The sequence below is a fragment of the Phodopus roborovskii genome, unplaced genomic scaffold (genome assembly GCF_943737965.1).
Source record: "Phodopus roborovskii unplaced genomic scaffold, PHOROB, whole genome shotgun sequence".
Taxonomy (NCBI): Eukaryota; Metazoa; Chordata; class Mammalia; order Rodentia; family Cricetidae; genus Phodopus; species Phodopus roborovskii.
The window spans coordinates 2,882-74,970 of NW_026126173.1; the positions used below are offsets into that span (position 1 = coordinate 2,882).

The 72,089-nt window shown below is 36.2% G+C and overlaps 1 protein-coding gene and 1 pseudogene across 1 annotated transcript; both read left to right on the forward strand.

The window, feature by feature from the left end:
- The first annotated feature begins 12,687 nt into the window (after positions 1-12,687).
- LOC127218562 (iron-sulfur clusters transporter ABCB7, mitochondrial) lies at positions 12,688-37,567 on the forward strand. Its single transcript, XM_051179570.1, has 12 exons — positions 12,688-12,841; positions 13,688-13,956; positions 14,865-14,953; positions 15,043-15,130; positions 16,135-16,309; positions 17,744-17,901; positions 18,615-18,778; positions 18,931-19,060; positions 23,884-24,055; positions 25,648-25,751; positions 27,852-27,959; positions 34,167-37,567. Exons 1-12 carry the CDS (start codon positions 12,712-12,714, stop codon positions 34,380-34,382), a joined length of 1,803 nt encoding a protein of 600 aa, XP_051035527.1. The 5' UTR covers positions 12,688-12,711; the 3' UTR covers positions 34,383-37,567.
- Positions 37,568-50,855: 13,288 nt separating this feature from the next.
- On the forward strand, positions 50,856-51,734 carry LOC127218563 (V-type proton ATPase subunit d 1-like; annotated as a pseudogene).
- The last annotated feature ends 20,355 nt before the right edge of the window (positions 51,735-72,089 follow it).

Genomic DNA, 72,089 nt, shown 5'->3' on the forward strand with positions numbered 1-72,089 from the left:
GATTCTTTTTTTGGACAATGGAATAGGGTTTGCATTTTTTGTACTATTTTTTATTTATTTATTTATTTTTAACCTTACATGCCAACCCCAGTTCCTCTTCCTCCCCTTCTTCCACCCCTATCTTCCCCATTCCCACATTTGTCCACTCCTCAGGGGATAAGGTCTTCCTTGGGGAGTTAACACAGTCTGGCATACCAATTTGAAGCAAGACCAAGCCCCTACACTGTACCAAGGTTGAGCAAGGTATCCCACCATAGGAAATGGGCTCCAAAACCCAGTTCATGCACCCAGGATAGGCCCTTGTCCCACTTCCAGCCCCCTCCCCCCAAAAGATCAAGTCACATAATTGTCACCTACATTCAGAGAGCCTAGTTTGGTCTCCTGCAGCCCCCCCCCCCCAGCTGTCAGTCCATGGTTCATGAGCTCCCACTAGCTTGGATCAGCTGTGTCTGGTTTTCCCCATCATACTCTTGATTTCTACCCTCGTTGTTCATATGATTCCTCCTCCTTCTCTTCAACTGAACTCCAGGAGCTCAGCCCAGTGCTTGACTGTGAATCACTGCTTCTGCTTCCGTCAGTTACTGGATGTAGGTTCTATGATGACAATTAGGGTAGTCACTAATCTGAGTAAAGGGGAAGGCTAGTTCAGGCAACCTTTCCACTATTGCTAGTAGTCTTGGTATTATCCCTGTGGATTCCTGAGAGTTTTTCTAGCACCAGGTTTCTAACACCATAATGGTTCCCTTTGTCAAGATATCTCTTTCATTATTCTCGCCCTTCATCCCTCCTTCAACTTGGCCTTCTGTATCCCTCATGTTTCCACCTCCCATCCTGTCCTTTCTATTTCTCCTCCCAGTTTACCCAGGAGATCTCAACTATTTTTTCCTCCTGGAGCCCTCCATGTGTTCCCCTCTTAGAACCCCCCCTTTTTACCTACTGTCTCTGGAGTTGTGGATTGTAGCCTGGTTATCCTTTGCTTTATGTCTAATATCCGCTTATGAGTGAGTATGTACTGGGTTACCTCACTCAGGATGATTTTTTTTTTATAGTTCCGTTTGCCTACAAATTTCAAGATTTCATTGGTTTTTACCACTGAGTAATACTCTATTGTGTAGATAAATGTACCACATTTTCTTTATGCTTTTGAGGGGCATCTAGGTTGTTTCCAGGTTCTGATTATTACAAGTAATGCTGTTATTAACATAGTTGAGCAAATGTCCTTGTGGTATGATTATGCATCCTTTTGTTATATGACCAAGAGTGGTATTGGTGGGTCTTGAGAGATAGATTGATTCCCAATTTTCTGAGAAACTTCCATACTGATTTCCAAAGTGGCTGTACAAGTTTGCACTCCCACCAGCAGTGGTGGAGGGTTCCCCCTTTTCCACATCCTCCCCAGCATAAGCTACCATGAATGTTTTTGCTCTTAGTCATTCTGATAGGTGTAAGATGGTATCTCAGCTAAGGATGTTGAGCAATTCATTAAATGTCTTTCGGACATTTGAGTTTCTTCTGTTGAGAATTTTCTGTTTAGCTCTATACCCCATTTTAAAAATTGGATTATTTCATATTTTGATGTCTAGTTTCTTGATTTCTTTATATATTTTGGAGATCAGACCTCCATCAAATGTGGAGTTGGTAAAGATCTTTTCCTGTTTTGTAGGCTGCCATTTTGTCTTATTGGCAAATGTATCCTTTGCCTTACAGAAGTTTCTCAGTTTCAGGAGGTCCCATTTATTGATTGTTGTTCTCAGTGTCTGTGCTACTGGTCTTATATTTAGGAAGTGGTCTCCTGTGCCCATGTGTTCAAGGCTACTTTCCACTTTCCCATCTATCAGGTTCTGAATTTATGTTGAGGTCTTTGTTTCATTTGGATGTGAGTGTGTGCATGGGGATAGATATGTATCTATCTGCAGTCTTCTACATCTCAGCATTCAGTTATGCCAGCACCATTTGTTGAAGATGCTTTCTTTTTCCCATTGTACAGTTTTGGCTTCTTTGTCAAAAATCAGGTGTTCATAAGCATGTGAATTAATATTAGGGTCTTTAATTTCATTGATCCATGTGTCTGTTTTTCTGCCAGTACCAAGCTGGTTTTATTACTATAGATCTGTAGTAGAGTTTGAATTCAGGGATGGTGATGCCTCCGGAAGTTCCTTTATTGTATTATTACATGAATGATACTAGTATGTATATTTTAAGGGCTGACCTTTTCTCTGCCTTAACATTCTCTTTTCCCATCTAATAATCACTTTTTCTAGTTTTATGTCCCATCTCTATACTCATACCCACATATATACACATACATTAAATATTAAAATTTATAATATTAATGGCAATGTGTGATATTTTCCTTTCTAAATCTGTATTGAGTCACTACTTATTACTGAACTAATTTTTGGATCCTTTCATTTAACTCAAAATTTCATAATTTAATTATCTTTGCTGCTACATAAAATTCTATTGTATAACATTTTCATTATCAATTCATCTGTTGATAGACATTGGTAAGCTAATTCCATTTCCTTGCTGTTGTGAATAGGGTAGCAATAAATATCTCTGTGTAAGTTTATCTGTGGTAGGATGTAGATTGTTTTGTATATACCTGGGGAGTGATATACCTGGGTCATATGGTAATTCTTACTATTTTACATAGAGAAAGCTTCATACTGATTTCTAGAATGACTGTACCAGTTGACACACCCAGCTTTGAATAAATGTTCTTTCCCCACATCTTCACAAAACAATTTGTGCATTTGTGTGCATGTTTGTGTGTTTGGAGATAGATTTGACATGTTCAATGCGTGAAAGTCAGGACAGTCTTAGTTCTCTCCTTGCTTCTTGCTTAAGGCAGCCATTCCTGTTTGCTGCTAAGCTGTGTTATTTTACCCACTAAGCCATCATTTGTTTTCTCATTGATATTCATTCTGACTGGAATAAGATAGAATCTCAACATAGTTTTCATTTCCCAAATAACTATGGGTGCTGAACACTTATTAATATGTTTATTGTTCCTTGTATCCCTCATTTTCAGAACTGTCTGTTCATTAACTTATTTACTGATTGTACTTGGGTGTGTGTGTGTGTTCATGTTTAATCTTTGCAGCTTATATATTCTAGATATTAAACTCCTGTCTAAAGTATCTTTTGAGAACTTTATTGACCCATTTATTGATTGGTAGTTTGTATTTCTATGTATATGTGTTTAGTTTTATAGTTATTGATATATGGAGTATTCCAGAAATTAACTCCATATCTGAAGTTTAACTAGAAAAGATTGTCTTCAGTTCTGTAGGCTGTTTATTCTTCTGAATGTTTTTTCTGAATATAGAAACTTTAATTCTATGTAATCTCATTTGTCAATACTTGTAATTATTTCCTGTTTCAGGAAGTTTCTCTCTAACTATGGCTATTTCTTGAAGTGTTTTTTCTCCCTATTAATTTCAGTGGTTCAGGTTGTGTTTAGGTTCTTTGATCTATTTTGTTTGAGACAGGATCTCTTTGCATAACCCTGGCTGTCCTGGAAATCATTCTGGAGATCTCTGAATTTACAGCGATGCACCTGCCTCTCCCTCCTGTGTTCTTGGAATAAAGTCATGTGCCACCATACCCTGTTCTTTGGAATCCATTTTGAATTATTTTTGTGTAGGGTGGGAGATATGGATATAACTACATATCCAGTCTTGTCAGCACCATTTGTTGAATAGGCTGTCTTTTGTTTTGTTTTTTAAACCTTTGTCAAATATTAGGTGCCTATAGATGTATGGGTTTATTTCTAGGTTCTCTGTAATGTTCCATCAGTCCACGTGGCTGCTTTATCACTATCGTTCCCTAATATAATATGAATTATTCTTTCTACTTAGGATTGCTTTGGCTGTTTGTAATCTTTTTAATTACATTTTTTAGTTCTGTGAGCAATGCCATTGGAATTTTGATGGAATTTTATGGAATCTGTAGACAACTTTTGGTAATACACTATTTTCACAAAATTAATTGTGCTAATCCAGGAGCATAGAAGATCTGTCTATTGTTTAGTGTCTTCAATTTTTTTCTGGATCTTAAAATTTTTTATTATATAAATTTTTCTCTTGGTTGGGTTTATTCCTAGGTACCCTTTAAGAACTTTTATGAATGGTATGTTTTTTTGTATATCCTTTCTTAGGAAGTTCTTGTTGGTATATAAGAAAGTTACTTATGTCTTTTGCATGTTGATTTTTGTATCCTGCAGCTTTACTGAAAGTGTTTATCCATAATAACAGTTTTATGATGGACTCCATATGGTCTTTTGCTTATAGAATTATGTCATCTTTGAATTTTGGAAAATTAGACTTCTTCATTTTCTATATTTTATCCCCTTTATATCTTTCTAATGTCTGAGTGCTCTAGCTAACTAAGACTTTGAGTATCATTTTGAATGACTTGAGAGACTGGGTACCTTTATATTCTAAATTGTAAAGAAAATACCTCCTCCCCATTTATTATAGTATTGTCTGTAAGTTTGTTGTGCATATCTGTTATTAATTAAATATATGTACCATCCCTTTCTAATTTATTTGTGTATGTGTGGGGTACATGTGAGTATATTTTTATGTGGGTGCATGCATGTGTGTATATATGGGAATCCAGAGGTCAGATTTTGATTTTGTTCCTAAGGAGAATTCGACTTTGTTTCTAAGATACTGGATCTCATATTTTCCTGGTGCTAAGCTAGGTAGGCTGGCTTGATCAAAAATAAATCTACCTGCCTCCACCTCCAAAGCTCTAGGATTATAATAGTGTGTTACCACACAAGACTTTTGTGTAGGGATTCTGGGTATTGAACTCAGGTCCTTAAGCTTATGGAACAAATACTTTACTGACATGAGTTACCTCCTCAGCCCATATTGCATTCCAAATTTGAAGGATTTCTTTCATGAAGTCATTTTTAACTTTATCAAATGCTCTATCTTGATCTATAAAGATGATCATATCATTTCTCTTTATCAGTTTATTTGTATGATGTATTATTACATTTAGTGATTTCCATAAGTTGAATCTCTGAGTTAAAAACAATATGGTCATAATGTTTGGTCTTAATGTACACTTGAAGTCAGCAAGCATTTTACTGCCAATTTTTGCATGTACACCAGGGAAATCTTTTTGTAGTTTTCTTTTTTAATTAAAATATTATAATTATTTATGCCTTCTCTTTACATGCCTCCTGCTCCCTCTCAAATCTGTGGTCTTTTTCTTTAATTGTTATAGCTACATACATGTATAAACACCAAAGTATATGAATACAACCTTGTGAGTCTATGTGGTATCGTTTGTATGTATATGATTTCAGGGCTGACACTTATTCTCCTTGGGTTGACTAATTTTTCGTCTCTTAACAGCCCTGTCTGTCTTTATTTAGGGGTGGGGCCCCATGAGATTTTCCCCTTCCATGATATCATGTCTATTGATGTCATTCTTCGGGTCTTGTTTAGGCAGCGGTATTGTTGCACTATCATGGGTAAAGCTTCCTTGCCATCTCTAGGAGACACACTGTCACAGCAGCCTCTCTGGTCCAATGACTCTTACAATCTTTCTGCTCCCTCGTCTGCATGTTCCCTAATTCTTAGGTACAGAAGATGAGTTGTAGATGTATCAATTGGGGCTTTGCATCCCATGTTTTCCACTTATAACCAGTTTTGGTGTTCTGTAATGATCTCCATCTGCTGGAAAGAGAAGCTTCTTTGATGAGTAAGAATTGCACTTATATCTGTACATAAGGATAAATGTATATAGATTGTAGTTAGGAATTATGCTTGTTTAGTAAAGTAGTTGTAGTAATTTCCCCTCCCAAGATCTATGACCTCACTAGCCTTCAGTATCAGGTATGATTCCCCCTTGTTGAGTCACATTTAAGTGCAGTTAGACAACACTTAGTTAATGCCAAGAAAGAGTGGTACATCCTTAGGGCTATCTTGCCCTGGTGGTCATTGTTGTATTTCATAGACATTAGCATTCTCTGGTACTATGAATGCTAATACTCCGGGAGGAGGCTTTCAGGTCAGATCCTCCAAATTCTCTGTATGAAGTGAATATTGTCTTCAGCAATAGGGACATACCTTGAAATTCTGTGAGGCAACCAAGGGCACTAGTAATAGCCTATTTAGGCATCTCTTAGACTCCCTTGGCAATCAACTCAAAAGGATGTTTCCCAGCCAGGCATGGTGATGCATGGGTTTAGTCCCAGCACTGGGCTGGCAGAAGCAGCTAGATCTATGTGAGTTTAAGACCAACCTAGTCTACGAAGCAAGTCCCAGGACAGCCAGGCACACATAAGGACATTCTGTCTTGAAAACCCCTCCAAAAAAGCGGGGGACTGTTTCTCATGCTTCATGCTGAAGATTTTTTTGTTGTTGTTAAGTGGTATGTATCTTTGCTGGGATATGTGTGTGTGGGGGGGGTTGAATTATCAACTCAAGTGGAATGACCTTAGTTAAATATACGAACACACACATATATGTGCATGGACATGCATACATACTATATGTAATTTTACTTAAAATAATATGAATCCTTATGGATTTTTGAAACATACTTACTATTATTTTCCCCTTCCTCACTATGCTAAACAGCCTCATTTCTACCCACCAGCCTTTCTAAAGCCCTCCCATTTACCTAGCTTCCCCCTTAATATTACTTGTATCCTTCTATTTCCCTTTCTAGCACTCCTTTTCCCAACCCACCAATGTCTTTTTATTTCCATGGTTTTTGTGATTACTCCAAACTCATATGTGAAAACTTTGAGCTAGGAACTTCAGATGAGAGAGAACTTGTTTGTATTTCTGGGTCTGAGTTACCTCACTCAATATAATATTTTCTAGTTGCATACATTTATCTGCAAATTTCATAATTTCAGAGGAGTTTTTTTTTTTCAGCTGAATAGTGTATTCCATTGTGCATATGTACCACATTTTCATTGTGCATTTGTCAGTTGAAGGATGTATAGGTTGTTTGTATTACCTAGCTAGGTATTGTGAAGAGAGTGGTGATGAACATGGTTAAGCAAGTATCTATGGAGTAGGATGTTGAGTTCTTTGAACATATGCCAAAGAGTGGTATAGCCCACTCATATGTCAAAGGTTTAGTTTGGACTTTTTGAGAGATCTCCATACTGATCTCCACATGGACTGCACCAGTTGCGGTAACAACAGTGAGTTAAGGGTCCCCTTTCCCACATCTTTGTCAGCATTTTTTTCCCAGTTGTTTTGTTGATCTTAGCCATTCTCACCGGGGTGGGGGAAAATCTCAAAAGAGTTTTGATTTGCCTATCCCAAATTGCTAAGGAAGATGAACATGTTTTGGCATATTTAATTTCTTTTGAGAACTCTGATCAGATCCAGAGCTCAGTTTTGAATGAGTTGTTTTCTTGACTATGGTGGGTGATCTTTTGATATGTGCTGTTTTGCAAAGATTTTATTGGGGTTTTTTTTTTTTTTTTTGTATCAGTGTTCATTAAAGATATTGATCTGTAGTTTTTACTATTTTATATATCTATTGGTATTTCATTAATACTGACTCTGTAGAAGATGTTTGAAAATGTTCCTTCTGTTTCGGTAGTTTTGAATAATTTATGAAAGTCTGGTTGCAGATCTTCTGAAAGTCTATTAGGAATTCTGTGAATCCACAAGGGCCAGAGTGTTTTTTAGACAGAAGACTTTAAATTACTATTTCATTTCTGAAGAAAGGATAAGGAAAATTTGTGGCAAATGGACAGAACTAGAAAAAGCCATCCTGTGTGAGGTAACCCAGACCCATAAAGACAAATGTAATGTGTACTCACTCATAAATGGATATTAAACATATAACAAAGGACAACCACCCCAGAACCACCAACCTCAGAGAACCTAGGTAACAAAGAGCACCCAGAGAGAGATATGTATGGGTCTTCCTAAGAAGGGGAAAAAGACAAGATCTGAGTAAATTGAGAGTGTGGGGGTCGGGGGTGGGGATGAAAGGGAAGTGGGGGAAAATGTATAGCTCAATAAAAAAATAAAATTTCCTTATTTGGGACTTTGGGAGCCCATCCCACATAGAGGAATACTTTCTCAGCCTAGACACATGGGGGAGGGCCTAGGTCCTTCCCCAAATGATGTGATAGACTTTGAAGACTCCCCATGGAAGGTCACACGCTCTCTGGGGAGCAGAAATGGGATGGGCTGGGGTTTGGTGGTAAATGATAGGGGAGGATGGGAGGATGAGGGAACTGGGATTGTCATGTAAAACAACTTTGTTTCAAATTTAAATTAAAAAAGGAAAATATAAAAAAGAAAATTATTCATTCATTTTTATAAGAAAATGTATAACATTTGGATGTGGGTCTGCATATTTGTTACAGTTATGTAGCTGGGTCCTCTTGTGAAACTTCTATCAGTGGGAAGTGGGGCTGTCTCTGACCCTTTTACTGGCTTTTGGGACCCTGCTTCTCAAACTGAGATACTTTGGCCAGCCTTAATAAATGGGGAAGTGCTTAGTCTTAGTCTTGTTGATCGATCCATGGGAGACCTTATCTTTCCTGAACAGAAATGCAGGAGGAAGGCCTGAGGGATCAGAGGGGGGGGGATAGAGAGAAGAGACTAGAAGAGGATGAAGAGGGGGAAACTACAGCTGGGATGTAAAACAAACAATCTATTTTTAAAAAAGAAAAAAATCCTTATTTGTTATTTGTCTGTTTAGGTTGTTGATCTCTTCTTGGTTTGTTTAAGTTTTTGTTGTTTGGATTAATCTAGAAGTTGATCTAGTTCTTTTAGATTTTCCAACTTAACAGGGTACAAGTCACTAAACTATTCCCTTAGAGTTTCTTCCATGTCTGTTGTAATGTTTCCCTGTTCATTTCTGATTCTTTTAATTTGGGTCATCTCTTTTTGCTGTTGTTTTTGTGTTTTTTGGTTAATTGGGCTAAAAGACCATTGATCTTGTTTATTTTCTTAAAGAATCAGCTTGTAGATTCACTGCTTCCTTGTTTCTACTTTATTAAATTTGGCCCTGAATTTATTATTTCTTTCAATCTACTGGTTTTGAATTTTTCCAACATCTTGAGTTACATCATTAACTCATTTATTTGTGTTCTTTTGGAGTTTTGGGTTTTGTGTGTGTAGTAGCTTAGGCTATAAATTTCACGTGTAGTGCTGCCTTTAATGCTTTGTATTTCCATTTTCTTTTTGTTCCAGGGATCAAAAAAATTTTTTTCTTGGTTTCTTTTTTGAGCCATTCATCATTCAGTAATGAGTTGTTTAATCTCCACAGTTTTGTATATTTGCTAATGATTTGTTTGCTGTTGATTATTAGTTTTGTTACATTATGGTAGGTAATGATACTATGCTTATTCCTCTCTTCAGTGTGAAGTATAGTTTCCAGCATTCTCTTTAGGGCTGGCTTGCTGTACAGCAATTTTGTTAGCCTGTTTGTATCATGGAAAGTTTTTATTTCTCATTCAAAGGTAATTTTCCTGGGTATAATATTCTTTTAGAATTTTTCCAGACTCCATTGGGAAGTCAGCTCTTATTTTAAGCGTTTTCCTTTATATGTGAATTGGGGTTTTCCTCTTGCAGCTGTCAGTACTCTTTCTTTGTTCCATATGTTTAGTAATCTTTGAACTATGATATGCCAGGGGGAATTTTTTCTGGTTTTGTCTGCTTTGTGTTCTGTATGCTTCCTGTATCTGTATGCATATAGTTTTCCTTAGTTTGGGGGTAGTTTCTTCCATGATCTTGCTGAAGATCCAGTCTATGTCATTGATCTGGTTCTCCTCCCTCTTCTATGCCTGTAATTTGAAGATTTCATGTTTACATGGTGTCTCACATTTCATGTCTGTTCCTTTCACCTGTTAGCTTTTTTATAGTTTTGTATATGTGATCTAATTTTTCTACTTTAAGTGCTGATATTCTTTCTTCTACTTGATCCTTTCTACTTTTGAAATTCCTCCCTGAATCTTTTAATTATGTTACTGAGTTTTTCAATTATTTCATTTCAACTTGAGTTCTCTTCTATATTTTTCTTTATTAAATTGAGTTTTCTAAACAGGATAGAAGAAGAGTACATACTCAAGCACAAAGAGCTCTTTGGTGCTTGAGTAGTTATTGATCTTGATTGTGATAGTGTTTATATGAATCTAGACAAGATAAAATGTATAGTAATATTTGCACATGCATGAATTTCAGGTTATATGTGCTGAAAGAGAATGAGTTCTATATTTTCTTTGGTAATAATGCACCAATATTAACTGCCTGGTTTTGATACAGAACTAGAGGTATATTACATATCATAAGAGTTGCTGTTTGAAGGGCAGGTAGATCTTGGTCCCTGTAGACTCTCTTCTTGTGATAATAAAACTGTTTTAAGTAAAACTTTTCAATGAATGTCTCCCATTTGTCTGGATGGTTTAAGTCTAGTTGTGATGAAGGAAGAATGATATTGAAAGCCATTTATCACATTTTACCCCCGCTGTATCACAAGGCCAGGAAACACACAGAATGGAAAATCTTCATGGATATCTCCTACTTTATTAGTATCTTTCTGTCCTTTGTAAGTACACATATTTCTTTGTTTTTTGAAAGTAGTTTTTCATGGGAAAATTGACAGTCTTCAGTTACATTTGGTATTAGTGCTTGTTCTTAGCACTGTGCTGATTATGCTTTTTTCTGCCAATAACAACACAGGACAGATGAAATTAACATGTTCTGCATACTTACAGGAATGCTCCCCAAATTGACCAAACTCAAAAACATTTTCAAGAAAGTAAAATAGTACAACTTTAATGTTAAATTCTGTCATTACTCTAGTTGTGGCAAAGGAATAATAAGCTGTAAATTAGTAGAATCACGTGGTTATTTTAGCTATCACTTCTTTCTACTGAAGAAAATGTGTTGGAATGCAGATGAGGAAATCCAACCTCATTATATGGAAATCCAGAATCATCTCAAATTTATTTAAATTACTCAAGTTATAATTTACAAGTGTAAATAACTTCAATAGTGCATTTGAAAACATTCATTTTAAGGTACAAAAGAATAAATATATGGGTCCTGCCTTGTAAGTTGCTGTGGCATACTGGGAATCTTTCTGACCAAGTACCAGGTTTTTAATTTTAATCGCACCTCTGCTTCTTACCACTCATGATATTAAACCTTGTGGTACCTGCCTTTCCTCAAATATTGACTATACCATGCACAAAGTGAATAAGTGTATCATGAGCATGATAATATCGAGGTATAAACCATTAAAATGGATGTTAGGAAAATTTAGTCAAATTGCTGCAAGTTTTTTTAAAAATATTTTATAGATTTTTTATTTTATTTGCATTGGTGTTTTGCTTGCATGTATGTCTATATAAGAGTGTCAGGTCTTAGAATTACAGACAATTATTTGTTGCCATGTGGGTGCTGGAAATTGAACCCAGGTCCTCTGGAAGAGCAGTCAATGCTCTTAACCACTGAGCCATCTCTCTAGTCCCTGCTGCAAGTTTTAAAGAAAGTGTTATGACTGATAAGAGATTGAGATTGAGCTTTAGAAAGTGAAAAGATAGTGGAGAAGAGTGAATAGTTAGAAACCTTAAACGTTTAAGTATGGGCAGGGCGGTGGTGGAGCACACCTTTAATCCCAGCACTCAGGAGGCAGAGGCAAGCAGATCTCCGAGTTTGAGACCAGTCTGGTCTATAAGAGCTAGTTCTAGGACAGCCTCTAAAACCACAGAGAAACCCTGTCTCGAAAAAACAAAACACATTCCACATTCTTAAAAGCATATCCCACCAGCTATTTATATTTTAGTGAGCAGCTAATTGAAATCTTGAATGGTAGGATTTCCATAACTTAGAAATAGTTAATTCTTACGTTAACAAGAAGGTATCATGGCAATAAGGCAGGCTCTGGCTTTTCAGTGTGTTTAATAGTCCTTGTTCATTGTTTGCATTTGTTTTTAAGTCTGTAATTTAATCTTTTCAGAAGTACTTTGGTAGTCTGTAAATTTCCTAAACCTAAGTGCTGCTTTCTGTATTAGAACTGTTTTACTATATTCTAAAGGAGCTATAGGACAAGTGAAATCATTTGATGATAGAGAGGTTTTGTTTTGTATGCTATTATAATGAAGACTCATGTGGGCTAAACAGATCTATCAATGGTATTTCTCCCCAATAGTAAATCAATCACAGATACTTGTCACTTTTCGGCTTTTATGATCCTTTTTGCTGTATATAATTTCAACTTTACATTTTCTGATGAAAAATTTACTTTAAAATATTTATCACCTATGTACAAAACATTATACTTTATTGGGCTAGGACAAAAAGTAATATGATATAGACCCTCAAGGATATAATAGGAAAGGAAAAATATATATACAAAGATAACTATAATGTAAAACAGTTTGCTGCTTAGTATCATGAGTTTGTAGGATTTCACATTATACAAAGCTGATCAAAATTGGTTTTGTGGACACAGGAGCATTTGACTAATTCACATAGCTTGTAAATTAATATTAACATGGCAGTGTGGTGTAAGAATCCTAAAATAGCAGAGATTCTAGTGGCAAAGATTTTTATCTTTGTAAATTGCAAAACTCATTTAAATCCAGTAAATGTATTCCAGTAAACATTACCACAAATAATAATTTAAGGAAAATATTTGTACTTTTATAATAAATGTTTTATGTATGGTGGGTAATTGATGTTTTTATATTTTTAGGCCATGAATATTATGGTTCCTTTCATGTTTAAATATGCTGTAGACAGCCTCAACCAGATGTCGGGAAACATGCTGAACCTGAGTGATGCACCAAATACAGTTGCAACCATGGCAACAGCAGTTCTGATTGGCTGTATGTGTGATTCTTTAATCTGTCTACAGGTGTTGACTTTCTTCAAGAAGGTTTCATCATATTTGAGCAGATGACCTTTTTACCACAAATACAACTTAGCATTTTGGATTTTTATTATTTTATATGAGATTTGTTTTGATCTGTTTTTGAGAATTCTTTGTATGATATGCTTTGCAAAACTTCTGAGCATTTTCCATACTTGAAAAAAGAATAATATAAAATAAGACATTAAATGTATTACCACCACCTTCACTAGTTTTTTTTAATAAGATATCTTTCTAAAAAGGCCAGCTATTTTCTTATTGTTAATATTAAATGTAAGTGGCTAATTAATAAGATATGAATATTAGTGCTTTGTTAAAATATATTCAGTGACTTTGATACACAAATACAATTTGAAAATAATGAAATGACCTTTCAAATGAACAGGGCCCCCATACATTTAAAAGGACACTTTAGAGACAGAAGCAGGGGCTTCCTAAGAGCACTTGATTCTTCAGGATCTAAACCTTTTGCATTTGTTACTTGAGAGAATTGAATTGGATATTGTACATTTATCAACAATGAAGCCATATGGGCTATTCTATATTAAAAGCATTTTAATTGGAAAAGAAATCTTTCAGCATCTGAAATCTTGGGTCAAATAGCACTGAAAGGGATTTATGATGATGGAAAGGTTAGTACCCAGATTAGACGACTTCTGCACTTCTTTTAGTGTAAATATTCTGTATTATATTTATTGGCTGAATTATTTATTCTATGAAGATCTGCTGCAGCCTTGCCACTTACACTGCTATGATTCTAATGTTTCTATGTCCTGTCTACTTTTTTCCTTTGTTGTGTTAGATGGTGTATCAAGAGCTGGAGCTGCCTTTTTCAATGAAGTTCGAAATGCAGTATTTGGCAAAGTAGCCCAAAATTCAATCCGAAGAATAGCCAAAAATGTATTTCTCCATCTTCACAACTTGGATCTGGGTTTTCATTTGAGCAGACAGACAGGAGCTTTATCTAAGGCTATTGACAGAGGAACAAGGGGCATTAGTTTTGTCCTCAGTGCTTTAGTGTTTAATCTTCTCCCTATTGTGTTTGAGATGACGCTTGTCAGTAGTGTTCTGGTAAGTAAAGTGTGTTTTCATAGTAAGCTTTTATCTTGCAATCTTATTAATAGCAAATAAATATTTAAGCTGTTAGCTCTTGCTTACCACAACGCCAGAAAGATTATGCCTGTTATTATTTTTCCCCAGGTGCCAAAGGACTATATCATTTTTAGGCAACTAGATCATTGATTAGTGCCTGTAATGTTCTCTTTCCAAGGATTTTGTATGTCACACATTGGATTGATGTGCTCAGAATATTTAGATTTCTGTTTATCAATCCTAACATGTTAAAATATTGTAATCTTTAAATTCCTTTTTAGGCTTACACTGTTTCAGTGTTAGAATTTGATGGTATAATTGTGGCAGGTACAATTTGACATTCTTTTATTACCTTGATTCATTATTGATTAATGTAACTTATCAGTACCATAGTTTTATAAATATCGTTTGACTGAAATTTGCTGTTGTGATGCTATAAAGTGACAAGAAAAGCAATCTCTTCCTTTTTTAAGTTTTGTTTCTTTATATTGTTTTTAAAGCAATGGTTTTAAGAAGAGGAATATTTTTTATTTATCTGAAGTGCATAGTATCATAATACTTTCAAAGAAAATAATATTCTCTATGAACTTTCCGTTTTGCTAATTATTAGACTAAAATTTAGACTATGAACTGCTATATCCAGTTACAATTTTGATTCAGAATGTAATTAAGCATGGTTCATAATCATCTTATACTAAATTAATTATGTTTGCATTTTAAAAAATGCTGTTTTATTCTATTTTATTTTACATGATAGAGATGTTGCCATTTTTTTTTTTTTTTTTACGTACATGATAAATGTCTCACGTTCCCCATTTATTGGTGAATAATGAAAGTCAAAGACAATTCAGTCACTTCTCATTTCTTCTCTTGACTTCTTTTTCTAGTATTACAAATGTGGTCCCCAGTTTGCATTGGTAACCCTAGGAACACTTGGTGCATATACAGCATTCACAGTTGCAGTTACACGGTGGAGGTATGGTATTTCCCAGAGGCTAGTCAAGGCTTCAGAAATTAGTAATAGTATACTATATGTCTCATGCTGTGTAAATCTTTGTCTTACAGAACTAGATTTAGAATTGAAATGAACAAAGCAGATAATGATGCAGGTAACGCTGCTATTGACTCACTGCTGAATTATGAAACTGTGAAGGTAATCTGTTTAAGTATCTTTTTATCCGCCTTTCACACTGACTGAGAGTTGTTCTGTCATTTAATTTAATAGGAGCTGTAAGAACATGAGATTAGGATAGGATCTCTAGGTGTGATGAAATAAGACTCTTTCATTTTTCTTTTGTTTAGAAATGTTCTCCATCTTTCAGTTTTTATTTTCAAATATCAGAATTTTACCTTCTAAATTAGTTTATAAATGATCATAAACATATGATTAACATCTTGACTACAAATGAATATTAGATAATTCAGTTAACATGCAAGTTCTTGATCCTCTTTTTATCCTTTAGAATGGCTAGCATAGTGATTTTCTTTAATTCTTTCATTCATTTTTGCGTTCCTTCACTTAATTGCTGAGTTCCTCTCATATGCAAAGCACTATACCAAGCAATATGCTACAATGGGGGAAGATGATAGTGTCCTCCTTGACTTCCCATAATTTTATAAGCTGCTAGAGAAGTTAAAATAACTATTCAGATAACTAGTGAAAAGGCATGATAGGGTGAGGGCAGTAGGAACTATGAATTTAAGGCATCAGGTTAAGACTTTGTGTAGAAGGCATGTTTAAGTAAGTTCTAGAATCCAATTTATTAGCTAGTTAGTAAATGTTTGTTGAATGAATTTAGAATATATTGTAATATAATCCATTATTTGCAAACCTTTAGGAATACCATAATATAATGTATTGAAAGTCAATATATATATGTATGTATATATGTTCCTAGTTTTAGTTTGTCAATTTTATACTGTATATAATGTATTGTAATCATATTCTCCCCCAATATCCTTTCTTATCCTCTTCCCATTATCATTTCTTACTCCTTCCTACTCTTGCTGACCAATTTCTTTCATCAAAGTTGAATTTATGTTAGAATCTACAATACCAAAGTGTATTTGTATATGAAGTATAATACAACTTAGACTAATTGCACAAAAGAGTTTATATGTTAATTTGTCCATAGTTACTATTTTATATGTTTATAGTATTTTAATAATGAAAAATATGAAGCACAGAGATATGACGGATTTTTGAAGACATATGAGACTGCTTCATTGAAAAGTACCTCTACTCTGGCTATGCTGAACTTTGGCCAAAGTGCTATTTTCAGCGTTGGATTAACAGCTATAATGGTGCTTGCCAGTCAGGGAATTGTGGCAGGTAATGGATCTATGCTTTATCGCATTATAAATGTGATTATAAATGGGTTAATGGAAGGAATAAGTTATTGTATTAGTTGTAAAGTGTATGTATTAGTTGTAAAGTGTGCTTGGTAAAGCACTTAGCCATTTTCAGAGGATTTTTCTTATCAGAATGTGTTTTCTTGATTGGTAATTCTTTTACTGACTTGCTCATTGAATGAAAGTACTGTTTATTCATTTCATGGGTTTGTAGCCTGATTCTTTAGGAGAATTTTTTAAATTAACTATCTAAACATTTTCCCTTTATGATACCTTTTCAAATGTTTTTATTCATTTGAGATATCAACCTTTTTAGTATCTAGTATTTTTAATTTTTGTTATAGACCTGGAAAACAATGCCATTAATTTACTGTTTAGTTTAAAGGTCTTGTTTTATAATTCAGTAGCTTTCTAGTAGGTTTTTTCATTTATAAATAACATCTGTGCATGGTCTTCATTCAGTGTGACATTAATATGAGATGTATCATATTTCTTGGCCATGATAGGCATTCACTCCAATTTTTAATATGTGCTTATATAAATTTTCCTTTTTATACTTATAAGAAATCTTTGCTTATGCCTTAGAGGGAAAAAAGGAAATATTTTTAACCTTCCACTTCTATCATTACTTTAAAAACCATTCTCTTTTGTATATTATACATAGTATGTTAGGTATACTTTTCCCTTCCCATTCAGTATACATCAGGTTCCTATGTTACCTAATTCATGCCTTCATATGACGTATAACTCGTGTCAGCTTAAATGCTGCTGATTATGTTCATTTAGAACTATGTGTCCTAAACAGACGCATATACCCACAGCTAAACTCTGAGCCAAACTGGGATCCAGATGCAGAGAGGGGACAAGACCAGGCTATAGAAACCCACAGAGACAGCTGACCTGAACAAGGGGGAGCTAATGGACCCCCAGACTGATAGCTGGGAAACCCACATTGGACCGACAGACCCCCTGAACATGGGTCTCTGTTAGAAGGCCTGGAGAGTCTAAGGAACCTCTGACAGTGGAACCAAGATGTATCCCTGGTGCACAAAAGGACTTTAGGAGCACATTCCCCATGGAGGATACTCCCCTAACCTAGTGGCAAGAGGGAGAGCCTAGTCCCTACTCTAAATGACTTGACAGATTTTGTTATTCCCTCCTGGAAGGCATAACTCTCCCTGTGGAGTGGGGAGGGATGGTATGGGAGGGTGGTCGGGGGAATGAGAGGGGAGGAGGGAGGGAGGGAGGAATGGAGGGAGAGGGAACTGTGATCAATATGTAATATAAGAAAAATAAATAAATAAAAATTAAAAATAGAAAAAAAATAACTATGTGTCCTAGAAATTGGCTAAAAAACTCTGTCTTAGGCTGGAAAGTTTATACATTTTATTTCCTTTTCCAACTGCATTATAAGGTGCCCTTACCGTTGGAGATCTAGTAATGGTGAATGGATTGCTTTTTCAACTTTCATTACCCCTTAACTTCCTGGGAACTGTATATAGAGAGACAAGACAAGCACTCATAGACATGAACACCTTGTTTACTCTGCTCAAGGTAGACACGCGGATTAAAGTAAGTAATGTATATAGTACCCTTTAAAAAAACATGGAATACTGTCTCACTAATACTGGGTTGTTCCAAGACAGTGGTTCTCAACCAACAGGGGGTCACATATCAGATATCATGCATATCAGGTAATTACATTACAATTCATAACAACAAAATTGCAGTTATGAAGTAGCAACAAAAATAATGTATGATTGGGGGTCACAACAGCATGAGGAACTGTATTAAAGGGGTACAGCATTAGGAAGGTTGAGAAACACTGATCTAGTAGAATATCCTTATATCACTAGGTTAGATAAACAGTTTCCTCACTGTCATCTCATCCCCAACTCCTCACCAAGAAAATCTTCCCTGGAAAATAATGGCACACACCTTTTATAGCAGAAGCAGGCATATTGTGAGTTCAAGACCAGTCTGGGCTACAAAGCAAGTTGTAGGACAGCCAGAGCTATTCTTATACAGAAAAGCCCTGTCTTGAAAAACCAAAAAATATTAAGAAAAAAGTAAGTCTTCCCAACATCCAAAATACATAGGGATTTCTTACCTGCTCATTTTTCACGTAGTGAGTAATAAAAGTACATACTTGGAAGTGGCCTTACTTCATTTGCATAAACGTCCTTTCCCATATTTTTCCTTTTCTCTGTGTTAATTAAATACATTGTCTAAAGAATTTACTTTAAGTAGTATGTTAAGTTGGTTTTCTTTTTTCACCTTTCTAGGACAAAGTGATGGCTTCTCCCCTTCAAATAACACCACAGACAGCCACAGTGGCATTTGATAATGTGCATTTTGAATACATTGAAGGACAGAAAGTTCTTAGTGGAGTATCTTTTGAAGTCCCTGCAGGAAAGAAAGTGGCCATTGTAGGAGGTAGTGGGTCAGGGTGGGTAATTTAGTTATTTATAAAATTCTACATTATTGACTGATAAATTCTGGATGTGAATTTTTTATCATAATGAGTTAATTACTATACTTAAATGGAGCTTCCCTAGTCACAACAGATCCTGAATAACCTTTCTTCATCTCCAATTTCAGAAAAAGCACAATAGTGAGGCTCCTGTTTCGCTTCTATGAACCTCAAAAAGGCAACATTTACCTTGCTGGTCAAAATATACAAGATGTGAGCCTGGAAAGTCTTCGGAGGGCTGTGGGTGTAGTACCTCAGGTATTTTAAAACAAATATGTTAATTGTGAGAGGGTTGATAGATATATTACTATAATAATTAGAATACAAGGAATCAAACTATGCTAATGAAGTGGGTAATGTTAGACCTTTCATGTGAAATTCTGCTACCAAGAGGAATTATTTTTTTGAGACAGCATCTCACTATGTACTCCTGACTGGAATTCACTACATAAACCAGATTGTCCTCAACCAAACAGACATGGTTTCTAACCATAGTTCTTTTATCAGGTGCTGTGGCCCTAGTCTCACTTTCCTCATTTCTAAAATAACTATTTATAAGAAATAGTTATTTATTATGGAGAACACACACACACATACATATATATGCACCAGACACAATACCCATGGTATAAATGTTCAGAAAATGAAAACTAATAATTTTGAATAGCCTTCAATATATGTTTCTAATTACAAAGTAGTTTATTTACCAACCTCAAGTTTTATGCCTTATTTGCTACTATGCCCTCTTCACTATCAGGCATATAGTGCCTGACTGATAGTAATCATTTAAAAATATTTGATGAGTGATATGGGAACAAGGAAGTAAATTCAAAGTAAAGCCTGATAAAACAAGAAGGAGCAAAGTCTGTGAAGGAGTCTGAAGCTGTCCCTGAATAGTAAAGTACTTGTCTGATGTCCACTGGTAAAGGTGATTCATGAAACAAGTATCAGATCTCTGGGAGAACAGATCATGTGGGGAAGGAAGAGGAGCACTCAGGAGGCAGAGACAGGTGGATGTCTGTGAGTTCGAGGCCAGCCTGGTCTACAAAGCGAGTTCCAGACAGCTTCCAAGCCACAGAGAAACCCTGTCTTGGACCCTCCCCCCTCCAAAAAATGCATCTGACATGCCAACTTTCATTCACAAAAGTACATTGCTGTATTTCTGTTGAACCCCTCACCCCTCACTCAGATGTGGGATGCTTCACACTTAGGTGTATCTGAAGTTGCCCTCAGCGACTCAGCTAACTGAGGCTGCCTTTGCAGTCACACTGAGTCATATCCCTGCTTGTGACTTCAGCGTATTTTTCATGTTTCCTTGTGTGTTCACGTGTGTGTGCGTGTGCATGTGCGTACATGTGCTCATAGGCACATTTGCCTCATGTATGTGACACAGACAATTTGGGGAGTGAATTCTCTCCTTCCATCATGTGAGTTCCAGGGGTGTAACACACATCTGAGGGCTTGTTGACAAGTACATTTACCTTAGCTGAGCAATTTGTTTCTGGCTCTTTTGTATAACTGTTAATAAAGGGTTATTAAACCATATATAGTGGTGCATACCTGTGACCATGGGACTCTGGCAGTGAAAGCAGGGCATCATTGTCATGAGCAAGAAGGTAGGTACACATAGTTAGAATAACAAAAGTTCTGTTTTGTTATGCTGGGGTTAATCACACGAGGTTCACACTGAGTTCCTAACTATGATCCTGAGCCTGCTCACCTGTGTGTTGTATCTTAGCTGACCATCAGGAAGGAAATGCTTATCAAACCTGTAATCCCAGCACTTGGGAAGCTCTGAGAGGGTAATTGAAGTTTGAAGCAACCCAGGCTATAGTGCATTCCAGACAGGTCTGGACCACAGAGTGAAAGTATGTCTTCTAAAGAGCCAAAACAAAGAGTGATCAGACAAGAATATGCCAATTATAAAAGGTCCCCCAAGTGCTCCAACATATGGTACTTCTTTCCTGTCTTTTGCTGAGAATCCCAAATTTTAGTGGATATGAATCACTTAGGGAGATTGTGGAAATTCATTTCTTTTTTTTTTTGTTTTGTTTTGTTTTGGGTTTTTTTGTTTGTTTTTTTTATTTTATATAACCAAGTCCATTTAAATGAAAACAAACATTTTTAGACAATATTTGGGAATTTGGGCGTTGTTCTTTCCAAACTACTTCCTGCTGGTTAGGGGCACTGACATGGGGGATTCAAAGAAGATTCAGAAATCCTGGCTGTAGTCAGGCTGCTTTGTCCAGCTGTTTCAGGTGGTCTGGCTTGATCAAACCACATTAGTCTGGAAGGAATCCACATCTTTTCATTTTCTGTGGAAACAAAAATAGAAATCCTTTTCCCCAGTAACTTGTCCTTGAACTTAAATTTGGGAGTCAAAGCATTTTTTTTTAAATTTAATTTATTATTTTACATGTCGATCCCAGTTCCCTCTCCCTCCCTCCTTCCTTCCTAACCTCCCTTACTCCGTTCCTTCCTCCCTCCCTCCTTCCCTCCCTTTTACCCTCTCTGCCCTCTCACATGCACTCTAACCACCCTCCCCTCCTGTCCCCCCACCCCAATTCCATATGTAGGGGAATGCCATCCAGTTGGGGTCATGTAGATCTGACAGGTCATGTGAAGTAGGGACTAGGGCTTCTCTCCTGTCTCTAGATTAAGGCAGTTATCCCTCTATGGGGGATGTGTTCGAAAAGTCCTTTTGTGCTCCAGGGATACATCCTGGCTCCTCTGTCTGAGGTCCCTTAGACTGCTCAGTCCTTCTGGCTGAGACCCATATTCAGGGGGGCCTGAGTCAGTCCCATGCTGGCTTCCCAGCTATCAGTGTGTTTTTTGCTCCTGTTTCCAACAGGCTTTTTTGTATGCTCTGCTTCTGATTGTGGAGTTCATTGTGAGCCCAGAAACCTGTTTTTTTTTTTTTCTTTTAAATATGCAACTTAAATGATTCTGATAGAGGGTTTGTAAGACTGACTGTGTGCTAAGAAACATTGACCTATACTGTTTGCCACGTGAACTGCATTCTGGGATGTGATTTAATATGGTTCTGTGTTTAAATTTATATGTCTTATTTTGGCCTAATGATTTCACTTATCCTTTTTGAAAAATAAGAAATTAAATTCACAAAGGAAGAAAAGCTGTTTATCCTTATTGAAGACATTAGTAATGTAAAATTAGGTGAAAATGAAATAACACTTTTACCTACTAGATTGATAAATGTAGTTGTTTCATTTTATTCTTTTCTCTTTGGGGTGGCCTGCTACCCAGCTCCCAAATAATCACATGAATGGCTGGCCTTAGCTCGGCTTGTTTCTAGCTACTTTTTCTTAAATTATCTGGTCTACTTTTTGTCTCTGGGCTTTTACCTTTCTTTATTCTATACACCTTTCTTCCCTTCTTACTCCGTTGCTAGTTTGTAACTGTGTGGCTGAATCATGATGTCCTCCTCTCCTTTTCTCACTCCTCCCTCTCCTCTCTTTTTCTCCTATTTATTTTCTCTGCCTGGCTGCCTCACATGTCCTTTCTCCTGCCTAGCTATTGGCTGTTCAGCTCTTTATTACATCAGTGAGGGGTTTTAGGCATACAAAATAGCCTAGCTTTACTGAGTTACACAATTGCAACATAGAAAACAATGCAACATACCTTTAACTAATATTCCACAGCAGATAAAGACTTTGACAATCAGAATATCCAATTTAGACCTAATTCTATAACATGGGCAGCCTTGCTCTTCTGAGGGAAGAATATGGCTTTCATCATAAACAAATTCGCAATACATATAAAGTTCTGGGAAAGTATTGTAATAAGTATGGCCCTAGGAAATTGTAGTTAGAAATTAAAATATACAATGTTAACTACAGCATTATTTATAATAGTTAAAGATGGATACACTGTTAATATCTAACAATAATTGAATGCTTGAAGTCTTATAGGTTTAAGTGACATGTAGTCATTTTTTACAGAAAATGTAAGAAAATTTATTAGTATATGAAATGTTCCAAAATTCTAAAACATGTAGTCATTTTTAAGCATTATATTTTTTCAAATTATATTATTATTGATGTTGGTTAACATATGTGGGGCATGTAAATCTTTGCAACCCATGCATCCTGGTGCTTGAATAGACCAGAAGAGTGACTTGGATTTCTTGAATCTGGGATTAGCGATGACTGTGCCTATGTACCGGAAATTGAACCCAGGTTCTGCAGAAGTGCAGCCAGTGCTCTCAATCAGTGAGCCATTTCTCCAGCCCAGCATTACATTTTAAAGAACTATCATGAACAGTATCTCAATACAAAGTTTGCCGAAAGGATTGTTGTGGAATATTACTTTAACTATGCATTTGTTTATACTGCACTTGTTTAATTATGTAAATATGGGTTGCATTTGTTTGCCCTGCGTTTATTTAATGATATAAAGATTGCCTCTTTAAGGCACCTGATTGGCCAAAAAAAACCTGAATGACAAATAGATAGGCACTAGAGGGATAGGCAGGGCTGGCAGGCAGAGAGAGTAAGTAGGAGAAATCCAGGCTCGAGAGAGAAGAGAACTAAGGAGAAAAAGAGGGAAATACCCGGAGCCAGCCATAATACTTGCAAGTATAGAAAAACTGGAATAAATACCAGAGTATTAATGTTTTTTTCTAGGTGATAAAGTTAATATATTATTTAGTTTCTTAAATTTGTGGCATATGTATGTATTATGTACGTACGTGTATGGTACATACCATGTTATATCATACCTACAGATAGTTCTGTGGTTACTTAAAGAACTAAATTAACAATTGCATTATTTCATATAACTACCCATATGTAGTGTTTGACAAAAGTATTTAGCAAAAACCTTGAAGAAAGTTCATTTGTGTTTTGTTTTGGGAGATAGGGTCTCTGTGGTGTAGGCTAGCATCAAGCTCATGGTACTCCTACTTTTGACTCCCAAGTGCTGGGATTACAAAGGTGGGCCATCACACCTGTTTAGTTAAATTTTATTTTATCAATTTCTGTTATTATGTCTTTATACTTTTAAAATTTTATATAATGAACATATACATATATATCCATGTGTGTCTATGTAATCTGCTTCAGGATGCTGTTCTCTTCCATAACACTATCTACTACAACCTTTTATATGGAAACATCAATGCTTCACCAGAAGAAGTATATGCAGTAGCAAAATTGGCTGGTATTCATGATGCAATTCTTCGAATGCCACATGGATATGACACACAAGTAGGGGAGCGAGGACTCAAGCTATCAGGTGATCAAAGATTTTTAAATCTGCTTGTATATTCTTTTCAAACCAATTTGTTGGCACTGTTTATATTATTGATGGAAACTCAGGTGTATCTGTATGATCCATAACCTTTATATTTAAGGCAAGTCAAGACTGTTACTCACCTGGAATATAATAAAAGTAGAGTTAAATAGTTTAGTCCTGAAGAACATATCTCTCATCTCATTTCCTAGGGGTGGTTCAGTTATCTAGACATTCTTATACTTTGTCCTGTTCATTTTCTTACCCTTCTTAGTTATCTGTGAAACAAATTTTGAGGCCTGTACATTTCTATGTAAATCTTTAATCATGAGGTGGTATGCTTAATGATAACCTTAAAGTGACTGAATTTTTGAATAATTCATTTATATACAAGATTGATTAATACACTGTGTATAGCTCCTGTGCCAAATTATTTATGAGTAAATGGGCCTACTGTCAAGAAATTTGTTGTCTATTAGAAATTTTTGATTTAGGTTAAGGGTATTTTAAGCAAAGATTTTCTAGTTAAGTTATTCTTTAGTCATAATTTAGTAATAGATGTTTTATCATTTCAGTCTGCCTTATAGAGGTTTATATAATTTGCCATTACAGTTAAGAAAAGGTAAGAGTCAAGACCATGTTGGGGAAACCCACAGAAACAACTGACCTGAGCAAGTGGGAGCTCACAGACTCCAGTCTGACAGCTGGGGAGCCAGCATAGAACTAAACCAGGCCCCCTGAACATGGGTGTTAGACTGCCTGGGCAGTCAGTCTATGGGGCCTCTGGCAGTGGAACTAGTGTTTATCCCTAGTGCACAAATGGGCTTTGGGAGCCCATTCCTTATGTAGGGATACTCTCTCAGCCTAGATACATGGGGGAGGACCTAGGTCCTGTTCCAAATGATGTGTCAGATTTTGATGATCCCTCATGGGAGACCTCATCCTTCCTGGGGTGGGATAGGGAGTTGGTGGGGGACATGGTAGGAGGGAAGGAGAGGGAACTGGGATTGGTATGTAAAATAAGATTATTTATAATTTAAATAAAAATTTATTTAAAATATATATTTGGTATATACTCTTATTTGGGAAATGTTATGAAATAACAGCTTGTCTCAAAACATCCTAAAATACTAGCAGATTGGGACCTTTTTATGTTAAGTCATAAATTAGATATTCATGGTTTCATGTCTTTAAGTTTTCTAGTTTCAGATATTGCATTTGTCTTTTGCTTTGTTGATTCTTTGCTAATGAATTTTTTCTAAGGTTGTTACATATTGAAATATGTGTAATAGAAAGTAACATGATAAACATGTTTCTGGTAAGAACAATTGGAATCAAACTTGTTACTTCTCATTTTTATTCATTTCACTGACATGAATCAGAGATTCATTAAGATTGCATTTGTATTCGGGGGAATTTAGTTTGTCAAAGGATACCATATTTAGACTCAGACTGAACAATTCATAAAATGATGAGTGATAGAGTTTAGGTAAATGTTGCAGGTATAACTTGATAGTTGTAATCAACAGAAATGCTAGAAACAGAATATTCATTCCTCTATTATGTTTCCTTAAATTAAAATCTTTCTTTTCCAGGAGGAGAAAAACAGAGGGTAGCAATTGCAAGAGCCATTTTGAAGAATCCCCCAGTCATTCTCTATGATGAAGCTACTTCATCATTAGATTCAATAACTGAAGAGGTAAGTGACAATGAAAATAACAAACCTATGTTTTACTTGGAAGCTTCAGTACAATGTCTGTATTACTTAGAGCACCGGTTCTTAACCTTCCTAATGTTGTGTCCCTTTAATACAGTTCCTCGTGTTGTGGTGACCCCATAAAATTATGTTCATTGCTAATTCATCATTTTGATACTTTTTTGAGTTGTAATGTAAATAAATATCTGTTATGCAAGATATATGATGTGTAACCCCTGTGAAAGGGTTATTTGACCCCCCAAAAGGGTTGCAACTCACCGGTTGAGAATCACTGGCAGTGTTTTGAATGAAGTATTAATAAAGTAAATTGCCTAACCCTTCTTTCCATATGGCAAGTGTTAATGAATACTACAAAAGCAGGTTGCATTGAACCAGGTAATGCATTGTTACACCTGTTCACAAATGTGCTTCCTTTTGGAAGTGTGTGATATCCTATGCTATTATTATATTACTCTTGCATCTTGCAAAGCTGTACATACTACCCAACATGCTAGTGAGGGGAGAAAGTTTCAGTGACTGCCTTGTATTTTAGTGTTCCGTAATAGAAGTCATGTAAGTGACTGACACAGTATATACCAGAATGCCTTTAATTTACTGTAGAAGTGCAAGTTAGGACTGGTATCATTTGTATTCATTTCACAAAAGTGTATCAGCAAGATTTCTGTGACAATGATGTCATGATACTACCCCAGCTATTAATTACATTGCATCTTATATGACATCTTTACATACAAAAGTTGTAGCAGCAATGATAATTTCATATAGGTTAATCTGCACCTAAAGATAAGAAAACGTTGCCATTTGCTCCTTTTCACTGAGTACCTGGTATAAATCTAATGTTAAGGTAGAGGTCTACTTTCAGCTTTACAGGCAATATGATAGACTATTTATATATGTAATTAAATTTTAGGGAACATTATTATTTTATCGGCAGCATACTTAAAACAGTTCAATGTAGATTCTTTTGAGAATTACATTTTTGAGTGAACGGCCTATTTATGAGAAATTCATACCTAAATATATGTCCTACAAGTTACAAACTAACGAGATAAAATTTGTAACAGCAGTTTTTGAATCACATAGCATTATTATATCAGAAAAATATAACCCCTTGAGCATGTACAAAGAATTCCTCAGAGGAAGAAGTTTTGATAGAAATCACTGAACCCTTCTAATAGTTACAGGAAAGTCAGAATTTAAATTTTTATAGGTAAAAAAGGAGAGAGACTCTCTGCAAGCATTAGGTTGATCATTAGTCTGTCTTTGTAAAACATAAGGTCTCCTTTTAAGAAAACAGTCTGCTCCCATGTGGGAAGCCAGTGAGTATATCCCCATTACCCACACTTTCTCTAGCCAACTGTCTTGTTTAGGCCCAGGTTTCTAAAGATAATTGAATACATATGTAAATGTCTTACACTTTATAGGAAGAATACAAAATCTGATTAATAGATTGCATTAAGAGCTCAAAATGTGGACATGCACACCTTTAATTCCAGTGTTTAAGGCCAATCGAATCTACATAATAAGTTTTGTACCAGTCTGTAAATTTTGAGACCCAAGAACTCAAAATGCTTTTGGGGAAAAGGGGGCTTTCTCAAGTTAAAAGTAATTGGATGTGTTTTGCCTTTGGACTAAGGAAGAACAAATGTTCATTCATGTTTTCACACTCATCTTTCTTTGAGGGTTTTTTTTTTTTTTTTTTTTTTTTTTTTGTATTTTCTCTGCTTCCTATGACTTGAGTACTTCCTCATTTTGTTCTCATTGATAAGATTATATTTGACTATGCTCCTCATATCCCCAGATTTTGTCTTTTTTAAAACATAGAAAATATATCCTTGTCCCATGTATTTTAATGACATGCTGCCTATCTAAATGATATTTTTTATTACAGCTTACTCATGTTTATTTCCTAATTGTCTCTGGTTTTTGTCTTTTTAAATTTATTTTAATAAGTATTAGAGGTGAATATTTAGTGTTGATACAAATTCCTAAATTCCTTTAGGAAAGATAGAGTTGTTTTAATTTGCATTAACCTAATGAGAGCTCTGGTTTGGTTCTCTCCTATTCTTGTCAAACTTATAGACTATTCTTGGTGCCATGAGAGATGTGGTCAAGCACAGAACTTCTATTTTCATTGCACACAGATTGTCAACAGTGGTTGATGCAGACGAAATTATTGTCTTGAGCCAGGTAAGTGATGAATTTTAAAAGTTACTATTCATTGCTGCTCTGCCTTAATTAGAGAAGTTTCTTTCTGCAATGATAGGCAGTGAATGCAGGGACTCATGGCTGCTCCAAGTGCTGAAAATAACTGACAGTTGAGTGTTCAGCCCTAAACATCAATTTATACCATTCCCTCTAATACTTGGGGAACATGGAGGAATGACTTGGGGTGGGAGTTGAGAGAATAATAAACCAGAAGACAGGGAGAAAGGCTGTGAAATGTGTTTTCTGGGTTTGCACAAGACTGAGCTAGTCAGCAGTCAAGTCCTGAATACAGGACAGAGTCAGAGGGCCATATACTTTTCCAAGGAACTATTGACTACTTATAGATTCTGCGAGGGCAGTCATTGTCTTCACTTGTGTACCCTAGGAGACCTCACCAGACTCTGTGGCTATTTCTAAACCAATGGTCATATAGGCTGTCCTGGTAAAAATTAGTGAATCACAAAACAAAAGGACATGAATGTAAGCAATCCATGTATAGGCAGGAGCAGGTTTAACAGGGGTGAAAGGAAGACAAGATTAACTCATCAAAGAAATAGAAGCCATAAAGAGGAAAAATTATAGAATTTGAAGAACATAGCTATAGGTACCCAAAATTTAATTATTACATCTAATAAAATATTACAGAATGTATATCTTTTAGATGAGATTCTATCCTAATAGTATTCTGGTTTTAGTCACTTTTGTAGGAAATAATGCACAAAATTTTAGTACTTTATTAAAGTACTAAAAGCAAATGTTTAATCAAGAAAGTATTAATTCTTTAAGATAGAAGCATATTTTCAATAATTATGTATATAAAAATAATTTTTCTTCATTCATTTTTGCCCTGAATAGATCTTTGCACAGTGTCTTTGATGTATTTTTTAATTGTTCATGTGCTATATATACCTTAATGTCTTAAATCTTACAGTAAAATGAAAAGCATCATTTTTAAACATGACCACTTATATTTTGTTTTCCTTATAGGTAAATTTTTAAAAATACTGTTTTATCACTTTTGAGGGAATTACTATATAAGTTTACTATCAAAATTTTCTCAGCATTATTATTGTGATTGGCAATTCAAAAGTTTTAGTGATTGTCCTTTACTCCTTTCTGTAAGGATATCTTTCCCTTCACCTCTTAGTGCTTGTTCATTCCTAACACTATTCAGTTTTTCATATCACATTCAGAGCCTTTTCCATCATTATCTTTGTCTTCTTATCAATACTTTTTATTCTTTATTGTTTTGGAAGCCTGTATACTGAGAGTTAAGAGATAGGAAGCAGTTCTGTGCTTTTTATAGTTTGGGTTTGACTTTTTTGTGATGCTACAGATTGAACTCAAAGCTTTCTATGTGCTAGCATGTGTTCTACTGTTGTACTGTATTCCCAACCCAAGAGGTTTTTTTTTCATTCTACTAAAAACTTAGACAGTATTCAGTACTGTTATGTCTGTATCCTTTGTTCTATAAGGGATTTGTGTGCCTGTAACTTTAAGTGTGTTAGCTTGTTCATAAATGTTTACATTCAGAAAATAAACTGTTTTTCCCAATATGGTTATACAGAATACCTTAAATGGTAACTCAAACCTTACTATATCTTTAATATTCAAGAATCTGAAATAAAATTGGATATTTTGTGGTTTTTAAACTAAGCTTACCAATTGTATGCAGCCATGCTCTCAGCGCTTTTACTCAGTAATAGAAAATGTTGAAATTTCTTAACAAGTAATTCATTTACATATGTTGTGCAGATATGTCATAACATTGCCCTGTGCATTTTAAATTATAATTACAATTAATGTATTAACAATCTGTATCTATATGAACTTCTTGGTATTTTTATTTGTTGGATACGTGCTTAATTATGTGACCTCATTTCCAACTGGTGGTCTGTCTGTCACCTCAGCATTGTCAAAATTTGGCTATAATATTTCTGATTGAACATGGAAGATTAGACACACTTATCTCTCCTCTTCCATCCAAACTAACATGATAGTGAAAGAATAAAATGAGTATGAGTATAAATCAACAAAGATCCCAGAAGAATTAATATTGGACAAAGAATATAGGCAAGATGTTAAGTAGATAGATTAGAAAAAAATTTGGATACTATAATGTGCCAAAATAGAAAAAAAAAATTAAAAAGTGACTTGATTCACACTGTAGAAACCATAAAATGGCTCAGAATTAGAGGCATCAGGGTATTGTGGAAAGTGAAGGTGAGTATGAGGCTGAAAATATCATAATTTATATTTATGTAAGAAATAGATGCTAGGCCTGTTGACACAAACTTGTAATCCCTTCTTCTACTAAGCTGCGCGTAGGCAACTTAGTAAGACCCTTCCTCAAGATAAAAATATAAAAGAAGTGGTAACATGTGTGAAGCCCTGGGTTCAATCCCCATTGCTGTTAAGACAAATTTCAAGGCTTTTTCTTACCCCTTATAACCTGGTTTTTCTCCCTCCCAGACTTAGCAAGAAGTTTACTAAACAGTTGTTTATTTATACCACTATTTTCCTTTATCAGCAAATAATGAGGGTTCTTCTCTGGGCTGCAATAGGATGGCCAGGTATCCAAATGATGAACCTATCACAAATCGTGCCAATTGAAAAGGCCATTCCCATGCACACAACCTCCAGTTATCCTTGTATTGTTTCATCCTTTGGTATTAGAAGAGAATCACTGAAGATCTCTAAAGCAAACAGAATGAAAGGGGTTCAATAAACTATATAGACAATGCAAAGAGCTGTAAGAAATATTTTAAAATGTAATAGAAGTCATGAAAAACAAAACATTTCTAAAATAATGACAGGTGCTATTCAAGAAAAAGAAAGGAAGCATATGTCATGATTTCCGTGATATATTATTGAATGAAAAAAGTGGAGTGCGTTGAATACCATCTTTTTTAAGAAAGAAAAGGGGAAGAATATATGTATATGTGCTTATTTTTCCATAGAGAAATTCAGGAAAGATAAATAGAAACTAAAAGAGTTGGCTGTGTACAGTATGGAGATGAAAAAGGTTTGCAAGACATGAACAAATAAGATCTTCCTGAACATATGTTTACATTTATTTTGCTTTTGATCTGTTTTATATATTAATATTTTTTATACACACATGTGTGTGCATGTATTATGTATCTATGCACAGTCCCAAACATATTGACATAGTATGAAAGCAGAAAGAACATTACTGTTTGATGGGATGAAGAGGACTATTTGGAGGGAAGCATGTGGAAGAGAGTAATACACATGTATTAGTAAGTCCAGCAAAGCTCTTTATTTTGTGTACTAACTGAAAACAGAAAAACAAAATAAATCAAGGATACAAAAACATAAAAATTAAACACTAACAGGAAGCAAAACTGTCACATTAATACTACACAAAAAAGAATAGAACCAATCCATGTAATTTTTACATAATAGCCAATTATTACTCTTATTAAATGTCCTAATTTTTTCTCTGTTGCTATGATAAAACACTGACCAAAACCCACTTAGGGGAGTGAAGAATCTATTTGGCTACAAGTTACAGTCTGTCATTGAGAGAAGCTAAGGCAGGAGCTGATACAGAGGCCATGGAGGAATGCTGCTTACTGGCTTACTCCTCCTGGCTTGCTCAACCTGCTTTCTCATACAGCCAAGGATTACCTACCCATTAATGGCACCACCCACAATGTGCTGGGGCCTTCCATATTAGTCGATCAAATAAATGCTCTCCAGACCTGCCTACAAGCCGATCTAAGGAAGCATTCTTTCAATTCAGGTTCCTTTTTCCTGTCCCAAGCTTGTGTCAAGTTGACCAAAAAAAAAAAAAAAACCCTAACCAAGATACTAAATATAGATTATAGTATTATATTTATATCATATAACCAGGATAAATTTCTTTTAATCTATCTACTTAACAACTTCCCTGTGTATTATATAATACACAAGTGTATTATAAGCATAAATAGTCCAAAGGAAAGAGGTGGTAATTTTATGGAAATACCCATTTTGAAATTATTTTGTATGCAAGACTGAGCAGCATCTTACTTGTGAGAAGAAAGTTGCAAGTAAACAAAATCATCAAAGGAAAGGAGGACTCTCACAAGGTTATGTTTTAACAGAATTATCCGTATAAATTTCTTATACGAAAAGTATTCTGTCTACTACTGAAAAAGCCTGGGAGCAGAGAAAATCTAAAAGTAATGAGCATTCCCAGCACACAGATTTTTGGGCACTAAATTACTGTTTCTCACTAAAAGGAACCAAACATTCTTCGATAAAAGCTGATCTGGGGCAGGGAAACTAATGAACACATGTCACAAGGACACAGTAACCACTTTGAATGACCTCCCACTGGCCAAATGTGGGATAATTAGAGCAGTAAAATGAATAATGGCACTAATGAGTTGTAACATACTGAATAAAAAACTAATTTCTACATCCATGATAATACTTTTAAAACAAGAGTGCCAAGGGGGAAAGAAGAGCCCTTCTTTAAGGATACCACCAACCAGCCTATAGAAGGAATGATAAATTTAGAAATTCAGAGTTTACAACCACAATTGTAATAATTGTTCTAGAAAACAGTCATCCACAGCTGAATAAAACTGTTGAGGAATAGATTATGCACTCAGTTTGAAAGTAAAATCCATAGATTATTTAATAATTACAAAGATAAAACTTGATGCTTAAGTAGAGAAATTTTGTGGATGCCCTTAAACACAAGATCAAATTTCATATCAGTAATGGAACAAACTGACGTCCTTGCCTCCTGCTGTGATGATGCATTGAAGACATACTACCCTTTTTAAATTCTTATTTTCATTTTTATTTATGTGTGTATGTGTGGGTCTGTGGGATATGGGGGTTGTGCACATGACTTTAGTGCCAGGAAAGGCCAGAAGAAGGTCTTGAATCCTGTGAAGCAGGACTTTCCAGGCCATTATGAGCTTCCCAAGGTGGGTACTATGAACCCAACTCAGGTCCTCTGAAACAGCTGAGCCATCACTGGCACCACATGACCTAATAATCAAGAACAACTAGGTAAATCCAAACTGAAGGGCAGCCTTTATTAAAAAACAAAACAAAACTACAAACCATTTAGATCTGTACATTGGAGAAAGACAGAGAGAGTATGGATGCAGGCAGTATTTTTGTTACTGTTCAGACCACAGCTCCTTTGCATTGTACTCAATAAACTGTTCTTTAAAAGGGAAAACTACTTAAAGTCAATGTATTGGTTTTCTTCACATCCTAGATGGAGAAAAACAAAGGATATTACTATAATTGCTGAAGCATATGTTAGATAAGAGTATCATGTCATTGACAAATTTCTTGGGTATAATTATGCCAGGCATGGAAGATTATCGCTTACTTTTAAAAGATATATAGTAATGAAACATTTAGGAGTATAATATAATTGGTATGCATATATATATATATATATATATATATAAACATTGATATGTATATAAAACTCATTGTTTAACAAAAATACTATGATTTTATAGATAGGTAAAATATCCTTATTTTACATATATGTATATGTATTTACATACATATATATGTACATATATATGAGAGAAAATAATTACAAAGTGAGACAAAGCAAGTATGGAAATGAAACTAAAAAAATCTCCCATCATATTTAACAGTAGCCATCAAGATACAAATTAATTCTGGATCAGAGTTTGGAATCCATGCCAAATCAATGAAAGCTGTGTTTAATAGGCATTGTTAACAAGAAGAACTACTGGAAGATGTAAATTTCATCTTCATGAAGTCTTCTGTATTTCATGAAATTTTACTTCAAAATTCACATGGATTTAACAATATTGTTTTTAAATCTTTTAAATCCTTATATAAATAACAATGCTTTTGATTCGAGCATTTGCTGATTACAGAAAATATCAAGTTTTTAGGATTTTAATCTTTTTCAGAATGAAAAATAAAACAGTAAAACTTTATTTCTCTCTATGTAAAATGATGTTTGTGGTATTGGGACTCTCCATAGCTTTTGTTTCCTGTGTGTGAGTGAAGAAGCAGTTTTTCTTACTGGGGCGATTGATGAGGAATTAGAGGAGCTATTTTAATGAATACAGATCCTTCAAAATCTTTCCTTATAAATTACTAGATAGTTTTAGGTATTATGCTGGTTAACTGACCTTACTCCACATATACCTTGTCTTTACTTTTTAGGGAAAGGTAGCTGAGCGTGGTACCCACTATGGTCTGCTTGCTAACTCTAGCAGTATCTATTCAGAGATGTGGCATACACAGAGCAGCCGTACACAGAACCATGATAACCTTGGATGGGGTGCAAAGAAAGAAAGTCTCTCCAAAGAAGAGGAAAGGAAGAAGCTACAAGAAGAAATTATTAACAGTGTGAAAGGCTGTGGCAATTGTTCGTGCTAAGGCACACAAGACATATTTCCTTGTCTTTTTGTTGTCTTGTTTGGTTTTGGAGTACACATTTGCACTAAGGCAAAACTAGTTCATAAAAATGCAAGTAATACATTCCCATTCCTTTAATCCTATTAAATAAGACATATTTCAAGGAGGATTTGATTTTTATGTCTTTCGAAATCTTTTGAATGTGACATCTATAATTATCCCCAAACTATATTCTTATTCCTGCCCTGATTATACTCAGGGTATAATGTTTTTGTCATTTGATTTTGCCCTGTAACTGGTTTTGAAGTCTGATACCCATTTGCTATCAATAGCCAGATGAAGTAAAATGGTTTCCAAATTTATGTTTCCTTCTTTATGCTGACACGTTGTAGGGAGAGTGCTTTTTTTTTTTTCTCTTAAAATTAAATAGGAAGAAAAAGAGAAGAGTGAAGGTTTTTTCTCTTTCCTCCCTCCAATTATAGTTCCATGCCAGTCTGAAAATTAGTTTGCAAACATATTTAAAGTTGGAACTTATCCAAAATAAATTGTATTTTTACTTTGGACATTTTACTTTTGAACACCTACAATAAGGGTTTTTATTATGTCCTTTTAAGGAGGATTGGTGTATAGAATATTTTAATCACCCCTGCAACTCTTCTCTAGTAATTGGAATGTTATTTTTACCCCCAAGTTTTTGTTTTGGTCCAAAATTTATTAATTTTTCTTTAAAGTCTCAGAAACCTTGATGTCATTTGAGAGCTATTACACTAGGAATGGTCTCCAAAGCTTACGGAGTTAATAGTCTTTCCGATTACTGTCTTAAATGAACTGCTTTTTCTATCCGAAGTTATACAAAGAAGTAAATAGGATGTTGTATATCCACACATGTGTATGTCTGTGTACATGCTAATAATACATGTATATAAGTCAGTGTCTGCTTAAAATTATTAAAAACGTTTGGTAAATAGAAAGGGATTCCATATCTACGTATACCCTTAAGATGACCAGATCTCTTAACCTATATATTGACACTTTAAAATTGCTACATTTATTGTAAGGCGTTTTTCTTACTTATTCATAATTTAATGAGTCCTGTTAAATCTAATGTCAAAAAAAGACTAAGTAATATAGTCAAGTTTTACTTAGAAAAACATTTTACCTGTTAGAAATAATTACTAAAATGATGATACACATTCACTTAAAAAGATGTTCTCTTAAGTTAGGCATTGTGCACCTGGAGTCCCAGCATCAGGAGACTGAGTCCAGGAATTTGAGTATAGCCTGGGCAATATACTGAGATCCTTCCCTTAATATTGAAAAAGAAATCAAACAGTTCTTCTCTTGTCTCAATATGAATTTAATTTGTATGATAATACCCATTTATTTTGAAACACATGTGTATCTCACGAATGGCCACATAATCATATGTAATGTGGCTTTATTTCTCAGGAAAGGTCCTAAACTGCTTGTTACATTATGGTTTTAATGTGTTTTAAATGATAATTTAGTGTGGGAGAGATTAATATTTTTTGATTTGTATTATTGGTATGGTAAATAAATATCTTCTGTTATATAATAGTTTGTTAATCTGAGGCCAGTATTTCAGTTAATCTTTGATACCAAAGTAATTTTTGCAGGATCTTGATTTTAAAATCGATGGTAACACTGCAGTGTGTCGTGAACTGAAAACTGGGTTTTGTTTTGTTGATATTTCTTGCTTTCAAGATGTAGGTAGCAGTTCTATTTTCAAGGGGGAAGAACCCTTTGAATAAATCAGTTAACATTACTGCAGATGTGATTATAGTTAGGTAAAAATTTTGGTTCGTTACTAATTTCTACATTTGCATCAATACTGATGAAGATGATGGAACTCAGTTACACAGACAACCAGAGTGTAATTATCATTATTAAGAGTTCTTGAAGTGTACATAGCAGTGTTCAAAGTAAGTTACTTTGTTAGATAGAAGGAACATTACCTCCAAGAAAGTAGGGATATTTTCAGGATAGGGATAATATTCCCACTAAGATGTTGAAACTATTTTCTTTTCATATGATTGCTGGTGGTACCTAGGCAGTTGTAGTCATTAACCTGTTATTCAACTATCAAAACTTAAATTATCTGAAAAAGACAATTAGTATAGAGGCCATAACCAAGTCTTTCCTTTTAAAAACTACATAATCTTTAGGTGGTTCTATAGAGGGAAATAATAGACAGATGACGAAAGAGAAGCTTCCTGGAATGATTCAGTCATGGGAAATGCCAAGAAAAGGGCATTTAATTATAATGCACTAATTTTACATCACAATATTACATAATTACACAAAAGGATAATGTGTATAAAATTTTAAAAATCAGTATTGCAGCAATGCTTTTAATGTATTGGGAGGAATAATTTTAAAATTTGAGCTCTGAAAATAGAGCAAGATAATGGGGGTTCATTTCTTGCATCGCTTTGTTTTAAGGATTTAAAAATTTATTTTCTTCCTAAGGAAATCCCAGTTTACAAAAATTAACTTGAAGCCAAGATATTTGGGATCAAAAAACTGGGCCAGATGCCTTACTGATCGTCCTTAACATAGAACTGTCTTGTTGTGCAGATGGCCTCATTTGGAAATTTTTAACATCCAAGCCAGGGTCACTTGTGATAATCAGGGAGACTGAACATGAACAGTCTCAAGATAGGCATACCTCTGCAGGGATTTGCACCTTTTATATACCTTAAGATGAACAGCCTGACTTTCCCTTCTATGTTGACAGATCGTTTTTTAAAACTTGTTTTACTCTAAAGGCCAGGCATTTGAAAACTGTGTGATTCCTTGTTTCTAGATCACTTTTTCCATACTGCCATCTTGTTCCTATCCTTCCTACTTTCTGTACATATCACCAAGTAACAACACTTTCCGTATATATTCCTAATTCTCTCATCTTGTAACTTGATTACAGGATATTCTGTTGTGAATTAGCAGTTAAAAGTGTTCAATTATGTTTGAAATTACAGGTTGTGTTAATTATAGAAAAATTCCTTCTTTTCTCTTCCCTGGATGTAAGTGTATAGTAAATCACAAAATTGAGTGAGACATTTTGGATAAAGCTGATTACGACAGAGCATCTCAGCCAAGGGTTCACCTTACCACAAATCTCTTGTTTATAGCAGCCTGTGCAGATAATCATTGCTGAATAAACATGCTGTCTTTGTGCCTAGAAATGAGTGTCTGATGGACATAACTTTTCTGCATGCTCAGGGAAGCTGACATTTTTGTCCCTTATACACTTGGAATAAACACAGGTAATTACTAAGCACTTTGGGAATATGGCCTTGCAGCTTTAGACAGCAGGTGAAAAACTTGGCATTTTTTCAATGGGAAAGTAAATGTTTGCAGAGTTCATAATGTAGGTAAAATGGTGACAAATTATAGTGGTTTTATTTATCATTAAGCTGTCATATTTTTGATGGCCAGCCAGTGAAAAGTCCCTAGTTTCTTACTTGTCCCCAGTTTCTCAGTTGTAATGATTTGGAGGGGAACCTTGGGGTGGAGAAATGTCTTGCCTGCATTTTGATTAGCTAGGTTGAATTGGAAATGAAGTGTGTGCTCTAATTAAAAACAGATTGGAATTTTTTAAAAAAAAATACAGATTGTTTCCATATTTCATGTTCTCATATAGCTACAGTAAAACATTCGCTGATGTCTTTCTGTTCCTTTTTCATGGGGTTTTAAAGTTGGAAGGGGTTTCAAGGTCATTTAATTCAGTTTTTTCTCTTTCTATAAATGAGGAAGCTGAACTTCAAGGGAAAGCACTTCGCTAGAGGCTAAGCAGGAATGAAAACCCCAGTTGCTTATAATCAATTCTTGTGTTCTACCACATTTCCACTCAGAAATCACATTTGAAGATAAGTTTAAGGCTCAGAATTGAGAATGGAGAATTAAGGACCTCCTCAGGCCCACTCCCCAACAAAGCAACAATTTAACTGCTTTTTAAAAAGTTGTTGTAAGGGCTAGAGAGATTGCTCTGTGGTTAAGAACACCTACCTGCTCTTTCAGAGAACCAAAGTTCAGTTCCCAGCACCTACATCAGGCAGTTAACTCCAGTTCCAGAAATACAGCACTCTCTTCTGGCCTCTGAAGGCATTTATACTCACGTGCACATACCCACACAAACACACATGCATGCACATAATTTAAAAATATGAAGAAATCTTTTTAAAATCTATTTGAAAGAAAAATAGTCTAGTGAAAGCTGAAAATGTTCTAAGGGCTTATATGAAATGGAGAAACATTTAAGAGGGTCTAATCTTAAGAATAACAAGAGACTGTGGCCTTTAAGAAATGTTATGTTCCATATGCTCTATGCTGAAAGCTCTACCCAGGACATTCTGCTCTGAGCAGGTGTGATAAAGACATGTCGTGGGGGTACATGGAACTTCCTCATCACTCAGTTCCCAACTTGAAGCTACAGTTTTCCTCTGGAATTGAGAGCTGCCTGCAGTTTTTATCTACATCCCGTATTTTCCCCTTTAAGTGTGTCATAGCCCATTTTCTGCTGCTATAGCAAAATATGAGCAAGTAAGCTATAAACATTTGAATTTTATTTGGCTATAGTGCTAATCGTTTGGTGCCAGCATCTGATCAGCATTTGATGTGTGCCCTTTAGCTGTGTCATATCATTGGAGAGGGTACCACAAGCGGAAACAGAGGAAGCATGCTAGCTCATGTCTCTTACAAAGTCAATGGTGCCATAATGGACGCCCCACCATCATGATCTCATTTTACCTCCCGAAGATCCCACCACCAATACCATTAACATGAAATCTTTTCAACACATGAAAATGTGGGGCATAAATGTAAACCACACTTGAGTAGACGCTCTATTCCATGTATAAAAAAAGAGATGCTAATTTTTTCTTCTCTAACTCATAGGGAGGAACTCATATTGGCCTTGTTCCAGTGCAGTTCAGTATTATAGGATTTCTGGTCAAGGGGAAATGCATGTGATTAGGGCAAAGAACTCCACTTGTGGGAACTGACTTCATTTGAAAGATGGAGAACTCCTTTAGTAAAGGCATTACCAAAAGCAGGGAGAAAGTCTTGGAGAAGTGCAGTTAGGACAGTGGGTCTCAACCCTTCCTCACGCTCTGACCCCTTAATACAGTTTCTCGTGTTATGGTGACTCCCAATAATAAAATTATTTTTGTTCCTGCTTCATGGCTGTAATTTTGCTACTGTAGGAATTATAATGTAAATATTTGATATGTGGGCTATCTGATATGTAACCCCTGTGAAAGGGGTTATGACCCACATGTTGAGAACTGCTGAATTAAGAGGAGCTGGCAGATGCAAAACAGAAGTAAAACAAATGAAAGAAGGAAAGAGTTCCTGGGAGCCGTCAGTTAGGGGTTGGAAAGTTTAGTCACATGCATTGGAGAAACTACAAATCCTCAAGGAGAAAATTCATTTCTATAATTGCCAGTCTATAAGTGTCAGTCTAAAGTACCCAGTTTACAAGAAAAAGATAGTGTAAGACACAAAAGCAAACAAAAGAATGTGACACAAACACAGAGGACATAATAGTCAATAAGTGCTGCCAGAGTAGGACAGTGAGAGGACAGTAGTCAACCCATACAAAAAGTAAATCACAGACTTGCAAGTAAGATTTGGCCAGGCACAGAAAATCCAGAAGACAGAATATTGACATTCAGATTGCTAGAAAAAAGTGTCAATCAAGAATATCCACACGTGTCCATGGGTACAGTAAAGACATGCCTTCTACGGAGGGAAACAATTACATTCTAATTAGATTTAAAGGCCACCTCACAAGAAGGAGCTTTTGCCAGATACTGTAGACTTGTACAAAAGCCCAGGGCTAGTTGAGATAATAGATTCTAGGGGGAACTTACTATTATTATTTTGCTAAGTGGATATTCTGTCAAACTTCCTTCTGGGTATTTGTGGTGTTCTCAGCTTTGGTCAGAGAAGCTTCTTTTTACAGTGTTCAGTGATTGATGACTCATAACTAGTCAAAATGCTGAGAATAAGTAACTGAGTGAGGCTCATCTTTAAATGGGACTTCTAGGAGAAAAAAAAAAAAACACCACCTCTTACAAATGTGCAAGTGCGCGCGCACACACACACACATACACACACGCAGGCACGGCCCAGAACATTGTGGAAAAGGGCTTGGAAAGAATGTAAGCTGGAAGATGAGGAGTGCTGTGTAATGCCCTTTTCTAGATATGGCATGGCCATTGCTCTCATAAACTCATAGCAACTGTGGTTACCTTCACAAGATTAAGCCATTCCAAATCCCCACATGGATATAGGAGAGGATCCTGAGGCCCTAGCCTAATCAGTGAACTATTGCCAGTGGCTACTTGGCAAGGAAGAGTAGTTTTTCTTGGGAAGTGAGGCTACTGGTATGTTGTCCACATTTCTGGGAATGTCCCTATATCCATGTGTATAAAGAAAATGACATGAAGTGGGGAGGAAGTAAATACATGGTTATGCATGCAATTTTCAAAGAATAAAAAGACAAAATATCACCTGTAATTTTACCCAAAACTATCATTTGAAAAATGAAGATGAAATCAAGGTGTTTCCAGATACCTTGCATTAAAATATGTTGTTAACAGAGCTGCAAGAGATATGAACGAACATTTTTTAGATTCAAAACTAGCAACCCAGGGAGTAATTTAAATCTACAGGAAAAAAGCAGCACCAGACTTAGTAGATTCTTAAAGAAGATACTGTAACATGTTTCTCCTTTCTTTCCTTGACTTATAAAGCAGCTACATAAAGCAATCTATATCATTCTTTTGTTGGGAGTAAAAATAAAGTTGTGTTAGAATGACGGGCTATTAATGGTATCTCAGATCGATAGGAATACGTGGAGAGAGCCATACATCTTATATAGCAAGTTAATATCATAAGCGTAGCTATACCTTTCTCACTGCTTTTTTAAAAAAAAATAGGGGTTATGTTGTATTGATTTTTGATTTACCAATGTGTATGTATACCAATATAAAAATGGGAGTGTGTAAAGGAGCAATGTAGGGATGTGTTTTATTTCATTCAGAATACTTAATGTAATTATGATGTACATTCTATTAAGTTATAATGTGTATTAGAAGTCCTAGAGTAAAACTAAGAAAGTAACTCTAAACACCATTAAAGGAATAAAGTGCTATGCTAGACAATGTCTATAGAATAATAAAGAATTCTATATATAAAAGGAAATTAAGTTTAAAAGAGAAAGTGTATAGAAAAATCTGTCTAAATGTTTACTCAACAATATCAGTAACTATTAATTCAACAACCAAATCCAAAGGTAGAGATTGCCAATTGGTTTGAAATATCAAGGTCCAACTGTATGTCATCTGTAATAGATGCTACCCAAATGTATTAAAGGGATAGGAAAGTGTTCCATGTGAATATCAACCATGAAAATGTGAGTGGCTGTCCTAATATCAGACAGTATACTTTACAGCAATAACCAGTAGTGATTTCTGAACACTATATCAGCTAACTGAACACTCTACCTCAAGCCAATAAATTCCATCCTTATACACATGGAACATTCTTCTGCATAGAGCATATGGTAGGACATAAAACAAACCTCAGTAAATTGAAAACATACAAAGAATGTTCTGTGACCACAATAAGAATGAAATTAGAAAGCAGCGTTATGGAGAAACTTTGACATTTCTGAAATATATTGAAATTAAGCAATGACTTTATAGGCCAAAGAGGAAATAGCAAAAAAGAGAATTTAGAAAATACTCCAAGAATAATGAAAATGATCAAATGCACCAAGAGTTCTTGGTTCAGGAGAGTTCATAATTTTGAATGCCTGCACTTTTTAAATTTGGAATGAATAAACCTCCATCTTAAATTATATATTACAAAATAAGCAATCATAAATGAATTAACAAATATTAGAGCAGAAGTTAATGAAACAGAACAGAAACCTACTTAACAAAACCATGAGTTTTTCTAAACTTCATGATTTGCCAATTGCCATAACATGAGTGTACTTATAAAACAACCACATGCTTAAATGAATCAGAAACAAATAAAAAACAGTGCATGTTCTCTGTGATGATATATTTATGATTTAATAAAGATTTCTTGAAGTATCAGAATGTAAATCTAGCCACACTAGTTAACTATAGCAACTGGGTGGTGTCACACACCTTTAAACCTAGGACTCAGAATATAAAGGCAGATGGATCTCTGTGATTTTAAACCCACCCAGGCTACATTAGAGTGAGTCAGTCTAAAAGAGTAACAGAGCTCATGCCTTTAATCTGAGCTCTAGAGTGGTATGTAAAAGACAAGAGCCCAGTGTCTCAGGCTGCTTTCTGCAATTTAGTTTCCAGACATGTTGAGTAGAGGCGGCAGTCTGAGGCTTGGTGGAGAGCTCATAAGGACAGGATCACCCCTTTCAGTCTGAGGTAGAGGTTAAGAGCTAGTGGCCAGCTGCTTTGCTTTTCTGATTGTCAGCTTAAAGCTTGAACCCCAATATCAGTTCCTTGGTTTTTATTTGTGTGTGTGTGTGTGTGTGTGTGTGTGTGTGTGTGTACAGTTCTCACATGTGGAATCTAAATGAATGGCAAAGAATGAAAGTAGTTGCTAGAATCAGGAATGATGGGAACAAATGAGATGGTGTAGATCAGAAGACACTGATGCAAGAAGAAATATCCAAAATGACTAGATTTATAACAAATGGAGATTGGGTAATGGAAACTGTACACTACAAAGACACAAAGCCTAGGCAGCTTCATCACTGAGTTCCACCAAACATTTAAAGAAGCATTAATACCAGTACTTTTAAAACTTGCTCAAAACTACAAAAGAAAGAACTCTTCACAATTCATTCTGTAACTCTGATACACAGCCGAAGAAAACACACAAAATAGTGTCTCTAACACTAATAAGTGCAGAAATTTACCCAAACAGTACTATCAAATTAGTCTGTATTACTTTTGCATTGTTGGGAGTAAAATAAATGACAGAAACAACAGGTGAAAAGTTTGTTTTCTTACAGTTACAGTGGGTTTCAGTCCATTGTGCCAGCAGGAGTATGTGGCTGTTTACATCTTAGCAGAACAGAACACTAGGTCTGGACCAGTGGCCAGACTATCACCTTCAAAAGCTGGCTCCTAGTGACCTGTTGCTAGCTAGTCCCCACTTCCTAAAGTTTCCAGTGTCTCTCAAAATAGCACCACCAGTGAGTTAACAAGCATTTAAAACAAGAGGCTTTGGGGAAAATTTCAAATAAAATCAAAGTCCTATAACATTTGAAAAAGATTATACAACATGCCTAGTGATGTTTATCTCAGATCTGCAAAGTAATCTAGCACCTAAAAATCATTGTGAGAAATGATGTTAATAGAAAAAAAACCTGATTCATATGGCCACTTTAGTAAATTTGAAAAAGTATTTAATGAATATAACACCCTTTCATGAACAATGCTTAGTAAACTAGGCAAAGAAGAAATTTTTCTTAACCTGATAAGGATCATAAAACATATTTTAATATATTTTAATATTTATTCTTTGTACTTATGAGTATGTATATGTCACATGTGTGGGTGCTTCAGAGAACAGAAGAGGGTTTGGATCCCCTGGAGCTAGAGAGGCAAGCAGTTGTGAGCTGCCTGATGTGAGCGCTGGAAAGTGACCTCTGGAAGAGCAGCAAGTGCTTTTAACTGCGAAGTCATCTCTCCAGCCCCTGGAATTTTATTTGTTAATATTGAGTGTGTGTGCATGATGAGGGCAGAGGACAACTGTGTGGAGTCAGTTCTCACTTTCCACACTTACATCAAACTAGGGATTTGTACTCCGGTTACCAGGCTTGCATGAGAGGAGTCTTTACCTGCTAAGCCAGCTCGAGCATTCTATCTTCCTTGGTGGTGAAAAGTTAAATTCTGAGCTCCTAAGTTGGGAGTGGAACAAGACTATCTATTTGTCTACTTAACTGTTTCTATTAAATATTTCCCTGAAGGTTCTAGTTACAGCATTTAGGGAATGAAAACCAAGTTGGAGGACCCTCACTTCCCAGTTGCAAAACTTACTCCCAAAATATGGTATTGGTGTATACCTAGAAATATAGAAATTACTGTAATAGAATGTGGAGTCCAAAATTAAAACCTCATATTAACTCTAAATTGATTTCTGACAAAATTGTCATGATCAATCCATGAGGGAAAAAAAAATGTACTCTTCAACAAAGTGCCAAGACACTGCATATCTACTGCAAAAGAATGAAGGTAGAGTCAACATAATGAATAAAATTTCATCATCAGGATAGATCAGAAACTAAAATATAAATGCCAAACACATAAACTCTTAGAAGAAAATGTGAGTAAATTTTCATGACTTTCTTGGGTTAAGCAATGGTTTTGTGGATGTGACATCAGCAGTAAAATATACTTAAAAAAATGGTGACCAAAATTAATTTTGTGTGTTCATGGATATAGTCCATGTGTGTTTGGGTGGGGGAGTGCACATGTGTGTACAGGTACATGTGCTAACTAGAAGACAATTTCAAGTGTTGTTCTGAAGATGACATCTAGCATTTTAGTGTAAAGCAAAGTCTCTTGTTGACCCGGATCTTAATATGTAGGCAAGTCTGACTGGCCAGTAAATCCCATGGACATTTTTGTCTCCACCTCCAATACTTAGAATTATAAGCAGGTACCACTAACCATGGCTTTTTAAAAACATGGCTTGAACACAGTCATCATGTTTACAAAGTAAGCATCTTATTGTCCGAGTTGTCTCCCCAGCCTTACAAATTAACTTTTGTGCTTCAGATGATACTGTTAAGAATGTAAAAAGACAGACCTAGAAATTGGAAAAAAAAATATAACTCCTATATACTACACAAGACTGTGTATAAAATATATAAATGATGTGTAAAACATATAACTCTCAAAAACCACATGCCTTGGTTAGTTTTTGTCAGTTTGACATAAGAAAGAGTTTCCAGGAAAGAAGAACATCAATTGTGAAAATGTTTCCATCAGATTGCCAGGAGGCAAGTCTGGAGGGCCCAGTCAACTATGTTAGCCAGGTTTCTGCCTTGAGTTCCTCCTGTGATGGACTGTGATGTGGACGTGTTATGGTGTTTATCACAGCAATAGAAAGCAACCAAGATTTCACCCAATAAAAATAGGAAGAACTGAATAGAAATTTTCCAAAGAAGATATGTAAATAGCCAATAAGCACATGAAAAGATGTTCAGCATTATTAACCATTATGGAAATGCAAATCAAAACAATAGTGAGTTGCCACTTCATACTCACTAGGATGGCTGTAATCAAAAAGCAGATAATGAGAATGTGGGCAAATTGAAACCTTTATACACTGCTGGTGGGAACAGAGACGTGCAATTGCTTTGTTAAACAATCTTAAAAAAAATTAAATGCAGTTACATTACAACCCTACATAATTATTTGATAATAGAAAAAGAATGGATCACAACTACACAACACAGCACTGATTAAACCTTGAAAATACACTAAATCAAAGAAACTAATCACCATTAAAATGCAGCTTTCTAGTAGGTTGGGTTCCCATTACTCTAGAGAGTCAGCTTCCAAGTTCTCCTAGGTCCCTGCTTTACCCAGCCTAGCTGGCAGAGCTGCGTGTTTCCATCCTTTTTTATTCTTTCACTTAATGCCACAGTTTAAATCAAAGACATTTCTCCTTTTTGTTGTATTTCAGCTGTCCTCCAGCTGTGCCAAACTACAACCTTGGCTGCTGTCATCTGGCAAGGCCACTTGTGGCTCAAGGTCCCTGAGGCTAAGGGAAGCTTAGACTGTTGTGTTTCTTTATGGGTTTTGCTAATGGAAAGCAGCATACTTTAAAGGTATCAATTATTTTGAAAAAAAAATGAGGAGTGTGTAATTTCGTCCCTTTATACGTTGGTCTAGCAACTTGTACATAGATGACAATTCTGTGATCTTTTCTAATATATGTACAAATTTGTACATATTTCTTAATTGATTTAAAATGTTTATAAAGAATGTGAAGGGGGCATACTTCAATGGCCTAGCCATTCAGCCAGGCCTGGGTGGTATACCCATGACTTTTCTACTGAGTAGAGTCTTTTCAATTGGATTTAGCTCTGGCTAACCCTCTGCTCCCTCCAATGATGATCACCATGACTATTTCCATCTTCTTGGAATGGAGAAACTTCCTTATCTACTGCCCCCAGCTACTCAAAGCACCATCAGTTGCAGCCCATCATGTACTACTGATGGAATGCTGTTATTGGAAAAAGGGAAGTAAGAAAGAAGGAAGGAGAAACCAGACCCAAAGCCCACATGCTATATTCTTCTGAAATCCTCTAATATACAGATCTATGGAATTTTTATTGTCTTTTTTATTTAAATAATCTTATTTTTACATAGCAATCCCTATTCCCTCTCCCTCCCGTCCTCCCATTCCCCCCATAATCTTCCCATCCTAACCCCATCCACTCCTCAGAGAGGGTGAAACCTTCCATGAGGGATCATCAAAGTCTGTCACATCATTTGGGGCAGGACCTAGGCCCTGTGTATCTAGGCTGAGAGAGTATCCCTCCATAGGGAATAGGCTCCAAAAAGCCAATTCATGCACTAGAGATAAATCCTGGCCCCACTGTCAGCAGCCCCATAAACTGCCCAAACTACACAATAGTCACCCACATTCAGGGGGCCTAGTTCAGTCTTATGCAAGTTCCCCAACTGTCAGTCTGTAGTCCGTGAGCTCCCACTTGCTCAAGTCAGATGTTTCTGTGGGTGTCCCCAAAATGGTCTTGACCCCATGGAATTTTTAAGATATCTTAATCCTTTCCTATGGCTGGGGATTGGGTTAGAGTGTGTGATGGAGGATGGAGAGATTATTCCTGGCACATATGATGGCTTACTAGCAATAGCCCATGATGTATGTTGTTCATGATACAAAATATGTTTTGTATGCATCATGACATAATATGTTGCTAGTATTTATTTTAAACGTCATGCCATCGAAATAAGAAATTGAAGTTCCCAAACAGATTTTTCTCCTTATTTTAATCATAGGAGTCTTTAGTTGTTACATCATGCAGTTTGTTTACAATGACCGGGTACGGTGGTAGTGTGACAGGACAAGACAGTGCAGAGGTTCCTCCATCTTGTATACAGAGGTTGTTTCCAGGTTTAACTAGAATCTGATCTCCTTAATGGAAAATCCCATGGAAAACTACCCAACTCTTTTCTAGGTATCAAAAGTCAGGATGTCCTAGGTAACTTATCTTAGCCTTTGCTTAAATTGCCTGTTTCTGCTGAACCTCTTCCAGTTACCTGTTAATCTTAGGTGCCTATTTTGGGCAGAACTCCCTCCAGCTAACCCCTTTTCTTAGCTTCTGATAAACTGCTTACTTCAAACTTATTACTCTGCAAAGCATCCCCTGAAGCTGCCATGTTTGATGCCTAGACAATGTCTCTGCCCATGAGACACATCTAGGTCCCTTAACACTTATGCATGATCCCAGCCAATTGGAATAAAGACACAGTGTCTGAGTGGTCATCTCTGGTGAGATCCCTGTAACAGTGTATGCCCATGATCCCAGCATTCAGGGAGGTGAGGTAGGACCATAGCTATTGTGAAGATATCTTTGCTACATAGTAAGACCCTGTCTCAAAAAATTAGAATCAGAGTATAATAGCACATGCTTTATTTACGGATCATTGGAGGTTAAGACAAGAGGATTGTGAATTCAAGACCAGTTTGGGTTACACAGACTAGACAGTTTGTATCTGGCCTGAGTTACATAGCAAAACCATGTCTCAACAAGAAAAGAAGGAAAGAAAGGAAGAAAGAAAGAAAGGAAACTGTGTAAGGTGAGATGAGTGGTATATGGGAGGGTTTGAACAGAGAAAATGGAAGAGGAAAATGATGTAAATTTATTATAATTTCAAAACTAAAAGACATAATAGAGAAATCTCTACTTCTTGAAAATCATATCTTTTTTATACTAATCATGAAAAATAAAGAACAAAGTCAAGTTGTAAAGCAGAGCTATTGCATAAATTAGAAACAAATTCTATGCAAATAATACAATTGTAAAGTATGTAAAATATCACAGTGAGAAGAAATCTAAGATAGCGTAGTCAAGGGCTCAAAAACTTTTGCCAGAAAGGAGCAGGTAATACTGACACTTTACTGACCAGCTGGTCTTTCTCACAACTTCTTCATTCTGCCTTTATAGTGTAAATGAAGTTATATAGGTGGAGTTTTTCATTGGTACCATGATCAGCTCTGTTCCACAAGCCACTTTCCAAATAACAGCTCAGACTTATCATTAAGTGTAAATGTTCAGCCAATGGCTCAGGCTTATTACTAACTAGCTCTTACAATTTAAATAAAGCCATTTCTATTCATCTATTGCTACCCCAAGGCTCATGGCTTTACCTCTCCTGCATGCCCTGCTTCCTTTCAGTCTGGCTGGTGACTCCTCCTCGACTCTGCCTTCCTTCTTCCCAGCATTCTCCCTGCCCTCAAAATCCTGCCTAGCTATTGGCCAATCAGCTTTTTATTAACAATGAAAGCAATATATATTTGCAGTGTACAAAGATTGTACCACGGCACAGTTATAAACAATACAGAAATGATTGGAAGTTACCGTATTCCAATAAAAGTTTATTTCAAGTACCTTCAACACCCCCCAACACACACACACACACACACACACACACACACACACACACACACACACTTCCCTTTGTAGGAAAAAGAGGCAAATAGAAGAGGAGTATACTTCAACCCAGGTCACAAAGGAAAATGAGAGTGTAAGTTCTCTTGGAATCCCTTGGCAGAAGGCTGTTAAATGGAGCAGGGCTGGCCCCTGCTCCCTGTATCAAAGTGAAATCTGCTTGCTCCAACAAAGGCTCCCATCACTGCCATCAACTATGATGTGTCACATACGAGTTTCCTCCTCAGTACTGAGGCAATATAAGCACTGTGCACTTGAACCTTACAAACTGTGAGCTAAGTAAACTTTATATTTTTGTAGAGGTAGCTATCTTAAGTATTTCATTCTAATAATGGAAAACTGACTAATGCACAGCATTTAATAAGAAATCATTTTGTGTTTTCAATAATAAAAGTAGCTTGCCCCTGCTTTCCTGATATATCTTGTCAAAGCTTTCAGATACCATACTAAAATATAAGTACTCATTGCTGTCACACTCAACTTTAGACCCTTTAAGGTAGAGCTAGGCAAGTTATTTCCAGGTACGGCTTAATAGGCATCAAGTTAATACAGCCTAGGTGCTGTTTACCTGTTATAAATGAATCCATTGTCATTAAATGTTACTAATGTGCAACGCTGAATAAGATTTAATATCAAAAGGTACTGTACTGGTTTTTATCTAATGCTTTTCTTCTCAGAACATAATCTGATCTCTTGCTTATAGAAAACCCATCCAAATATATAATGGCATATTTATCTTCCTTAATGTAACGTGTATATTTTCTAGCCATACATTATGTTTCCTTTTAATGCAGTACCTAAAACATTTAAACAGTAGTGATTACAAAAGCAGCTATCAGACAAATTCATGGTACTTAGGCATCATGAGGAATGCATGAAATCCTTAAATAACCATTAAGCTTCATTCACCCATCAGAGTCGTTAACATAAGAAAACTACTTCCTCTTGCTGCCTTGTTTTTGTTTTGTTTGTTTGTTTTTGTTGTTGATAGTGGTGGTGGTAGTTTTGCCCATTGATTGGCCAAAGGTCTAAAACATAGAGGGAAAAGTTGAGGCATTTACAACCTGGGAATGGAACTTTTATTTCTGCAATAATTAGAACTGTCCAAGTGAAATCTCACTTGGACAAGTTGGTTTCCCAGCAGACATCCCCTTTCTGCTAATAAGGTGTACTTATGAAGGTACACTTTGTTCCAAATGTAGAATTGTTATATTGAGCACTAAAAGAAAATGTAAATGGCTTTCTAGATTTGTTGATGAATGTACTTTCAAAAACTCGTATTTCAGTGCAGAATCTTGGTTTTCCTATGGTCCTGCCATTTCTTGTGGTCTGAGTTTAGAAAACAGAACAAGTGAAAAGTATAAAAGCATGTTCAAGTGAAGCCTTTCTATTAATTTCAAATGGTCATATACAAAAATCTCAGAGGTTTTATATTGCTCTTTTTATTTTAAGGTGACTTAAAATGCATTAGTTTCTCATGTGGCAAACTCTACTACCATCTTCTTCACTCTACTACCATCTTCTTCCTGAGCTTGTCATCAACGACTGACAATGTCAGAGGTGATGCTTCATTGGCCAGGAAGTTGCCATAATCTGTACTCTGCAGGTGCAGCTTCAAGTCCTTGAGCATCTGGTGCTGTACCAGGTTGAGGTAGTCCTCCTGGCTGAGCACCCTGGCCTTCAGGACACATACTAATCCCTTCAAGTAGCCATTGTCCGTGTTACAATAAAACTTCTGGAAAAACAACTTGATGGCCATGGGGGCATCGGTCCTGGACTTCCTTACTTCTAACTACATGATTGACAATGTGATCCTGCTCATCCCAGGCAAATTGCACCAGTGTTCAATTGCAGAACTTGTGCCCAAGTGCCACCCACTAGCAGCTTTGAGCAGATGGAGGCATGAACATCACACAGACACCTGCAGAAGTCTACAGTGCCATTCTGGTGGATACTCCCCTGGTAGCTTTTTTTCTCAAAGCAGGACCTTGATGAGATGAACGTTGAGATAATCCAAAATACTATCTACAAGGCCTCTCTGGAGTCCTTCTACAAATCCTGCACTTTATTGGGTGGGACCAGAGTTGATGCCATGTGTCCTGTCTTAAGAGTTTGAAGCAAACTGCCACATCATCATCACTATCAGCTCTTTTGGCACACAGCTGTTCAAGGAGGACTATCTCAACCTCTTTCCACACTGTGGCCGACTCTACCCTGAGGACTTGGCTCAGCTGGCTCAGGCAATGACTGTGAAAAGGTCAGGAATGTAACTGATTACTGCCCAGAAAACAAACTGCCTTTTGAAGAGGCAGGTAGCAACAAGACCCTGGGGGACTGAATCTTTGAGCATGCGGTGAAGTTGAACAAGTTGTTCTGCCTGAACCAGTTCCATTTTGGTTTCTTTTATGCTTAAGGAACAGGAATGTCACAACATTGTGTGGATTGCTGAGTACATTGCTCAGCACCATCCTGCCAAGGTCGACAGCTATATTTCCTGTCTTCTCACATTCCAACCTAAGGTTCCCAAGTACACTGTGTCTTTGAGTGCCTTAGCGGAGCCCATGGCTCACTTGTCTGAACTGGTGAGGCATAACACATTGTCCAGGGGACTGCTCTTAGGCATAAAAAGGAATTAGGGACCTTTCCCCTGATGAAGAATTGTCAAAGATCCTTTCTGGAGAGAGAATCCATGGCCCTGTTTACAGTCACTGACTCTCCCTAACCTGAGAACTCCTGGGGCAGTGTAAGCTTCCTTTTCCCTTTGTGGGCCATCCCCAGAGCCATGGTCCATGGGAAGAATAGAGAGTGTATGTCCTTGAAGTATGGGGGATGTAACTTTGTAGCCCTCTCCCCCAGCTCTGCTACTTCGTGACAATAAAACTGCCCGCTTTGCTAGGCCAAAAATAAACAAAACAGAAAAGAAATACATTAATTTAATCTATAGTTCAGAACACAACTTGTTTGTGTGGTCTTTGCATTTCTCTTTACAGCCATTCTAATTTAATGTTTGAAATTATAATTAGTAGTCTAAGAAGTGATGGTTAACATTTGACTCTTAAAAATATTTGTGAAAATTAAGTGTCATACTAATTTTATTGACTAGATACAACATGAATATAGTAGGGATTTCCAATAAAAGTTTCCATGATTAACTATGAACTGTTTTTTTACTCAAGTAATTGGGGCTTATGTGAAGGACTTTTCAGTAATATCTCTCACTCAGTAAATATCATGGAGGAAAAATTGTAAAGATAAACACAAGAAATGTCTGTGGCTGTGAAGAAGCTGAAGACACAAGGTCTTGGTTCTACACACACCTTGGCTTTGGATTTCTGGCCTCCAGAATTTTGACAGACTAAAGGTCCAAAGTGATTAAGTAACAAGTCCACAGACAGCCAACTCACACTAAGTATATGCGATATCTGTTGAATTTCAAATGCCTAACGAACCTTGAGTTTTGTAGAAGTCACAGAATGGTTTTCAACTCCTTAATTCAGACCACATAGCCAAAGAATCCAGGAAGAGTGAGAACCCTTGGCCTAATGTGTCATGATTTCTAAATATGTGATAAAGATGAGAAGAAAACACTTAAGGATTCAGTATGTTCAGATGGCACCAAACCACAAAGCTAATTAGGTTACATAATTACTAGGATGTGAGACCATGAGACCATCAGTTGGAATGGGTGATCTTAATATGTTCTCTTGGGTTTTATTCATTGACTATTTTGGAGCAATTACTAGCTTTTACAATTTAGCTGTCCTGTGACAATACCCTAACCACACCACCAAACTTCCACCTACAATTTTATGTGTTTTTTGCTTCTCTCCCTAAGGCCACATGGGAACTACTGTGTATCTGACAACATGAGACCTTTTTTCTATTGTAGTTTTAATTTGTTATTATTTTGAAACACTGTCTCTCTATGTGACTCAGAGTGGCTTGTGACTTATTATGTACACTGCCCTCAAGCTCGCAGTTCTGCCTCATGCACTGAAGTGCTGGAATTATAGTTATTCTGCCACATCAAATATCATATGGTCTTCATATCAGATCCAAAAATTACAATGAAAATTCATCACAATGTGTATTTGCAGAGGATAATAAACCCATAAGATTGATGCTAACCAATTAACCTAATGAATGCTAGTTGATCTCTTCTATGTTCACATTTGAGAACAGGTTTACTAAATATGTGTGATGCTTAGTCTTAAGTGTCAACTTTAAAGAATCTAGAATCAACTGGGAGATAAGCCATTGGGCTACTGAGGGAGATAAGTGTTGTAGGATAATCTTTCTGTACACTGAAGATGTGTCTCTGCCTAAGGTGTCTTCTCATTGGTTTAATAAAGAGATGAATAGCCAATAGCTAGGCGATAGAGAATAGGTGGAACTTCTGTGGAGAGAGAGGAACTCTGAGAAGAAGAGAAGTGGGATTTTGACACTCAGACACTGAGGGAGTCGGACATATAGAATGGAGGAGAGGCAGAACATAGATTAATGGAAATGGGTTAATTTAAGTTATGAGAGCTCGTTGGAAAAAAACCTAAGCTAAGGCCAATAATAAAAAGTCTCTGTGTGGTTATTTGGGAGCAGGAAGTACACAAAAGCCTGGCTTAAAGATTGAGTTACTTGAGGTAGGATGAATACAGATGTACAAGACCAGCTGTCCCCCATGGTCCTGCTGATAAGACCATCTGGCTATAACTGTCTTGCTAGGAATGAAGATATTTAAAGAGACCCTTGTGCCCCCAAACTTTGATTATACAATTATTGAAACAATGGACCCCACAAAACTGGAATTTCCTCCAAGAATTTGAAGTTGGGAGAAAGAAAAGTCTGAGGCCCTGAGGTCAGCCAGAGGCTGAACTTGTCTGCTGGAAAAAGATTTATAGTTTGTCAGGTGACCTTTCAGGAAAAATTAGAACTGAGACGATGGTGGCAGGTGGAATCACACTTGGCCTGACTGCTGAGTTATATACAACTCTGGCTCTTTATTTAAGTCTAAACCTCATGTTAACACCTCTGAAGACAGACTTGGGGTTGACTACTGGGCCCCTTTGTTTCTATGTTCTTTATGTGGACATGTTAAATAAATCTTTTTCTGGTTTTCACTATTGTATCTTTAATTGGCTTAGTGAGGACAGGTATTGGGATATTCCTTGCAATACTGTCATTTCTCTCTTATCAAATGGGAAACTTTATTCTGCGACTTATTTTTGATGTTTATAAGGCCTCACAGTTAATAGATTTATGAAGTCTTAGAAGAGATTTGTTAATTTTGTTGGAACTGTTGAAAACTATGGGGGACTTTGAAAGTTAGACAATATGCTTTTGTTTTGTTTTTAGTTTTAGTTTGTTTGGTTGAGACAGGTTTTCTGTTTAACAGCCCTGGCTGTCCTGTAACTTGCTCTGTAGAAGAGGCTAGCCTATGCCTCCTAAGTGTTGGGGTTAAAGGTGTGCCACCAATGCCCAGCTTAGACAGTATGTTTTACTTTAAAGGTTGGCCATGAGTCTTTGGGAACAAGGAGTTGGAGTTTATGGATTAAAAGTGGTATGTTTGTGTGTCATGTTGACAGGAGATAAAGTCATGATAGTTGATATTGACTAGGATCTAAAAATCACCTAGAAACAGACCTCTGGGCAAGTCTGTGAGTTAAATAAGATGAGATGACCACTCTAACTCTAGACAGCAATTCCATGTCCTGGATTGGATAAAAAGGAGAAACTGACCTTAGTGCTAGCATTCATCTTTCTCTGCCTCCTTAATGTGACTACCATGTGACCAGCTGCTTTTTGCTTCTGCTACCTGTAGACTGTGAGTCAAATAAATCCCTCCTAAGTGTTTCATTAGCTATTTTGTCATAAAATCAAGAAAAGTAACAAAACCAGCCTGTGTTTCTTGTGTCCTGGAGTCAGGAGGCAGTTTCCCTGTATTTGTAGGCAAATCAAGAACCAAGGGAATAAAATTATGAACAAAATAGAATCATCAAAAGTATAAGCCAGTCATGTTGTCTCATGACTTTATATCCCAACATGGAGGCAGAAAAATTGCCACAAAATGAAAGTCAGCATGAGATTCATAGTTCCAGCAATGATGAAATAAATAGTAAGATTATGTAGAAAAGAAAAAGAAACAGAAAAGAAATTTATAAAGAAACTATGATATATAATTGCCTTTAGCAATACTATACATCAAGAATAGCTAATACCATGCAAATTATATCCTCTTATTTGTTTTTTTGTTTTGAGGCTGGGTCTCCCTATGTTGACCTGGCCTAGAACTTTCTATGTACATCAGTTTGGCAGCAGTCCTCCTACCTCTGCCTCCTAAGTGTCAGAATCATAGGTGTGCAACATCATGGCATGTTTTGTATGGTATTTGGAGACAAACTCGTGGGTTTTGTTTGTGATAGGTAAGCACTCTAGGAATTGAGCCACAAATTACATCTGGAAGTATAAAAATAGATAAGAAACTGGTCCTTAATGATTTTATACTCTAGACCCTTGCCTGCTTGTAGTAATGTTTTTCTTAATTTTTAAAGTTATCATATAAAATAACGTGTTTGTGAGATTTTCATTCATGTGTCATTACATTGGTCTTTATCCATCCTCCCTCTGTACACTCCCCAACCCTTTTCGCAGTTACAGGTCTTAGCTCTTACGTTGTCAATTCCAATGTTTCAATTGTTTTACAATCTGTTTCTTGCTGAATTGTTATCCTATTTTGCTGACTCATCCATATTGCTGATTTGTCATCCTTTTTTTCTGCACTTTTCTTCTATGTTTCTAACTTTCCCATTCAGGTCCTGGATTGAATTCATCACTTTTTCTTTAAGTAATGATTTCTTTCAGTAATGATTTAAACTAGTAAGCTTTTGAAATATTTATACAACATTATATCTATTTCAGAATCTTTCAGTGTAGTAACTGAGGAGTTCTGATCCTATGGGAGAGTCGTGTTACCTTGCTTTTTCATGTTTGCATCTTTGTTTGTTTTGATGTCTATCCTTATTTTGCTTATGTATGTTGGTATTGGGCATCCTACACGTGAGGGCTGAGTTTCCAGTACCACCTTGAAAGGAGAAACTGCCTTAATAGCAGTATCAACCATGCGATTTGTAGAAATACACTTAAATTGATTAAAGCCCACCAATTCAACAGCTAAGTCCATAAACCAGAAATTGTAGGACTAACTCAGAGTGAGCTATAGGGCTAAAATTTGTTTAGTATAAAGAGTGGAAGAGAGATAAGGGCAAGTAAGTGAATGGAAAAATAAGATGGAAGAAGAATGTTTTGGAAGGGAAGAGGAAAAAGCAAAAAGTTAGAAAACAGAAAAAGGTTTTTCTAATAATGAAAAATTAGAAACAAAATTAGGTAAATGTGAGAAAAGAATAGAAAATTTTAATTTAATTTAAATGTGAGGATGTTTTTGTCTTTTTAGTTTCTATTTTATGCATGTGGGAGTGTGTGGGTGTGGTGTATATATATATATATATATATATATGTGTGTGTGTGTGTGTGTGTATGTGTGTTCATGCATTTTCATGTATGTGGGCAGGTGTATATGTGCACATGCATATGTAGGCTCAAGATTGGACATCCAGTGTCTTCCTCAATCACTCTCCACCTTATGCATTAACTCAGAGTCTCTCAATAAACCCAGAGCTACTTGGTTCAGCTAGTCTGGCCAGCCTGCTTGCTATGGAGCTCCACAGTTTCTGCCCAGTGCAATTGCCAGTGGGCTGCATGCAACCATTTAAGACTTTTTCCATTGGATCTGGGGACCTGAACCCTTGATTTCATGATTTCTGGGCAGATGCTTTATTGGCTCAACCTTCTTCCCAATCAGCCCCCATGAAGATTTTCTTAAATATAAAAAAATAAGAATGTGAATATACTACTAAAAGTATGTATACTGGGAAGAATCAGCCGTGGAAAAACATGGAGTAAAAATTTTTTTTAAAAAGAAGGGAAAAGAAAATTATACAATAATGAAAAATGTGTACAGAAATTAAATGACTGTAGTAGGGGGAATAGATTTAAAATATAAATTTTAGTATGATACACAAAAAGTACTGCTAAAGGTATATTTAAAAAGAAAAAGTGGTGGAAAGATAAAGGTAAAGAAAAATGGCAGCAGAAAATGATGAACTGTTGGAGAAGTCTTTTTTTTCTGTATTCCCAGCAAGTAGAGACTACCCATCATATGCTGGCCATCATATAGTCAACTGGTCTTGTGGATCACTGTCTTTCCAGTGGTTTATATTGTTTTGTGAGACTTTCAAGTGTCCCATTTATAAACATCCCTTCTTTGTATGCCAGAGGCCTCTGCTGGTCATAGTTAACTTTGCAGTCTATGGAATGGGCTGGTGATCCCACCCTTCAGAGACCACAAATCATACCACTTGGACTGCTTAATTTTCCAGCTGGGATGGTGTCTTCTATACCTACTGGAAGTTTGGGGACCAACCAAGATCTGTTCAGATAGAGAGCTGACTTAACACTTGCAAGAGCTCATGAGTGTTAATCACCATTCTGATGCATGCTGTTGTGGAGGCCTAGTAGGCTTCCGGGGCTTCAGAGTTCTTGGGCTCTACAAGAGATCTACAATTCTTGAACTCTAGAATTGGGTGACCAGTTTCTTGGTCACCCAAGCATCAGTGGGTATGAGTTTCATCTCATAGAGTGGGCCTTAAATCAATCAGGTATTTGTTGATTACTCCCCCAAGCTTTGTGCTACTGTTGCACTAGTGTATCTTGCAAGCAGGACACCATTGTAATTCCAAGAGTTTGTAACTGGATTGTTATATACCTTTCTCCTTTGGTAGCATGAAGAGTACCTTCTGGTACCAACACCATTTGCCAATTGGGGTAAAGACTATAGGCATGCACCAGCTCAATTTCTCCATGTTCATTGAGTTGTGTAGGAAGGCTACTGCTTTATTTTTTTTTTTTGTTTTGTTTTTTGTTTTTTTTTTTTTTTGTTTTTTTGTTTTTTTGTTTTTATCCAGCTACTTTGCTGAAAGTGTTTATCAGCTGTAGGAGTTTCCCAGTGGAATTTTTGGGGCCAGTTACATACACTATTTTATTATCTGCAAATAACAATACTTTGACTTCTCCCATTCCTACTGATTTCCTTCAGTTGTCTCATTGCTGTAGCTAAGACATGAAGTATTATATTCAACCCATATGGACAGAGTGAACAAACTTGATTTGTTCACGATTTTATTGTAATTCCTTTGAGTTTCTCTCCATTGAAGTGGATATTGGCTGAGGGCTTACTGTAAATTGCTTTTATTATGTTGGGCTATGGGCCTTGTATTCCTAATCTCTCCAGGACTTTCATCATGGAAGTTGTTGAATTTTGGCAAAGGAGTTTTCTGAGATTATCATGTGTTTTTTTTTTTTATTTCTGCCTATTTATATGGTGGATTACATTTATCAGTTTACATATGTTGAACCATCCCTACATCTCAGGGATGAAGCCTACTTGGTGAATTGAATGATCTTTTTGATGTGTTCATGGATTTGGTTTGCAGATATTTTGACTTATTTTGCATCTATGTTCATAAGGGGAATTGTCCTGTAATTTTTTTCTTTATTGTGTTTTTATGTGGTTTGGGTGTCAGAGTAACTGTGGCCTCATAAAATGAATTTGGCAATATCCCTTCTGTTTCCATTTTGTGAAGTAATTTGAGGAGTATTGGCATTAACTCTTTGAAAGTCTACTAGAATTCCTGTGCTTAAACCACCTGGCTCTGGGCTTTTTTTTTTTTTTTTTTTTTTTTTTCCTTTTTTCTTTTTGGTTGGTGGACTTTTAATGACTGCTTCAGTTTTATTAGGAATTATATATCTGTTTAAATTACTTACCTAATATTGATTTAACTTTAGTAGAAACATATCCATTTCTTCTATATTTTCCAATTTGTTAGAGTACAGGTTTTTAAAGTATGTCCTAATGATTCTATGGATTTCCTCAGTGTGCATTATCATGTCCCTCTTTTGTCTCTAATTTTGCTGTTATTTGTTGCTCTCTGACTTTTAGTTAATTTGGCTACAAAATTGTCAATAATACTGATTTTCTCAAAGAACCAACTCTGTTTGATTTTTGCTTTGTTTTTGTTTGTTTGTTTCTATTTTATTGATTTCAGCCCCGAGTTTTGTTGCTTCTTGCCATCTACTTCTTTTGGGTGTGATTTCTTCTTTCTTGTTCCATGTCTTTCAGGTGTGCTGTTAAGTTCCCACTGTGAAATCTCTCAATTTCTTGATGTAGGTACTTAAAAGCTATGGGACTTGCCTATTAGAACAGCCTTCATTGTGTCCTGTAAGTTTTGGTATGTAGGGATTTAATTTTCATTCAATAGTGAAAATATTTTAGTTTTGTTCTTAATTTCTGTCTTGACATAATTTTCATATAGCAGTGAGTTGCTCAATTTCCAAGAGTTGTAAAGATTTTATTGTTTCTGTTGTTGATATCCAGGTTTAACCCATGGTGGTATGATGAGGTACAGGGAGTTATTTCAGGTTTTTTAATATCTTTGAGACTTCCTTTGTATCTGAGAATGTGGCCAATTTTGAAGAAAGTTCCAGGAGCTGCTGAGAAGTTATGTTCTTCTGAGTTTGAATGAAATGTTCTGTAAATATGTGTTAGGTCCATTTGTCTTATGATGTCAGTAAATTCCAACATTTCTCTGCTTAGTTTTTGTCTGGGTAACCTGTATATTGACAAGAGTGGGATATTGAAATCATCTGCTATTCCTGTGTGAGGATCAATATGTAATTTAAGCTGTAGTCGTGTTTCTTTTATGAACTTGGGTGCTCTTGTGTTTTGGTGTATAGATGTTAAGAATTATACTCTTGGTGGATTATTCCTTTGATGAGTATGTGTGGCCTTCCCTATGTCTTCTGATTAATTTTAGTTTGAGATCTATTTTGCCAGATATTAAAAATGGCCACACGGGCTTACTTCTTGGTTCCATTTCCTTGGAATATCTCCTCCTATCCTTTTACCCTGAGGGGAAATTTACCCTTGATGCTCAGGTCTGTTTCATTCTTGAATGTGGCAGCACGATGGATCTTGTTTTAGAATCAATTCTGTTATGTCTGTCTTTATTGGTGAATTGAGGCCATTGGTATTAAGAGTTATCAATGAGTAGTGTTTGTTGATTACTGTTATTTTGTTGTTATAATGCCCCCTTGATTTGTTTGTTTATGATTATTTATTCTTTGTGATTTCTTGGGTGTGAAAATTTTCCAGGTTGAAGTTTTCCTTCTAGTGCCTTTGGTAATGCTGGATTTGTAGATAGATTTTGCTTAAATTTGATTTTTATCATGAAACATCTTTTTATCCAACTATTGCAATTGAAAGTTTTGCTAGGTGTAGTAGTCTGGGTGCATCTATGGTCTCTTAGAGTCTGTAGCACATTTGTCCAGCCCCTTCTGGTTTTAGCATCTCCATTGAGAATTCAGGTCTGCCTTTAAATGTTACTTGGTCTTTACCCCCCTTGGAGCTTTTATTTAATATTCTTTGTTCTGTACATTTAGTGTCTTGATTATTATGTGTCAAGAGGAGTTTCTTTTCTGGTTCAGTCTATTTGGTGTTCTGTATGCTTCTTGTAACTTAATAGGTACTTCTTTCTTTAGGTTACTTCTTACTTTAGGTTATGATGTTGTTAAAAATATTTTCTGTGCCTTTGACCTGGGTTCCTTCACTTCCTCTATCCCTATTATTCTTAGATATTTTTGTCTTTTGATAGTGCCACAGACTTCTGGATGTTTTGTGCATATATATATTCCTTTGACCAAGGCATCCATTTCTTCTATCTTGTCTTCAGTGCCCCAAGATTGTCTCTTACATTTCTTTTACACTGTTGGTAAGATTTGCCTATGAGGTTCCCATTTGAGCTCCTAAATTTTACATTTCTAAATTTCCCTCAATTTTTGTTCATAAATTTGTTTTTCACTTTCACATCTTGAACTGTTTTATTCATTTCCTTCCAATGTTTGAATGTGTTTTCTTTGAGGCATTTATTCATTTCCTCTTTAAGAAACTATCATATTCCAAAAAGCTATTTTAAGGTCCTTGTCTTGTGCTTCAACTGTGTTGGTTTCTCAGGGCAACTGTAGTGGAGTTGCTAGGCTGTAGTCAGGACATATTGTCCTGCTATCATTGGTTGTGTTTTTATGCTGGCATCTTGGCATCTGGGTTTAGGAAGATTGTATGTAATTCTAGGTACTTATATCTTGTCTTTGTTAGGTGGGCGTTTTGTTCCTTGGTTTCTGTTGCTCTCTCTGGTTCTTAGAAGAGTATGGTGGCTGTGTGTTGCCTGGTAGGGACTGCTTCTTGAATCTTGCTAGGTGTAGCAACTGGGGGTTCTGTGTATAATGTATTACTAAGAACTGGGGGCTGACACTTCAGAATGGGGATGGGCTAGGAAATGAGCCTGAGAAAGTCCACAGGAGGGAGGAAATCAGGGTGATCCACCAATATTTTCTTAGTCCACTGGGAATAGGGACTGAGAGTGAGAAGCCACAGCAGGTAGTCTGCTATATAACTGACCTGAGACTAGGGGCCTGGATATGGAGGAGAGCAGGAAGATTGAAAATCTGAAGCTTGCCTACCTGCTTCACCAGCTTATTTGTTTCTCTGGCAGACTTGGCTGGTGGATTCCCATGGAATGCCTGCTGGAGTTGGGGGCTGCTTCCTTGGCCTGTGTGTTCAATTCTTTAAAAAAAAATAAAATAAAATACAGGAAATAGCTGGGCAGTGGTGGCACGCGCCTTTAGTCCCAGCACTTGGGAGGGAGAGGCAGGTGGATCTGTGAGTTAGCCAGCCTGGTGTACAGAGCTAGTTCCAGGACAGGCTCCAAAGCTATACAGAGAAACAAGATTGTAATATAAATAAAAATTGTAAAAAAATTGCAAAAAAAAACCACTATGACAATTCAATAAAGATGAAAAATGATATTGAAATGACTATATGTTTGGAAAAGGGAGAAATACTATAATAGTTTTTTTCTAATAATTTTGGATATTCCTTTTTGATCCTGAAACAAATTTGGCAGTTGGTAATAGTTTTTAAATTAAAGATTACAGCATGAACTCTGATATCCTATCAACGCATGATTCAGATTCTGTTACAATTCAATATATTGGTCTATCTTGTGCCTTGAATGGAACTTTCATGTGCAAATTTGGAAGGACATACGTTAATTATATGGAAAGTATTTCATAGCTTTAGGCAGGTTTTCCAAATTCTGATGCACTTAGTTGTAAATATCCATAATACTTTATGTATTACCCTCAGTGATCTCTTCAGAAAATTCAGACTCACAGAGGAAGATCCATTTTTTTTAAAGTTCTACTGTTCCCTACAAACTTAAATATTACCACTAGTGACAAACATTGTCCATTCTTTTCCTTGTAGTAACAGGGTTACTTCATTCAATTTTAAGGCAATGCCTACTGACTAACCATGGTTCTTTTGTTAGCTGTCTTTTCAAATAAAAATGGCGTTCCATGAAAAAAGGTGGCTCTCATTCAGCTCTCTGATCAAATAAGTTCTTTTCCTTAAGACCTATGTCATATTTCAGTGCCAGTAAAAGTAAAGACTTAATAGAATAACACCGTACTAATTTGGTCTATTGTTATGGTAAACACTATGACCAAAAGCAATGTAGGGAAGAAAGTGTTTACTTGGCTTATATTTTGCAATCACAGTCAATCAATGAAGGAAGACAGGATAGGAACAGAGGCAGGGGTGATGGGGAAACTTTCTTACTTGCTTGTTCCCCATGGCTTGATCAGCTGCTTTTCTTAGATTACCCAATGGTACCTTCTCAGAGATAGCACTGGCTTCAGTAGTCTGGGTCCATCCACATTAATCATTAGTTAAGAGAACATCTCCATAGGCTTGCCTACAGCCCAATCTAATGGAGGCATTTTCTCAATTGAGGATCCTCTTCCTAGATGACCTTAGTTTATGCCAACTTAACAATAACTAACCAGCACAAATGTTTATTGCTTTATCACGGACATTATTAAACAAAACTATAATTTGAAAGTTTTCCTATAAGGTAACATGAGGGTGAAAAATTCAGTGACTAGTAGTACAATTTGGTGCAATTGTTCTAACTAAAGGACCAGAAATTTTCTCACTACTGTATTTCCATCATCATGCTGTCAATGTCAACATAGTTGTTCCAGAATAAACCATAAGATTCAAAAAGTTCAACATCTTTCATATTTCAGCAGCATGTGTATTTATTTCCAAGCAGTAACATCAACTTCAGCTATATTTATGGATTTTTCCATTTGTAAATCAAAAGGATTTTCTGGATGTCATTCTTCATATTCATGGATAAATGTTTAATTGAATGAAAAATGTCTTACTTCCTATTCATGTTGCCTGTAGGATGTACAAAGCCCTAGGTGTAATACATAAACTGGGTCTGGTAGTACACATCTATAATCCTGGCACTTAAAAGTGGAGGATGATCACAAGTTCAAGATTAATCCCAGCTACGTAATGTGTTTGAGGCTAGCCTAGACTAAATAAGACATTCTCTTAAAAATTACTCTTTTTTTGTATAGATTCAAGTGACTAATCTCAAAATGATACAAATATTTAACTGGCATAGTAATTTGTAGATGGAAGTTTCTGGCTCTTAATTGTTAATCCATTTATATTCATCTGTGTATCTCCAAATAGATGGAACTAGAAGAAACCATCCTGCGTGAGGTAACCCAGTCACAGAAAGACAAACATTGTATGTACTCCCTGATAATCAGACTGATGACTACCTTAAATGCCAACCTAGAGCCTCCCTCTCCTCCCCTCCCCCATCAATTCTCTATCTCATCCCCTTTCTTCTCCCCACAATATCAATTTTTGAACAAAACAGGAGGTTGAATTCACAAGTAGACATGAAGGCAAGCTACACATTAAAGAGATTTGAGAAATTGTAAAACATGAACACTCTTTCTCACTAACATGTTAATGATCATTTTCCCATTAAATGGCATATATAAATATTTAAGAATACTATATCTTTGGTAGGTTATAGATTTACTAGTTCAAAGTAATAAGCAAATATGTCAAATTTTCTAAAATGTAGCATCCAATACAGACAAGATTGATCTATCCATACAATCAAGAGCTGTTTAGGATCTTCAAGAAGTTTTAAGACTATGAAATTGGTCCTGCAAACAAAACATTTGTGGAATGTAAGATGCATATTTGTGACTTGAAGCTCCGAGCCTTGTTAGAAATTTAGCCTTTCATCCAGTGTGGAAATTGGCATATGGGCAAAGATAGAGTTATGGTCTCAACTGGAACTTTGAGTACCACATATGAGTGCTGTACAAATGCAAGTTCGCTCATGACAATATGCATATTTTCCTATTCTGACATGGCTTTGCCATATTATGGCAAAACAAGAATAAATATACTTCACTTATAGCAGGAAAGACATATTAATAATAATAAACATTTGGATAATTTAAGGTCCACACTATTCTTTTATCACTATATGATAGAGTATGTCCCTCTTCTAAAGAAGAAAAACATGAAAATTTATACTTTATTCTCTTCCTTCTTACTTGGAATTACCAGTTTGTTCCGTTCAGTCTTATTACAGCTGTGCTATATCAATATCATTATCAGAAATAATATTTCAAGTATGCTTGTATGTGCATATTCAAGTATACATATGCACATCTACATATATATTATTGACACACACACATATATATATATACATACAAACACACACAAACATACATAGATTATAACTATGATTACATGTTCAAGAACTGGCAGCCTAAGGGTCAAATGTTTAGCAACACAATAGATTTCCTATTCCTCTTTGATTACAGGTATCCTTGCCAGGTTATAATTTATATTGCGCCCAGCAGGTAATAGAAACTCAATTTGTTGTTTGAGTGAGTGGTCTCATAGGAACATGACTAACAAAAGCATCTGGACAGTAATTCCCTGCATCAAAATGGGATCCAATTTTATAGGAAAAACAGCTGTTAAGGTCAAGTTTTCCCCTGACCTTCAGTAAATTCACAGAGACTATCATACACCTCAGACTTTTAAAAGTTCCTGTTAGTAGTGGAACTAGTTGAGAATTTAAACAACAGACTTTGTCAAGACTGCTGAGGCTTAGAAAACTAAGTAACCAGTAAATTCTGATATAGTATCCTTTTAAATGTTTCTGAGGATTCAGATTTGGAAAAAATAAACTGTCTTAAACAAATTAGAGTCAACAGTTCCTAACAGCAATGGTTTGACTTAATTGTTTAAAGCATTGTCTATGAAAATAATGGAAGCAGAGTTTAGAGTGGAAGTTAAGAAATGTGCATTCCAGTCCTGGCTCTGTTGATTGTTTCTGGGGCTCCCTAGAGAGATGACTTCATTGCATACTCTGGATCATGTCTGTTTCCTGGAGCTTTACAGAACTGGCATAAGAGAGTGAGAATGTATGCAAAAACATATTGAGCTTCTTAAGATGAAAAGTTCAATGATACAACTAGACGGGAGAATACAGTTCTCATTTTCTGATGCATAATTTATTTTCTTTACATAACTTGAGAGGTATTAAAATAAAGTATAATGTTTAAGGCAGTCAAGGAAGTATGGCTCTAGAACAAGAGAATCAAGTGATCCAGTATGAAAAACAAATGTAGTTTTTTTCTTCTCTCCATTAAAGCATCAGTCACCCAGTTTTCCAAATTTGCATGCTGCATTTACTTTATGTACTATTTTGTAAGGACTTTGTAAGGCCCTTGTAAGGCCCTTGCTATGGTAGTCATGCATGTTACACGAAATTGATTCCCAGTTTAACACTGATTGAAGAGTTCCTTACCTTCTAATTCCTGTAATAGACTGTTAAGTGGCTTTCCTACCTCCAGTGAACAAATAAGGCTCTGACTTGTATTTTAACTCTGGTTCTCATTCCAGCTTGTTCTCCTTACTACATATTCAACCTTAAGAGATAGACTTTTTACTATCAAATTGCATGAAGAACTATTTTTAAATATTTGAACTTTGCCGAAAAATTATCCTGTGGAGTAACTATAAAATGAAAGATTCAAGAAAAACCAAGAGGTGCCTTACTAACACTGGTATGATGCTAGTGCCTGACGCTACTCCACTGATGATCCAAAGACCAGTTGAGAACAGGACATATTTGGAACTCTGAAAGTAATGTTTTGCATTAGATATGTGGATAATTCACAAGGCAATTCCTTTCTTTATTCTTCGATGTGGTTAAAGTCAGCCCCATTGTCTTGCTTTCCTCTTGACAGCTTCAAAATCATTCAAAACATGGTATTTTGTCAAAGTAGTCCATTACATTAGCCTTGCTTATTCATTCAGACACTTCCTCTTGTGAGACCTCAAGTTTGTCCTTCCCTCTGTATTCTCATTGTGCTTTCACAATTTAAGCTCTTGTTAACTGAAACCCTAAACTGTATTCACAACTTTTCAAATGGAAAAATCTTAATGTAGTCCCTAACCTCTTCTTTCTCCCTTTAGAAAACTGTAAACTAAATATAGCAGACATTCCTTTCTTTTTAGGCTAAGAATGGAAAGAATCATGGGATATATTCAAACAAAAATTAAAGAGAAATAAAGATAATTAAGAGCTGGTCTACAAGAAATGCTAAATTCAAATCCAAACAAGACATTAATAAGTAATAAGAAGGAAACATAGGAAAACAACAAACAATATTTCAACAATTACTAAATGTCTGTTACTTTTCTATTGATGTGACAAAATACCATTACCAAAGCATTTAATTTTGGGATCACAGTTCCAGAGGATTAGTCCATGATCGCCATGGCAGGGAGCATGGCAGCAGATAGACTTTAGTACATTTCATATTGGTTTGAATGGTTTGTTTTGACATTTTTCATGTCATGTATACATGAGATAACCTGGAACCAGAAAGATAAATGTCACATGTTCTTTCTCATCTCAGGTTCCTAGCTTCAGATCTTCAAATATATGTACATAACCTGGAGAGAATGCAGAAACATGACCTTTTTGTGCCATGCACACACAGAAAATTTCAGTATTTTCACACTTTCCTGAAGTGTGCAAGGCAGATTATAGTTTGCTTCTGGCTTTGGAGTTATGCCACTGCAAGTTCTGATACATGTTCCCAAGGGCTGAAAACTGATATAACTTTTGTGGGATCTTACTTGTTACTAGTTGATAGCATCTCATGATACGCTATACTATATTTTGTTCACCCTTCAATATAGATGGAGAATTGGCTACTCGAAAGATTTTTTTAAAAGCTGGCTTTGTAAAAATAAATTCCTTTAATCTGTTCCTTATCATGGAAATTTTTTTCTCCTTCCCTTTGCTTTAATTTTGGGTATTAATAGCCTGGATTGACAGTTGTGGTCTTTCAGGAATTGGAGTACATCTTTCCAAGCCCTTTTGCCTTTAAAGGTTTCTGCTGAATAATCGGGTGTTATTCTAATAGGCCTGCCTTTGTAAGTGACTTGACCTTTCTCCTCATAGATTTCAATAACATTTCTTTATTCCGTGGTTTTAATGTTTTGACTACAATATGTCATGGGGAGTTTCTTTCCTGGTCCTGTCTATTTGATGTTCTGTAGGCCTATTGCAGCCTGATGGACATGTCTTCCTTTAGCATTATTGAGGTCAGGAACTATACCTAGACAGATCATAGTCCTATAGAAGAATCTATTACTATTATTCTGCTAAATGGATATAATATTAAACAGACTTCTAGTGACTCATCCTTATACCCACAGATGAATGCATCCATCTACCTTCAACAAAGAATATTCTTTTTGCAGTGAATGGTGATTAACAAAGAGACCCACAGTGGTCAAGGTACAGAAAATAAGACATATCAGTGTTCGCAGCCCTAAATCAGACATCTATGTCACAGCCCTCCTACCAAGGCTTAGAGATCACTGTGGGAGAGGGTGTGAGAAGACTGTAAGAGCCAGAGAAAGTGGATCATTACAAGAAAATGTCTTTGTTGGGGCACCGATTAGCAGCTGCATATATAAATTCATAGATGAGACAGAATGCACAAAACCTGTTGAAGTTCAAGGCATACAAAATTCCAGTATGGAGAGTGGCCAAAGTCTCATTCCTAGCTAAGGAACTATTGCAATTGATAGCTGCCATATTTCCCTAGAGAAGGCCACACATCCAAGAGTATACAGATATAATAAATTGGAATTGATAGGTTTAAAGATGACACAGGTGAGTGGGATTTGGAGGAGTGATCTGGGGGAAGTAGGGGGTAGGTTGGGTCAATGTGATAAAAATACATTATACAAAATTCTCATCAAGGAAGAGAGAGGGGGAAAGGATTAAAAAAGAAAGAAAATGCCCTAGTATGGTGGTATACACCTTATTAATACTAGCACTCCAGAGGGAGAGGCAGGCAGATCTCTGTGATTTCCAGGCCAGCCCAGTCTACATAGCAAGTTCCAGACTAGCTAGTGCCTCATAGTGAGACCTTGTATCCCCACCCCAAAAAAGCAAGTCCTATATAAACCAGGATGTTGATGCATTATACAACATTTGGTTGCTGTTCTCTTCAAGTGCATTTCATATATAAGATCTCCAGAACTAGTGACCCGATGAATCTTACTCTTCTGTTTAGGTTATGGATAGGAAGATACTGGGCCTGTTTTAATTGTTTGAAAGGGTTGAAGCTGGCATTTTTTTCTGACTGGGGGCAGGGGAAGAAGTAAAAAACACATGATTCATCTGGCCTGGAATAAAACAACCATCTATATTGTGAGTTTCTAATGCAAATGGAAAGACAACCTGAAGGAGCCATGAACACACCCAGCTACCAGCTAGTAGGAAAATACGGAATTCTATCATGCAGCTGCAAGGAAATGAATTCTCCAATAACCTGAATGAGCTAAGAAGCAGCCTGGCCAACATTCTTATTTCAGTCTCATGAGGCTGAGCAGAGAAATGCAGCTCCACCATGCCTGGACATCTGCAAAGCTAGGAAGTGATAAGTAAGTGTTGTTTTCAGCAGTTAAGTTTTTAGGTTTTGTTACTGTTATTGTTATATTGCAAGCAAAAACTAGCTCAGTCTTTACTCCTGCAGTTTAAATGTATAGAGAAGAACCTCTTAGTGATAAACCAGTGAAGACATGCCCTGCAACTTGGAGCCATTAGTTACTTCATGGAATTCTATACTAGGAAAGTTCAACAAAGCTGTATGCTACTACTATATTCATTACTACTAGAGTTCAAACCTACAAGATAAGAATATTGGTTATGTTAACCACAGGTTACTTAGATTAAAAAGTCAAATGAGAAATCATACCTAGTGGATGACTACATACTATTAAAAGTGTGACTACATGATAGAAGAAGGTGAAGGTGTTTATTAGCTGTAGAAGTTTCCTGGAAGAGTGTTTTGGGTCACTTATGTAAACTATCATATCATCTTCAAATAGTGAAAGTTTGACTTCTTCCTTTCCAATTTGTATCCCCTTGATCTCCTTTTGCTGTCTTATTGCTCTAGCTAGAACTTTAAGTACAATATTGACAAGATAAGGAGAGACTGAATAACCTTGCCTTGGTCCTGATTTTAGAGGAATCACATTGAGTTTCTCTCCATTTAGTTTGATGTTAGCTGTTGGTTTACTATATAGCTTTTATTATGTTTATGTTTAGGTATGTTCCTGTTATTCCTGATCTCTCCAGGACCTTTATCATGAAGGGGTGTTGGATTTTGTCAAAGGCTTTTCAGCATCTAGTGAGATGATCATACAGTTTTTCTTTTTTAGTTTGTTTATATGGTAGATTACATCGATAGATTTTCATACGTTTAACCAACCCTGCATTCCTGAGATGAATCCTACTTGGTCATGGTGGATGATTTCTAAGATAGCCAAAACAACCCTGCACAATAAAGGAACTTCTCTGACTTCAAGTTCTACTATAAAGCTATAGTCCTGAAAATAGCTTAGTATTGACACAAAAATAGACAGGTAGACCAATGGAATTGAACTGAAAACCATGATATTAAACCACACACCTACAAACACCTGATATTTGACAAAGCAGCTAAAATTATACAATGGAAAAAAGGAAGCATTTTCAACAAATTGTGCTTGCATAACTGGATGCTGGTGTTTAGAAGACTGTAGATAGATCCATATCTATCACCATGCACAAAAGTTAAGTCCAAATGGATCAAAGACCTCAACATAAATCCAGCTACACTGAATTTCTTACAAGAGAAAGTGGGAGGTATCCTTGAGACAAATTCCTGAACATAACACCAGGAGCACAGACACTGAGATTGACAATTAATAAATGGGGCCTCCTGAAACTGAGAAGCTTCTGTAAGGCAAAGGACACAGTCAACAAGACAAAATGGCAGTCCACAAAATGGGAAACGATATTCACCAACCCCACATCTGACAGAGGGCTGATTTCCAAAATATACAAAGAACTCATGAAGCTAGTCACAAAAACAACAAAATACACCAATTAAAAAGTAGGGTACAGTACTAAATAGAGAATCTCAATAGAGGAATGTAAAATGGCAGAAAGACACTTAAGAAAATGCTGAACATCCTTAGTCATCAGGGAAATGCAATTCAAAACAACTATAAGACACCATCTTACCCCTGTCAGAATGACTAAAATCAAGAACATCAAAGACAGTTTATTCTGGAGAGGATGTGGAGAAAGGGGAACACTCCTCCACTGCTAGTGGGAGTGCCAGCTTGTACAGCCACTTTGGAAATCAGTATGGTGGTTCCTCAGGAAAATGGGAATCAGTCTACCACAAGATCCAGCAATTCCACTCTTAGGCATATACCCAAAATATGCACATTCATACAACAAGGCCATCTGTTCAACTATGTTCATAGCAGCATGATTTGTAATAGCCAGAACTTGGAAGCAACCTAGATGCCCCTCAACTGAAGAATGGATAAAGAAAATGTACATTTACACAGTGGAGTACTACTCAGAGGATAAAAACAATGGAGATTGATGACTAACTTATCCACTATCATAGAGATGGAAACAGAAGCAGACACCTACAGCTAAACATTGAGCCAAACTGGAATCCAGATGCAGAGAGGGAGGACAAGACTAGACTAGAAAAACCCACAGAGAAAGCTGAGCTGACCTGAACAAGGAGGAGCTAACGGGCCCCCAGACTGATAGCTGGGACTCCAGTATGGGACCGACTCAGACCCCCTGAACATGGGTCTCAGTTAGAAGGCCTGAGCAGTCTAAGGGACCTCTGACAGTGGAATCAGGATGTATCCCTGGTGCACGAAAGGACTTTGGGGGCACATCCCCCATGGAGGGATACTCCCTTAACCTAGAGGCAGGAGGGAGGGCCTAGTCCCTACTCCAAATGACTTCACAGATGTAGATGACCCCTCCTGGATGGCATAACGCTACCTGTGCATTGGGGGGGGGGATGGGATGGGAAGATGGTTGCAGGGCAACTGTGGGAGAGACTGTGGGAGAGAGAGGGAGGGAAATGGACGTGGGATTGAAATGTAAAATAAGAAAAATAAATAAATAAGTAAAAATGGAATCTTGAAATTCTCAGGAAAACGGATGGAACTAGAAGAAACAATCCTGAGTGAGGTAACCCAGTCACAAAAGACAAACATGGTATGTACTCACTCATATATGGATTTTAGACATAGAGCAAAGGCTCGCCAGCCTGTAATCCACACCACCAGAAAATCTAGGAAACAAGGAGGACCCTAAAAGAGACACACATGATCCCCTGGAGAAGGGGAAAGGGACAAGATCTCCTGAGCAAATTGGGAACATGGGTGAAGGGGAGAGGGAGTTAGGAGAAAGAGAAGAGGAGAAGAGAAGGGGAGAGGAGGGCATGAGAGAGCAGGGAGAAGAGGAGAAGAGGAGAAGTGGAGCAAGAAAAGAGATACCTTAATAGAGGGAGCCATTTTAGGTTTAAAGAGA

Coding starts and splice junctions, on each gene's coding strand:
- LOC127218562 (XM_051179570.1), top strand. CDS start 12,712: ATGAATATTATGGTTCCTTTCATGTTTAAATATGCTGTAGACAGCCTC. Junction 16,310..17,743: donor CAGTCAGGGAATTGTGGCAG/GTAATGGATCTA, acceptor CTGCATTATAAG/GTGCCCTTACCGTTGGAGAT. Junction 27,960..34,166: donor AAATTATTGTCTTGAGCCAG/GTAAGTGATGAA, acceptor TTTACTTTTTAG/GGAAAGGTAGCTGAGCGTGG.